Raw genomic sequence first — 72,089 nt, 5'->3', positions numbered from 1 at the left:
ATATAACAATGTCATCATATAGATCATATGATGTATATATGTGCAATCAAAAGAAAAGAGCTATATCATATGAACTCAAATCACAAAACTTACTGAGATCACCCCTTTTCTAGTTTGGTATCAAGGAGGCACCCTACAAGAGTATGCCCCCATGGTCCCTACTACAAATATTGATGGTGGTGCTAGAGGTGCAATAGGTGATGGTGGCAGCCCCTAGGTGGCGCATCTCGTGCAAGCCTCACCGGGCTCTGAATAGCTACTCATTTCCTCCACTTTAGTCTGTCACCCTCACTTCTTGAGGATGACCCCTCCTTGGTATCTCATCCTAACGTGTTGGCATCTCCCCCCTCAACATTTGTTGGAAAATAGGAGCAGGACCAATCGTACTCCACCACTTGACAAAGTCTTGGGTCACCTCAATATCATCATTATCTAGCTAGGGTGGTGTGTCATCATCTTCATTACCCTTTGGACTATCCTAAACATCACTGATGGTAGGATGGAATAGGTCTTATAGCTACATGATTCTCCTTATTGACCAGACATAGGTAGGAGTGGTAGGTGATATTGTTTGTACTTGCCTGAATTGTCTCATGCATCAATGCTAGTAGTAGGGGATGACTATGTGATCCTACTGCCCTATTAGGAACTTATCTCATTGCATCCATGATAGTTGTGTCTAGTTTGTCACCCAAAATGCCATTTCCTAGAATGGCTACTAGACTATGTCCTCGATCTCAAGTCAATCTATCTTGATCCTCCAATATGTGAGATCACTAGTCCTCCACTTGGCGCATCAGAGTGTATATGCATGTGCTGGAAACATATCCATGGGCATCAAAGATGGAAATCCCATAGGCCTTGTACATGTGATACGCTTGAACATCCACACTTGTAGTAGTGTGCATGCTATCAGGCTATGGAACTCATGGTGGACATAGCATGATAACTCGTAGTAGAGATGCGTAAGAATGATCCACCCCATGCAAACATGGTACCCTCCTCCTCCATCTCCTGCACTAATGGCATGAATCTTATTGCTAGCTCAGAGCCTTGTCCATCTGTGAGCACCCGCAACACTAATGTTATGATCATAATTATCGAATCAGAGGAATCGACCTTTGTCCCTGGCTGAGTGCTCGAAAGTAGATGTGGTCAGTGATGGACTTGTAAAGCACTGAGAGGGGGGGGGGTGAATCAGTGACACCAAAAATAGTACTACTTTAAACACTAATCGGTAGATAAACTTAACAAGTTTGTTAAACCATATGCATGCAATCCAAAATGATATAACAACATCCACAATAAGTATAATATCCACCATAACACAAGTATTTATACGTGGAAAACCCAAATAGGTAGAAACCATGGTGAGATGGGACTCACAAGTTAACTATCTGCAGTAATAGATAACTGACCGGTTAAGGTCTACAAAGTGCTTTGCTAGGAGCGAATACTGTTAAAGCTCCCAAAGCTTAGTTAAAAGTTATACCCTATAAAAGGTATTACCCTGTAAGGAGTAACCTCGTTGGAGGATTTCTGAATCCAAACTAATAGATCACCTTGTTAGAGGATTTGTACAATGAAGCTTGTTAGAGCTTACCCGGTTAGGGGATTTGACTGTTGCAGTGATTAGAAAACAATAGGTGATGTGATCTAGTAGTAGCACAACTTGCTTTTATAGATCCTCTTCTGCGCACTCAACACTTCTTTACCAACATACTCTGCAACTTAACACTTCTACCTTCACACATAACATATCTCTTTCACTTATTCAAAATAATTCATTGTGATGTCAATATATAAACATTTAAATTTCATGTCAGCCTCTAGAAATCATATCACAATTACCTAGGTGCAGTGTATCTGGTTAAACAATCATAACTCATCACAAAAATACCGCCAAAAATTATCAGTAAGGATAACTCATCACATAATGAATGAATACCAGTTGGCACAACAATACTGGTTGGAGTTAAACATATAAATCATTTATCCTTTGATGCTCCTATGACAATCTCCATTGGATCTTCATGTTGATGCCGAGTTATGTATATCCACTGGTTGTCTCTATGTACATATCAATTTTCACCATGTACTGGTTAGATATAAACCTCTAGTATACCGGTTGTAGTATAAACAACTTTGAAGTCACACTGGTAAATAATATGAACATATGTGTGTGTATTTATTTCATCAATGACAACATATGATGAAGTTATTCATTACAATCATCATCAAGCCAACAATTGCCCCCTTTGGCATTGATGGCAACACTTAGAAAATTTAACAGTAATACCGCTAAGTGTGCTTACAATTTTTTGCTTATACACATATACATATACTCCCCATTACTACATACATCATACAAGATTTTCACAACACACATACATATTTCTACTCCCCCTTTGACAACAATACCAAATTGAAAAGCAAAATGCACACACACACACACACATATATATATATAGAAAATTTGTATCAAAATGTTTTACATATACAAAAACTTGAAAAACTAAATCAAGAGTTATGCATTGCTAGCCTCATAAAAATAGCACTAAAGTTCCTCTTCAACTGAGATAAAGCATGTTCCCATGTCTCCAACAAATTCTTAGTGAACTCAAGTGTAGACATAATCTGAGTATGGAACTCTTCTATTGAATCAAGTGTACAAGTTTCAGGAGTAGCCAAAATAGCTTATGTATTCTTGTAGGCTCTTTGTAGTATGTCCACTTGGGATGTGAGTAGAATATTCAATTCCTTCAGTGACCAGAGTCTTTTTTTCTTTTTCAAGATCAAAGGTATCTAACTTGTGTTGCAAATCATCCATAGATTTGCTAAAAACAAAAACAAAATCTTGAAGTGGGACATATGCATTACATATCTTCTCTAGCTCTTGCTTTGTTTCAGCTCACTTGTTATTGATATTAGAATAAAAGAATGAAACATTAGAAGTAGATGAAAGATATCTTCCTCCTTTTTCAATAGCTTTTCTTAATAAATCTTTATTAAGAGATAGATCATTTTTTCCTGAATCAATCTCTTTCATAAGTTGCTCTCCACACTTCTTCCTGTAACTCCTCTCAGCATAAGTTTGCTTCCTTCTTCTAGGGACTTAATTTGGTCAGATACATCAGCAACCAATTGACCAAGTTTGATAATAGGTGTTGTCAAATGTCCTATAGTAGTTTCCAAAAGTAGACTTGTCAGAATAGCCACAACATTCTAAATGGTTTCTGCTTCCATTCTTTGTTCTTTAAGCCTCTTCTTGTGTGCCCTAGATTGCATGACAGTTGCAATCTTCATTATTTTAGATGCACTCATATTATCAATAATTATTGGCCTTGAGATTCCTAATGAGTCATCATCATCTTCATCAGTCTATTGTATGACTAATGTTTTTACCGGTTCAAAAGATGTTACCTTAACAATCTCTTCTTTCTCTTGTCCTTTCTTAGTTTCCTGTTTAAAAATCTATGTATCAACTTTTGCATCAGATTCCTTCTGAATATCCTATGAAACCAGTGGGAGTTGAGGTTTCACTGGTGGTTTTGTGATTTGTGGAATATCCACTCCTGGTCGAGTTGTTAGTTTCTCAACTGCAGTAACCTGTGAGTCAGTGATTTCAGGTGGCTGCATATCTAGTATAATAATTTTTCTAGGTACATCAATTGTATCCTAAATATCATCAACAAGTATGACTCGTTGGAAAATAGTGTCATCCTTCTTCTTGACAGAATAGATAACACCAACTTGTGTTGGCATATGGACACTCCAATGAGACATTGTGTGTGATTGAAGGTTTTGTCATTGATGGCAACCTTGCAATCTTATGGCACTGACAAGACATTATACCGGCAAAGAATCACACAAGCAACCTTGCAACCCTATCGAACTGGCAAGACATTATACCGGCATCAGCAAGATCACTCTACACTGGCACCGGCATAGAAAAGAACATGTATACTGGCACAGAGGCCAACGAGATTTTTGATATGTAATATTTTGTTTATTATTGTAAGCCAACTTGGCAAATTGTAAAATGACTCTTGTATATAAAAGAGATCATTGTAGTCATTTGTAGGATATGAATAGGAAGCAAAAACAAATTATAAGGCAGACCTAATGTGCGAATTGTAGGTCAAGGGTATATGTAAAGAACAGAGCAAGAACTAGTACTAAATCTGGCATTGAAGATGCTATTGTAAAGTAGTACAAATCATTGGATTTGCATAATCCTCATTGTAATTCAGTGTGACTTCTTATTGAGCAGTGTGCTCTAGGCAATTGGCCTTCCTACATGTGCAGGCCCCCATTGTAAGTAATATTCTCTTATTGTCCAGTAAGTGAATATTGTGGGTCACAAATCCCACCGAGGTTTTTCCCACATTGAGTTTCCTCGTTAAACATCTTGTGTTATGGTGTTCTTTTCATGTGGATGTTTTTTATTATGTTATTTACATTAATTCTTGCATACCAGTATACTGTTACTTTATGTTTTGCATATTCAGTTTTAAGAAAATCACATTACCGGTCAAATACTGATTCAACCCCCCTCTCAGTATCTATGGGAACCCTAACAATTGGTATCAGAGCCTGGTCCTCTATTTTCAGAAGCCTAACAGCTTGAGGAAGATCTTGATGCCAGTAAAGATGGAAAATCTAATGAAGCAACTTGAAGGAGCTCTTACTAACTATGATGCAGAGAAGTTGAAAAATATCAAATTAGAAGATGATTTAAAAGTAGCTTAAGACATTATTCAAGCACTTCAAGAAAATCTTACTGTTACAAGAAATAAGAGAAGAGAACTTTGTGAAAAATTGCAAAATGAGAATGATGAAAAGGAATCAATAAATGATATGATAAGCAAATTGAAACAAGAGATCATGATAACAAAAAATGAAATGCAGGATATGACTATGAGATTTTGCAAAGAGATTGAGGACAGAAAGAAGAATGAAGAAGAATTGACCAAAAGACTAAGTGATGCAGCAAATGAGAACACAAGACTTAGCTATGAAAATGACATGTTGAAGACAAATCTGATGCATACTTAGAATGACTCGAATGAACTAATGAGACAAAAAGAAATCTTGGAAAGGGAATTGGAAACTACAAATCAACACAAAGAAAAATTAAAGAAAAGCTCAGAAGAACTTGGTACCTTATTGAAGAATCAAAAACCCAAAGGTGATACTTTTGGAATTGGATTTGAAGTTGGAGAAAGCTCCGGTACTGCAAATACCCAGGATCACAGCAAATCGGTAAGACCTTCTAATACTTACAAATTCAATGGAAAATGCTTTAACTACAATAAATATGGTCATAGGGCAAATGAATGTAGATCTAGGAATTATCAAAATATCAATCCTCCCACCGGTCAATGCTCCAAATGCAACAAAATTGGTCATAACTCTGAAAATTGCAGAATGAATGTAAGATGTTGTGTTTGTGGAAGATTTGGTCATTTATCAAATAAATGTAGAACACAAACCGGCATAGGTTATGGGAAAGCTATTCAGAAAAATAATGTAACTTTTTATGCATGTAACAAGATTGGTCATATTGCTAAATTTTGTAGAAGTAAAGGTACACTGGTAGATAACAGAAGTACTAGCTTGAAAGGTAAAGAAAAGGTTGAAGAGGTTAAGCAATAATTTTCAAAGCAATGGATTAGAAAAGGTGATCTAAATATTGGGGATACTCCTCCACCGGTTGAACCAACAAATGCTCCATCGGTAGGACAATATGATGCTCCACCAGTAGGACAAAGCAATGCTCCACCGGCAGGATGTTCTTCATCAAATTGAAGAAAATTATCTTGAGGGTTTGGCAATCTAATGACACGTGCTATTATTCCCTCAGTTAGAGAAAAGAAGTTGAAAATCATTCATTACTGGCAAATAAAGTTAAGCTAATACATTACCGGCAAGAAATTAATGTGGTAGGTAGCACAAAAGACTTTATAAAATAAGGTTTTTGGCTCCATTTCATTTCACCATGAATTCAAACTTTCAGAGAGCGCGAAGATTTTCGAGCTAAGGCATTCTGAGCAAAGAGGCAAAGAACTTCAGAAATCAATCCATCGAAAGATAGAAAAAGGTATTTATCATCATGGCATCCTCCTTTGCACCCGAATTCATAGCAAACCCTACAGTAGTCGAGGTTATAAAATGACCTAGGCCCGTGTTTCAGCTAGTTCCTGAGGTAGCTAAGAAAGATGACAACACAGGTGCTTTTTCAAAAATTCCAAAAGGTGTTGTTTATGCAGAAGACCCTAGAATGTATATTCATTGCAACATAGAGGAATTAGGTGATGAAGAAATCAAAAACATGTATAAGTCTGTTATATGTGACAACTCTGGGAATGTGAAACCTGAACATAAAATTGTTGAAACCATAGGATTCTCTGAAATCCTCTGCATTCCTGAATTTCCCAAGGAAGTGGTTAGGATAGTTCTGAGAAGGGTACATGGTTCATTCTTTTGGCTTGACTCAGTGCATAAAATTACAAAGGAAGCTATGAAAGCAGTAACAGGGTTACCTTCCACCGGTAACAGACCTGACAAAACCAAGAAGGTCTCCAATGACTTAGTAACAAACTTAACTGGTGCAACATCTAACAAGAGATCATTGAGGGTTAATGATGTGACCGATACAAATGTTAGATTTGTTAGCATGATTCTAGGCTACAAAGCAACTCATTCTAATAGGCTTAACTCAGTTTCTAGTTTATACATAAAGAGTGCTTATGACATGGTTAAGGACAATGTAAAAATTGATATCTGTGAATGGTTAAAGGATGAGTTAATTGACAATTTAGCAAAAATCAAGAAGGATAAGAAAGGAACCTTTAGATTTGGAAATTTACTTGTATGCTTAATGCTACATATAACCAAATAGGCTCTCGGTATAGGCAATAAGGATTTTGGATTTGACATACCAGTAGGAAAACAATTATTTGACTTATTAACAACATGGGTGAAAACAGAGAAAAGAATATCAATGAGTATTTTCAAGCACTAAAAGTCAGAATGAATAAAAGAATCAGACTATCACAGGAAATTGTCAACAAATACAAGGATGATATATGTTTTGTAATAAAAAAGAATGAGATCTGGATGGAAGCAGTCATCCCAAGGACAATCTGGGTAACAGAGATAGGGTATAAAACAGATGACCACATAGTGGAAACTTATGCCAAAGCACTTCTGGAATCCCCCAATGAACCAAAGAAAGAAGTATTTGGTAGTGCTGAGACCATCGAAAGTCAAATTCAATCTAAAAAGAGAGTGAAAAAGGTTGAGGCATTTGTGAGAAAAGGAACCAGACAAGCAAAAGCCATAAAGGAAGATGTATTAAAGAAAACCAGCATAACAAAAGATGAGTTGGCAGCCCAAGAACCTGAAACTCATCTATCACCGGTAGATACTTCCTCAGAAGGAGATATGCCAGCAACTTTCAAAAGAGTTGTTAGGAAAAGAGACCCCTAACCGGTAACCACTCCTTCACCTAGAAGAACAAGACAGAAGCAACAAGCCATGAGATCTCCAGTCAAGAAGGTCACACCTAAGAAGAAGCTAACCCCCAAAAAGAAGAAGAAGACAAACACTGACTTGGCCCCTTTTGACATATTACTGAATGAGATCATAGAGGAAGGTAAATTGAAAAACATAGGAAAAATCTATGACACCCTATCAGATGATTAGAAAGGACAAGTTGAAGAGAGTGTCATATTACACATGGACATGTATAAAAAGTTTTTGTTGCAAGTCTTAAATGAAATTCCTGATGAACTATATAAAAGACTTGAGGCTAGAAGGCAAGGAATAATTGAGTTGGATAAGAAAATAAAAATAGAAAAATTACTTGCAGTATACCCGGTCAACTCACCTAAGGAAATTGATGATCTGATAGCTCAGGCCAAACGGACAGTTTTTTCCACTGCACACTAGAAAATTTCACTAATGGCAGGTAGAGTTACAGGAGTTTCAAAGGAAATAGAAAATGGTTGGGATACATTCTTGGTTGAAAAAGAAAAACAAGAAGAATATAGGAATCCCAAGCCCATTCTGGTATATCAGAAGGACAAGGATAAAGGGAAAGGTAAAGTTGGTGGACCACCAAGTATCAAGATTAGAGACAACTTACCCCCACCTCCTTTAAATACTCCACCGGTAAAAACAACAACTACAGAAGATCAACTGGCAGCTGAGAGTATGGATACAAAGGATAATAATCCTAATCCTGAAGTCCTATATATTGTGAATGTTGATATTCAGAAAATCAACAAAGTGGTAGATAAGGATACAACAGATAAATCAGGAAACAAAGAGCAACTGGCAGCAGATTCAGAGAAAAAGATGGAATCTAGAACACAAACAGAGAAACCAACAAAGCTAAAGGCTCCAGAACAAATGCCACCGATAAAAAATGATGCAGGAAAACCAGTGCTTAAAGAGATGGAGACACAAACAGACCTACCAGAGGTCAATACTAGCATGGTCACTTCCACCGGCACTCATTTTTTGGGTCACCATCAAATGTAACAGAGGTATTGCTTGAATCTATCAAGAAAATAACTGATTATAGCTCACAAGCTTATAAAGCGATAGATGATTCAATTCCATTTTTGAAATCAATAGCTCCTAATTGTAATATAGACAATAAAGATTCTATACGCCAGTTGGATACACTTTGTATATATATTTCTGGAAATTTTGAGCAAACAAAGGTAGAAACTGTAAAGGAAAGTGTAGAAAAAGAGAAATAGAAATTCTTTGAGGAAGGAATAAAGAAGTGTAACAGGGAATTTGACACACTTCTACCAAAACTGTGCAATTTATTGAAAGAGTACAAAACTCTGTACAAAGACACTTGTAAGATAAACTTTTTGACCATAGATGTAGACAAAAAGATGAGCAAGGTACAAGAAGAGATCAATAAACTTGCAGATAATTTTGTTAACTCACCTAATACATTATCAGCTTTTGAGGAAAATATAACAAATTTTGAGGAAGAATTGCTCAAATTAGAAAGAGAGAAAGAGAAAATAATAAACAAGGCAAAATTCTTGAGATCTAAACTAAGTCCAAGATTGGACTATTTAGCATCTCTGTGGAAGGAAATCTTAGAGGCACTAACAAAGGGAGGCAAAACACCGACAGAGCACTTGCAGCATCTCACCGGTACAGTATATAGAACCAAGACAGCAATAAAAGATAGCAAGAAGTTTATGGATGGTATAAACTTAATTTTGGGAGATATTCTTCAGATAATAACCACCCAACTACAAGGTTGAGGTTATGGATTGGTACAACTACAAAATCTACTAACCTTTGTCATTGATGCCAAAGGGGGAGTAGTAGGATGAGAAAATTCAAAGCACAGGGATCACATGCTCAGGGGGAGCTCTCACATTTTTGGTAACATTTTTGGTCTACACATTTTTGGATATCTTTTTGAAATTTCTCATGAGTGTTGCCATCAATGCCAAAGGGGGAGATTGTTGGCATATGGACACTCCAATGAGACATTGTGTGTGATTGAAGGTTTTGTCATTGATGGCAACCTTGCAATCTTATGGCACTGGCAAGACATTATACCGACAAAGCATCACACAGGCAACCTTGCAACCCTATGGCATCGGCAAGACATTATACCGGCATCAACAAGATCACTCTACACCGGCACCGGCACAGAAAAGAACATGTATACCGGCACAGAGGCCGATAGGATTTTTGATATGTAATATTTTGTTTATTATTGTAAGCCGACTTGGAAAATTGTAAAATGACTCTTGTATATAAAAGAGATCATTGTAGTCATTTGTAGGATATGAATAGGAAGCAAAAAAAAATTATAAGGCAGACCTAATGTGCGAATTGTAGGTCAAGGGTATATGTAAAGAACAGAGCAAAAACTGGTACTGAATCTGGCATTGAAGATGCTATTGTAAAGCAGTATAGAACATTGGATTTGCATAATCCTCATTGTAAGTCAGTGTGACTTCTTATTGAGCAGTGTGCTCTAGGCAATTGGCCTTCCTGCATGTGCAGGCCCCCATTGTAAGCAATATTCTCTTATTGGCTAGTAAGTGAATATTGTGGGTCACAAATCCCACCGAGGTTTTTCCCACACTGGGTTTCCTCGTTAAACATCTTGTGTTATGGTGTTCTTTTCATGTGGATGTTTTTGATTCTGTTATTTACATTAATTCTTGCATACTGGTATACTGTTACTTTATGTTTTGCATATTCAGTTTTAAGAAAATCACATTACCGGTCAGATATTGATTCACCCCCCCCCTCTCAGTATCTGTGGGAACCCTAACAACTTGCACAATTTCTTCCTCATCCATTTCAGGTCGATCAATAGTATCTTGCTTATCCTTAGAAGAATGTATAAGCTCTTCCATCCATTAGATATTACGAGCAATTTGATGAGTCTCAGTCTCAATAGGATGCACCTTTCCACTAATTAGCTTCAATCTTCTTGTTTTTTAGGCAAAATGAACTTTGTACTTATCAACCAATTCATTCAACTCATCCTTTGACAAATTAGGAAAATATTGCACAAATATATCATCTATAATTCCTTTTTCTTTCTTTATTGCTTCCTCCCATTTATTCAAAAGAATAGTATATAAGGAATTAGAGATATCCTTTTCAAGATCATGAGGTAATCTATTGTAATGGCACAAAAAATTGATTGCCTATTGAATAATTTGTTCCTTTTCATCTTCATTGAATGAATCAAAATGATCTTTGACATTATCAAACATGTTTCTTCCTAATGTCTTCACTGTTCTCTCAAAGGTAGTCTCAGGCTTGTAAGTTAAGATATCAAAAGGCACAGTTTCCTTTGTCACTTCCTTCACTTGTTTGGCTAATTAACCAGTTGCTTTCATTTTCTTAGGTTCCTCCTCAGTATTAGTACCTTCATATTCTTCTTGGAGAATCAATTTGTGACCTCTTTTCTTTGATGTAGTCTCCTTCTTTGCATATACTTTATTTACCAGTTCCTTTTTGGTTTGAACATTTCATGTCACTCTTGTACTTTTTATTACCGGGGGTGCTTGCTCAGCCTTATTTTTCTTACCGTTACCACTTATGGTTGGAACACTACTTGTTTCAACTGTTGCAGTTTGAACTTCAACTGTATCCAATTTTGCCTTCTTTTTATCCTTTGGAGATGCCAATAGGTTATTGGAATACCTAATCAATAAGTCATAGTTGAATTCATAACTCATGTCTTCCATTTCTTCTTCTCTAGGCTCAATAGCCTCCATCAAACAAAATTCAGTGGTAACTATGAAAATAATGTCCTTAGCAAAGTGTTTTACCACATCCTCAAGCAATCTTACTCTCATACTCATTTTCTTCTAAAATTCATTGAAGTATTTATTCATTGCAACAGAGAAGGTGTTTCTCACAGCCTTGATACTATTCTTAATCTGGGCAGATACCGGTACATCTTTAGACCATTCAAGATCACCAATTCCCGGTAGGAAATTCTAAAAATAAAAGAATACACTGATCAACAACTGTCCAAATTTAAACTTTTGACTGTTGTCCTTCTTGATAGACTGAAGATTCAACAATAAATGGCTCCTTATGGCCTCACATAGGTCATAATTAGCATTTTTAGCTATCATCTTATAAGAAGTATGCACCGTTGCAGATGGAACACTATTCAATCTGCTAGAATAGAATACTCGGTAGCCTATTACCATAGCTGCCAACTTTACCGCCCATCAGATGTTGATCCGGTTAGAGTGTTTACTGTCTCTTTTGAAATATGCCTCAGCTTAGGTACTTCACCGGTTGAGTAAAAACTAGTTACAAATTGAATAGATTCCTTGGTCATAGTATGAGTCCTTTCTAAATACATGTTTTCCCCATGAGCATGACTCAAAATAATTCGGATATGTTCTTCTTCAAAATATTCAAGAGAGTAAGTTGCATTATGAAAACCTTTTTCATAAACCCTATTATATTCTGGTTGAATCTTTCCATTTTCATCACAGAGGGATTTCAACTGAGAATATATCGACAATGATCCTAAATCCTCAATCTTGCAATCAATTTAGCTGGACAAATCTCCTTTCACTATAACACCACTAGGAACTTGTGATAAAGCATTATAAGACACAATTCGTTTCGCCTTTACAACTTCCATAGGTTCAGAAGTAATCATCAATTTCTCTACTAGTTTAGAAGATGATGCCATTCTAAATAAACTAGATTCGAAGCAGGATTTTTCAAAGAAATACCTAATTTCATGCGCACTGCCTCATTTACCAGTTGAATACTCAAGTGCACACTAGTTTAGTCTTCACCAACCTTCAAATCAACTTGATCACTCAAATCTCGATACAACTTTTACTAAAATCAGCTAACAATACTTTCTTAGCTCTGCAAGCGCTCAAAAATTCTTTCTCATATGCATCAGGGTAAAAATAACAAAGTGAAAAGTCACTTTTATCCTTTTTACCTACTTCATTAAATGCTCACCCGTTAGGGTTACAAACCCTAATTACATTGCTTGATACATACGATTTTGATAGATGTAAAATTGGTTGATAACCATTTGACAAAAAGTTATCAAAATTCCATGCATTCAAATTGTCTTACCACTCATTCATCTCAAGGGATCCGGAAGTGGATTTACCATTATGCTCCCCTTAGCCATATTAAAAAGGCTTAGTTCACTAGTGCAGGATTTTCCACACTAGGTGAGGGAATAGTTTCTTCTCTAGGTGAATCATCACTCTTCTTCTTTCATATTCGATTCATTTCTTCTCTAATTTCTTCAATATTGACCTTTTGCTTGCCTTTCTAATCTTTAGAAGGATTAACCGGTTTTCTCTTCCTAGATCTACAAAATTTTACCATGTATCCCAATTTGTGACAATGATAGTAGGCCATACCAGATGATCTCCAAGGTCCTGCATTACCTCTCCCAGTTCTTCTTCTACAATTCATAGCCACATGACCAAAGTTGTTACAGATGGTGCAAATGACATTTGTTACCTTTTCCATCTCAAATGGACTAAATTGGTTGAGATAGGGTCTTTGCCAGTTCATGTTAACCCAGTTATCATAATTTCTTATCCAGTTGTCATTTGGTCTTGGATTCATATGCGGTACTGGATTGTTTGCTCCATATTTGCATTCAACTAATCTATGTCGATACATTTTACATGTGAAGCAATGACCTTCAAATTTCTTGGATACATACCTAGCATTAGTATTATAGCTTGAATTTCCATTAGGTTTGTCTCTACAAACATTTGCAGTGTGACCAAGTTTATGGCAAACAAAACAAACAGGTTTAAATACCTTCTTACTGGTAGGCTTTTGGCCTTAGGAGAAGATTTGTTCTTATGAGTGTTGCTCTTGGTATCAGAGGATTCTCCTTTTTTAGATGTGTGAAAACCAAGTCCAAATTTATCACCATTCATCCTTTGTGATTGAATTTGTTCTTCCAGCAAGGTAGATCTCTTGTTGAACTTTTTCAATTTCCCATTTGCTTCAGTGAGCTATCTGGTGAGATCTTCATTATGTTTTGATAGGTTTTCTCTCATAGATGATGATAATTCAAGATCTAATTATAGGTTCTCTTTTTCTTCTATTTCTACATTCAAATGCTCATGCAAAGTAGCATTCTCTTTCTTGATTTTGACAATCTCATGATCTCTTTCCTTGATGAGATCTTCAGCAGTTCTCCTAGCCTCCAGTTCCTGACTCATGCGGATAGTAAGAAATTCTATCTCTCTCCTTAGATTTAGCTTTTCACTGTTTATTTTTTCAACTTCCTCAGCTAAAGCATCAATATTGGCCTCATCCAAAGAACTATTATTAGATATTTCTAACAATTGTTCAGTTATCTCTCTCCTTTTGACTTGAGAAGCTTTCAGTTTGACCCTTAGGGTTTCAAGCTTATTCCTACTAGCCTCAAGCTCTCTAGCCATCTCAAAGTAGCTCATATCCCCCATGGTAGCTTTATGGTTTCCCTCCAAGCGATTAGGATTCAAAGAAGCTAGGCTCCGATACCAATTGATGGACTTGTAAAGCATTGAGAGGGGGGGTGAATTAATGACACCAAAAACAATAGTACTTTAAACACTGACCAGTAGATAAACTTGTAAAGCAGAAAATCGAACCCCAGGTGTTCCCCCCACTCCAAGGAGAAAGGAGGTCACTAGGATTGACGGTTTTCACTTAGGAGAGACTTTACATTCAAAACAGGGGTTGAAACCCACAAGATCCAATCCCACACAATGCAAGATTAGATTTTGAATGAGTTTCAGGGGTTAAGACAGCAAGGCTACCCTCTTTTGTAAAGAATGTTGATAGGAGGATTGAACTAGGAATGCATGTAAAGTAAGAAAGATTCGCTTATAAACAGAGATAGGAATATGGGGTGAAGCTGTGGACCTAGAATTAGCAGTAAAATGTTGAGACGATGCTGTCCTGCAAATTTGAGTGAAAGTTGACGGGACGATGGTGCCCGGCGTGCACACGGTCCTCTGAAAAATCCGCGAAACGAAGGGGGATCAGTTCGTCTCTGCACAAGGTTTCCAGATCTTCAATTACAGCTGCGTACCTGCAACCTACACACAAAAAAGAGAGGATGATTGGGGGGTTAGGGATTAGGGGTTTGCCTTTAGGTCAAACCCCGATTTTTGGAATTAACCAAGAAATGAGAATGTTGTAAATGTAAATGTTTGTAATGTAATAAAGTACTGATACCTTGTTGTAAGAATGTTTATATTCTTACATGCGAAGGTGTAAATGTTGTATGTTGTATGTGATCTCCTCTTCAATGGTTGAATCCTTGTCTTGAATGCAACACTTAGCCTTGAATGGAGACTTAGAATGAAGGAATGCTTGAATGTTTGAAATGCTTGAATGTTTGCCTAGCGCTTCCACCTCTTGTACACAAATGTCCTTCCTTTTTTCATCTACCTAACATCTACCCTTTCTGAGAGGGGAAATGTAGTTTATATACTTGTCAACTAGGGTTGAAAGACTGATTTTTCTGACCTTAGGCCAACTTAGCAACCTTATTTTCCAATTTGCAAACTTAAAGACCCGAAGCCCCAAAAGAGACCGGGCCCAAAATAGGGCCAGGGACCAGGGCGCTGGGCGCCATGGTCCCACCTCCCGGGACAGCAGGGTGCAAGGAAGGATCAGGCCAGGGTGCTAAAAAATGCAGTTTTTGATGTCATAAACAAGTTTCGGGGTCTCCATTTAGGTTCAGTGTTGCGTCACCATCGTGAAGACCCAAATGCAATCGAAATTGTAAGTGTCGCAATTTTAGGACGCTATATTTAGCCCCCACTTTAGCGGGAGTATAAGTGTACGCTCATACTTCCGGTAAAGTACAAGGAAACAACATTGAAAGACTTTCACCACGTCAAGGAGGCAAGATACGCCAAGCCCCTAGTGGACTAAGGATCTTACGACTTCGATTGACAAAGTAAAAGGGAAGATCACGAGGGAGAACCATGACTATCAGTAGTAAGGTTCCCTCACTATGAGTCATGCAAGAAAAATACCAAAAATTTTCTAGGCAAAGCTAAGTTTGCCAAGAAGTTTTTAAGTATCTTGAAGAGGTATGGATGGGGTGTATGCCCCCTACGTTAAAGCAATCGCACATGCCTCGTCGGTGGTGATTGCTTTAAGGTAGTGATAAACATAAGAAATGACAAGGGAAAGGAGCACGTTATCGCAAAGATTTAGCCCCCAAGTGTGAGATAAACCCAAGGATAATAAACACAAAACACAAATCACGAGGTGACTTTGCTTTCCTTGGGGTCAGTATGCTGTATGATAATTCATGTATATCATATGTATGTATGCATAATTGTTCTTCATTCCCCAATCAAGGAAGGTCACCTAGAAGAAGGGAACACATGTGTCTTTTGAGTCAACATGAGAGAGACCAAAAGAGATCTCAATGCTTTGCATCGTCCTCAAGTAGACAACACTAAGGACAAAAAATAGAAGAATGAGAATAACACATAGAAGAAGTAACAAAAGAAAGGAAGAGACAGTCTGTTGTGCTAATGAAACGAGTCTAGCACGTCATCTACCCCCTGATCTTGCTGATCAATATTTCGGGAAGGCAGGAAACATGCTAGAGGAGGAACATCCAACACAACAGATGGAGCTATCACAAGATCCAAACAAGGGCTATGTTCATGTTCCAAGCCACGTTGTTCTTGTCTACGAGCTAGGATAAGTGCTTTAGAAAATTCGTTAGATAGATGGTTATCAATATCAACAAATTCATATTCACTATCAGAAGCAAGAGGAGTAACATTTTCATCATGAATAACATTTTCATCTATATCATCATCAAGATTTATAAAAATAGGATCTTTAACTCGCACAGGATCAAGACCATCATGGATCTTATGTTTAGGAGATTTTGGCTCAATTTTCGGCTGAGGAGAAAATGGAATAATACTAGCTGAAGGTGTTTTTGGGGATTGCAAAGTTTGAGAAGTAGTTGCACGAGCTCTAAGGCAAGGCTTTCATCGTCATTCACGCACAGAACAATTTCGTCTAGTCTTAGTAGGAAGTTAAGGAGATTGAGGAGGAGGAATGTTCTCATCCTTATCACTTGGGTGTTTAGGTTGTGGTCTCTTAGGTTGGATAATAGGAGAAGAGGAAGGTCTCTTCTCTCTATAAAAGGAAGGAGGAGGAACTGCTCCATATAAAGGAGGAAAATTTGGTTTAGGAAGGAGACCAAGTCCATCATGACGAGGAGGTATAGGTCTACTGTTAGAAAGTTTATCAGACATAGACATAGTCACATCCATAGGAATGGGTTGGGAATCTTCTTGAGGAAAGACATTAGTTTTATCTTTCAAAGGAAGAACTTCCTTCTCAAGAATGATAGGAATATCAAGTTTGGGTGTTCGAGGTTCACTTAGAGATAGGATCATATCTTTTTTCCACTTTTGATAAGATTTGAAAAGATGATCACTTCACGATGGAAGAGATTGGAATTGTTTAGGCCAAAAATAATCAATAGGAATGCTAGAAGTTCTTTCAGCTGGTTTAAAGAGACTATGATTGATAGTAACAACTTCACCATTATGGGGAAATTTCAAACACTTGTGAATAGGAGAAGCAATAGCTTTCATGGAAGATAGCCAAGGATAGCCTAGCTTCACACAAAATTGTTTGGACGATGGAATAATAGCAAAGCTCACATCAAGGGATTTGTTATGGACCTCAATAGGTAATGTAATAGAACCAATTGTAGGAGAAGAAAATGCATCAAATAATTTCACAACCACATTTGTTTTTTCATAGATCACTTGATTCAATTGCAAAGTAAAAAGAAATTCTTCAGTAATAACATTAACCATGCAAGAGGATCAATAAGCACTCCACGGCAAGGTGTATTCTTGACTTTTGCAACTATATATAAAGGACCATCAGGTGCCCTGATAGTTTCACTAGAATCAAATGTGATGGAAGGTTCTTTAGGGATTTTCTGTTGCTCTACAAATTTAATCACATTCGGAGTCATAGACACAAGACCATCAGGTGAGAAAGAGGAATCATTAGTCTCAATCACATTAGAGGTATGAGAAGGTAATGGATCAGTAAAAATTTTAAGATTTTGGTTAGGAGGAGCTACAGATGTATTGCCTTTATCATTCACTCCTGAAACACAGATAGTATTATTATCAATCAAATCTTGAATTTTACCCTTCAAAGCAAAACATTTTTCAGTATCATGCCCAAGTTGACGATGAAATTGACAAAAAGATTTGTTATCAAAATAGGGTGAATTAATCTTTGCAGGATCTATTTGCTTTACAGGAGGGAGAGTAAGCACATTTTGTTCCAATAACTTATTCATAATACTATGCAATGATTCATTCAAAGGAGTAAACTTTCTTTCTTTCTTGAAAAACTTAGAAATAGGAGGCACACCTGATGCTGCATTCACATTATTGTTGATGATGTTTTCATTAACGAACCCTCTGTTCGGTTTAAACTTCCCAAATGGTTGTAGACTACTATCACCCTTATCACTCAGAGCCATAGGATTTGCTTGTTCCATTCGACTCACAGTCAGTTGATAATTTGGAAGAGTTGCACACAACTGTTGGAAAGAAGTAAACTCAGAAAATAGAAGCTTTTCTCTAATATCTTTTTGTAAATTAGAAATAAAGATTTTTTGAATATCATTGTCAGGTACTGGAAAAGAAATTTGAGCACACAAATGCTTATATCTACTAATGAAATCAGTCACTTTTTCTTTAACACCTTGTTTGCAATGCATTAAATCAATCAAAGTAACTTTAGGACTTATATTGTTTTGAAATTGTTGAATGAAAGCATTTGCAAGTTGTTGGAAAGAAGTAATAGAATAGGAAGGCAACGAGCAATACCATTGTAGAGCCTTATCTCTTAATGTTCTAGTAAATAGTTTTGCAAGCAACCTTTGGTCATGAGCAAAATCGGTACATGCTATTTGAAAGGTCTTAACATGTGTTAGAGGATCACCTTTACCATTATAAAGCTCCAACTGTGGGATTTCAACATGTTTAGGTGGGATAGCTCGAACAATGTCAAGAGAAAGTGGGCTCGCAACATCAAATGTGAGCACACTAAACTTAGATTGATTCATAGAGGCAATTTGTTGCTGTAAAGAAGAGACAGTTTGTGCAAGATTGTTAATGGTCGCTTCAGTCGAAGAATTCATATTAGACATGTTAGATTGTGATGGAGGTATTATGTTATTGAAAGAAGGTATTGATTGAGAGTAAGGTGGCGGGACACTATGATGGTTAGTCATAGGAGATGATTGGAAATAAGGAACACTACCAAGAGGAATGGAATGGTTAAATGAATTGCCCCCTTGCATCATGTTCATTTGTGGAGATGTAATAGGGACACTCATTGAAGGAATGAATGAAGAAGTCGGATTGAATGAAGGAAGAGGGTTGGTTGAAGAGGAAGGATTGCCCCCATGACTGGTGATCATAGGTGGAATGTTTTGTATTGAAGTAGTCATTATGTTTGATGTAAAAGTAGGTATACTAGCAATAGAAGTTGTCAAAGGAATAGAATGATTGGCTTGAGTAGGAGGTTGTGTATAACCTAAAGTTTCGGCACAACTCTTCATAGGCATTACATTCGAATCCACGATGTGTGCAATACCACGCAAGATATCAATTCCATTCTTAGCACTTTGAACCATACGTTTTAGACCCTCAATTAATGAAAGAGCTTGACTATCAGGATACTCTTGAGACATCCATTGCTGAAAATCATCAAATTGGTTATCCAATTTTGAAAGTTGTTCTATAGAAACCTCATGGAGAGCTTCTTCATCATTAAGAGGATTAGAGGAATTACCCGTGTCCTCATTAAAAAGGCCATTCAAATTAGGTTCCATCTCCTCAGTAATTAAACCTTGGAAAGACTTAATTCTAAGGCTTTGTCTAACGGGAATAGTGTAAGTAGGGCTTATTATTGTAAAACTCATGCACTAGAGAGAGAGAGAAGATTTTGAATTCTAGAGGTAGCAAATTTCAATAAAATCAGCCAATCTCCTAGATTTAAGTTGTTAAATGCAATCACGACAATCTCTCAAAATTTTAGAAAAAATGTCAGGGACCGTGGTGAACAAAGTGCACACGGTCCTTGCAACTTTTTTTGAAATTTTCAGGGATGAAAGTTATGATGATTTTAAAGCTAATCTGAAAAAATTGAGTGATTTTACGATCTGTAGATAGGCCAAATTAAAGTTGCAATCTCAAAACTGAACCCTACCAAGATTGTTGAAAAATGCAAAATTTGAATTTTGAAAAAGAGAGGGAAATTGAAATTTTGAATTTTATGATTTTAGAGGGAATACTAAAAGCAATGCAAGCTTTGAAATTTAAAAGTTGACTCAATTTCATGCAAAATTCAATTTTGAAAGTGGAAATCAAAGTTGTTGCAATTAAACACTTAATTTCAAAAGTCACAAATTGCAAAAAAATTTGAATAAAGCACTAAAATTTTGAATGAATGCCAACACTCTTTTCAGATTTAGGACAGTAAGAAACACAATTTTGACACGAAATTTCAATTTCAACAATTTTTTAATGATTAGAAGCCTTAATCCAAGCAATCACTAGATCAACTTTGACTTTAATTTTGAAAGTGTTAGAATTGATGAAATCAGCCGAGATTCTGGATTTTAGTAGAAAAATATAGTAAGATCTAGCTCCCGAAATTTTGGAAAAAATGTCGGCGACAATGGCGCTCGGGGTGCACACGGTCCTCGCAACTTTTTTCCAAATTTTCAGGGATGAAAGATATTATAATTTTGTTGCGGAATCCAAAGTTACAGCTGATTTGGAGGTGTTTTGATCAGTGAAATTATCGGTCAAAGGTTGAATCAAGAGGGTTTTAAAAAATTAGGGTTTTGACACTTAACCACTTAATTTTCAGAATTAAAGCATAGATATGAATTGACAATTTGCAATAGAAGGGTAGATCTGAAACAAGCATTAACAATTAAATATTTCACAAGCTCAATTACTAAAAAGAAAATTTTAGGGTTTTTATGCAATTCACCTCTAAAATTTGCAAAAGATCAAACATTGAAATGTAACTAAGGAAGCAAAATTTTCCAGATCTAACCATGAATAATCAGAATTAGGATGTTCACGTCAGGTTCACCAAAATGTAAAGTGAAAAATTGAACCCCAGGTGTTCCCCCCACTCCAAGGAGAAAGGAGGTCACTAGGATTGACGGTTTTCACTTAGGAGAGACTTTACATTCAAAAGAGGGGTTGAAATCCACAAGATCCAATCCCACACAATGCAAGATTAGATTATGAATGAGTTTCAGGGGTTAAGACAACAAGGCTACCCTCTTTTGTAAAGAATGTTGATAGGAGGATTGAACTAGGAATGCATGTAAAGTAAGAAAGATTCGCTTATAAATAGAGATAGGAATATGGGGTGAAGCTACGGACCTAGAATTAGCAATAAAATGTTGAGATGATGCTATCCTGCAAATTTGAGCGAAATTTGACGGGACGATGGTGCCCGGGCATGCACACGGTCCTCCGAAAAATCCGCGAAACGAAGGGGGATCTGTTCGTCTCTGCACAAGGTTTTCAGATCTTCAATTACAGCCACGTACCTGCAACCTACACATAGAAAAGAGAGGATGATTGGGGGGTTAGGGATTAGGGGTTTGCCTTTAGGTCAAACCCCAGTTTTTGGAATTAACCAAGAAATGAGAATGATGTAAATGTAAATGTTTGTAATGTAATAAAGTACTGATACCTTGTTGTAAGAATGTTTATATTCTTACATGCGAAGGTGTAAATGTTGTATGTTGTATGTGATCTCCTCTTCAATGGTTGAATCCTTGTCTTGAATGCAACACTTAGCCTTGAATGGAGACTTAGAATGAAGGAATGCTTGAATGTTTGAAATGCTTGAATGTTTGCCTAGCGCTTCCACCTCTTGTACACATATGTCCTTCCTTTTTTCCTCTACCTAACATCTACCCTTTCTGAGAGGGGAAATGTAGTTTATATACTTGTCAACTAGGGTTGAAAGACTGGTTTTTCTGACCTTAGGCCGACTTAGCAACCTTATTTTCCAATTTGCAAACTTAAAGACCCGAAGCCCCAAAAGAGACTGGGCCCAAAATAGGGCCAGGGACCAAGGCACTGGGCGCCATGGTCCTAGGGGACCAGGGCACTGGGCACCATGGTCCTGAAGGACTAGGGCATTGGGCGCCATGGTCCCACCTCCCGGGACAGCAGGGTGCAAGGATGGATCAGGCCAGGGTGCTGAAAAATGCAGTTTTTGATGTCATAAACAAGTTTCGGGGTCTCCATTCAGGTTCAGTGTTGCGTTGCCATCGTGAAGACCCAAATGTAGTCAAAATTGCAAGTGTCACAATTTTAGGATGCTACAAAACTTAACAAGTTTTTTAAACAATATGCATGCAATCCAAAATGATATAACAAGATCCATAATAAGTATAATATCCACCATAACACAAGTATTTATACATGGAAAACCCCCAAATAGGTAAAAACCACGGTGAGATGGGACTCACAAGTTAACTATCTACAGTAATAGATAACTGACTGGTTAAGGTCTACAAAGTGCTCTGCTAGGAATGAATCTTGTTAGAGGATTTGTACAATGAATCTTGTTAGAGTTTAACCAGTTAGGGGATTTAACTGTTGTAGTGATTAGAAAATAATAGGTGATGTGATCTAGTAGTAGCACAACTTTGTTGTATAGATCCTCTTCTACGTACTCAACACTTCTTTACTAATATACTCTGCAACTTTAACACTTTTGCCTTTGCACATAACATATCTCTTTTGCTTATTCAAAATAATTCATTGTGATGTCAATATATAGACATTTAGATTTCACGTCAATGTCTTGAAATCATATCACAATTACCTAGGTGCGGTGTATCTGGTCAAACAATCATAACTCATCACAAAAATACCGCCAAAAATTGTCGATAAGGATAACTTATCACAACTAGTGATAACTCATCACATAATCAATGAATACCAGTTGGCACAACAATACTAGTTGGAGTTAAACATATAAACCATTTATCCTTTGATGCTCCTGTGATAATCTCCATTGGATCTTCATGTTGATGCCAAGTTATGTATATCCACTGGTTGTCTCTATGTACATACTCATTGTCATCATGTACCGGCTAGATATAAACCTCTAGTATACCGATTGTAGTATAAACAACTTTGAAGTCACACCAGTAGATAATATGAACATATGTGTGTGTATTTGTTTCATCAATGACAACATATGATGAAGTTATTCATTACAATCATCATCAAGCCAATAGACAATTGTGTCTATAACCCAACCTAGGCCCCACTCCTAAAGTGCCTATAGTTCTCACACTGATCATATGACAAGTGACACCCATTGGCCATGAATGGGAAATATCATGATGTGATAAACGTCTATCAATGTCAATGTGATCTCCCCTACGGGTAGGTGAAATGACATAGTATTTACATCCCATCTCTCCATCAATGCCCTCAACATCAGTGCATGAAAGAAAAAATTTGGCATGTGGTATACCCATTAGAGTCCCAATCTTCAAAGTCATTGTCGATCTATTGCAAGTAGCTCATCCATTCTCTCACATAGTAAGTTAAGGAGATGTCTGTATGTATGCTCCCAATCCTCTGGCAATATAATCTGCATCAAAATAAAATCATGATTAGTCTCATGTACATTCATAAGGATACTCACGTGCCATGCAAATTCTAGCATGTCCAATAGATGCTAGTGCAGAAGACACTTGTGGGATGAATGCACGAGCCCAAGACTCTAGCACACCCTGCGAATGCCTGCGCTACTCCAAAAAGTAATTTCATCATAAAATGCATAAAATCAACTAGAACAATGCAAATTGAGACTCACTTGCTCTAGTTGCTCACCTTGTTCCACTATAGTACAAAGCTCCTCGATCCTTCTCACCTTGTGCTCTCATCTGTATGGAATTTTTGTTGAGGCTCTATGTGTTAGGGTTTAGGAAGATTTGGAGCAGATACAAATTAACAATTATATATATATATATATATATTTAATTACACAAAGATGAAGTATGATACACAACACAAATAACACAAAGATTTAACATGGTTCACCCAAAATGGGCTACATCCACTGGAGAAACAATCGTCCATTTTTTTCTTATTATCTAGTAAATCAGTACAACATTACAATGCCTTATACATTCCAACCGCTTATAACAAGCAATTTTAGGGCAAGATACAAAGTTGACTAACAAAATTAAACCTAACCCTAAAAAAATATTCTCATAATATTTTCCTTGTACTTGTGTTCTTGTACTCATACTCGCATTCTTGTATTCATATTCTCGTACTCATACTCGTATTCTCATATTCTCGTACACCTCTACTAGTCATCTAGTTAGAGAATGGAGGGGCGATAGCCCCTAGTTTTTGCCTGAGATACTCAAAAGTATCATTTGCCAATGCCTTAGTGAAAATGTGTGCAACCTATTCTTTCGTAGAATTATACTCCAATGTGACTTCCTTTTCTACAACCTTCTCCCTTAGGAAATGATATTGAATTGAGATATGTTTTAACTAGATTGTTTGAAATGTTTATAGCACTAGTATTATCACACATAATGGGAAAATTTTCATCATATACCACCATGATACCTTTAAGATTTTGTTTCATCCACATAACTTGAGTACAACAAGATGTTGTTGCAATGTATTATGCTTCTACAATAGATATAGATACTAAATCCTACTCATTACTTAACCAAGAAATTAACCTATCTCCCAAGAAAAATGCACCACCAGTACTAGTACTTTTCCTATCATCAAAATTTCTAGCTCAATCAACATTTGTGTATGCTTTTAGCATGAAATATCAACTCTTCTTGTACCAAAGACCAAAATTCAAAGTCCCTTTCAAATACTTGAAAATCCTTTTCACTGCTTTCCCATGTGATTGTTTTGGATTAGCCTAAAATCTTGTAACCAAACAAACAACTTGCATGATATCCAATCTAGAGTTTGTTAAATATAATAGTCCTCCAATCATAGATCTATAATTCTTGTGATCAACTTTCAAAGATATCATCTTTGAATAATTTACAACCAACAACCAAAGAGGTTGCAACTAGTTTATAGTTCTCCATTTCAAAAAAAATTAGCATCTCTTTGACATATTTAGCTTGAGAAATAAAAATTACATCCTCTAACTAAGTAACTTATAGAACAAGAAAGAATGACAACTCACCAATAATTGACATTTCAAATTGCTTTTGCATCTCTTCTGCAAATTATTTACATAGACCATTGCTTCCTCCAAATATAATATCATCAACATAGAGAACACCAATCGATAACTTATTACCTTCAACCTTAAATTAAAGATTTCTATCAACAATATATTTCTTGAAATTTTGTTGTAACAAATATCTATCCAATCTAGCATACCAAGCTCTAGGTGCTTGTTTGAGTCCATACAATGCCTTCTTCAAACTACAAACCACATGATTCTTCTAACAATTTGAATCCATCCAGTTGTTCAATATGCACTTCTTCCTCAATTTCTCTATATAGAAAAGCTAACTTAACATCCATTTGATATACCTTGAAGTTCTTATAAGAAGAAAAAGAAAGAAACATTCTTATAAGTTCCATCCTAGCTATTGGAGAAAAATTTTCCTCAAAATCAATATCTTCAACTTGTGAATAACCTTTACATACCATTCTTGATTTGATCCTTGTGACGTATCCTTGTTCATTTAGCTTTTCTAGAATATCCAATTAGTTCCTATCACATTTTTGTCCACTGATCTAGATACCAGTTCCCATGTCTAATTCTACTACATCTGATTTAGTTCTTCTTCCATTGCTTTTACCCAACTTTCCTCTTTTCTTGCTTCCTCATATGATTTAGGTTCCACTAGTGAAAGAAAAAAATAGTTTACTAGCTCATTTGCTTCCACAACTCTTCTTCTTGTTTGTACTCATTTATTTTTATCTCTAATTTTCTAATCTTGTAAATGATTCTTTTGTACATATTTGGCTAGGGTTTTAGCTACTTGTGTAGGTTCAAGTCTTCTTCTTTCTCTTCTTCTTCATTTGTCTCTTTCTCTATGTTGTCTTCTAGATTTATCTTCTCTTCTACAACAACTAGGATAATCTCAAAATCAATCTCATGTATAGGTTTAGGGACAGTTTGATCCCATTCTTCACATACTTTCACATTTGTACTTACCACTATCTTGTTTAGTCTCTTGTTGTAACATCAATAAGATTTTTTTATTATAGAATATCCCATAAATATTTGTTCACATACTATTTTGTTGTCAAGGACTCAACTTGATCCTTACCTCTACCCTTTCCTATAGTAAACTTATATTTAGGAAATTTTTTGTGGAGCAACAAGATCTTGTCTCTTCTTTGTTCTGATATTTGATTTCTTTCCAATAGGTCCAACAGTATCATCCTCTAATCCAGTGGTAAAGAATTTTAATTAGATCCCTTTTTGTTTCAACCATATGTTTGTATTTGCAAGAATATTTTGGAACCTAGCCCTTATTGAAGTCACTTCCTTTTGATAACATTGGATGAGTGGAAGTGATGTGCCAACAATATTCTTGCTTTCATACATAGGGTCCAAAATATTCTCATCATCTTCCAAGTCTTCAAGAATATCTACAAGGTTAAGGTTAATGATTTGCTTTAAGGAGAGATGATAGTAGTCAAGTCTCCTAATATCCTCCTCTATCTTGAAATAAATCCAAATATATTATATGTGGTGCACATGAGTATTGCTCTTTTTCACTCTATTCTTCATTCCTCTATAATCAAAATCCTTTCCAGCCTTGAAAAACTTCATTGTAACTCTTCTCATTTCTCCATCCATTGCCTTGTCTTTGTATATTGAGGAAATACAATACCTTCCTATGGTTAATGAGAATTTGAAGCCAAATTTATGAGAACCTAATTGACGCTCATGAACTGCCACCATTTTTTGAGATAACTCTATAAGATAATTTTGTTAGATGGATAACTTGGAAGCATGAATGGTTGATCATAAAAAAATCCCACCTTGAGGTAGGTGAAGGTGGGAAATTGAAATAACATGCACCCATATTGATTTACAAAATTCTAAGCCCCATCAGATACTCTATTCTTTTTTAGATCCTTATTGAACATGCATATGTAATAATAGAAGAAAGCATCATTTACTCTCTTGAAATGCTGCAAGCTATTCTTCAAAACTAGTTGGGAGTATACTCATGAACTAGAACCTGTCTTTTATCTACCTCTATGGACAACCCTAGAAAATGTCGCATAGAAGTTGCAACATATACCAAGTATGAAGTCTTATAAAACTTCAAATTGGTTGGTTTCTTGGTGACCAATCATATAATGCATCACTTATTTGTTTGCCCTAGAGTATATTTTCCTTATTTTTCTTGATGATGTGGACGTTGGATATTGTTGAGAAGTTTGTTGGAATGTGTTGTTGTCAATGATGTCAACATATTCCTGTGTGTTCCAGTGTTTGTAGTTAGATTAAGTAAGTTGGTTTGGCCAGTGTGTTGTAGTTGAGTTGTTGTAGATTAAAGGTTTTTGAGATAAGTATCTCTAGTTGATTCCGCTAAAGTTTCAATGGTCCGCATGGTGATTTGATTGAGTTATGTGGTCAGGTATTGAGGTTAGTTTCTCAGTTGTTCTGTGTTGATCAGTGTTTTGGATTTTGCTCTGTATTGCTCCACATTGCAATATCTCAATTTATGGATTTGGTAGAGTGTTTGGGATGTTTTGGTGTTTCCTCAATTCAGAAGGTTTGTGATTTGGAGGTCTTCAAGTGTATCTTTCAATTTAATAGTCAGTTTAGTTAGTGTTCTTGAGGTTTGGTATAATGATTATGATGATTCTAGTAAGTGGTGATGTTGTGATTTTTGGTGTGGTAATTTAGGACATGCTTGTGGATGTTTCTAGATCATGTCCTATTCGTGTTGATGGTCTGTATTGATTGTTGTACTCGTTATTGATGATTTATCTAGTATGTTCATGTTATGTGACATTCTTGGTGACCGAATGATTGTAGCATGTTCCAGATGTTCGTGGCATAATTCTTAGAGGTTTTGCATGTTTGAGGAGTTTATTTGGGTCCATACCATGTCTTAGCCAACATTGTTTTGGTCCACATATTATCTTGTAGTGTGTATGGCTATATCTTTGTAATTTATGATGTGTGTTGATCTGACCTTGAAATATAGGTTGATTATATGTATAAATATGTGTAATAATCATATGAGAGATGTATCTCTATGGTATCTATGAGTGTATCTGAATGTGTGTGATCGGATAAGTGTGCGAGAAAATGTTTTGATCCTTTGGAAGTGTGAAGAAGTGTGGTAGAGTAGATCAGACTATGTGCTTAACTGGAATTGTAACTAGGCATGAGGAGATGCTATCTTATCAGTTCATGATCCTCTAGATGTAATCCGAATGTTTCTATAAGATAGTGAGTCTCCCCAAGGATTTTAGCCCTTCTTGTTATGTGTTTTGAGTAGTGAGCTCTAGGCAGTGTTTCTGAATGCATGTGCATTCCCCATTGTAAAATTTCATATAATTATAATAGGGTATCATCTCATTGTGGGTAGGTTCCCACCATGGTTTTTCCCTTAACCAGGTTTTCCATGTCAAAAAACTTGGTGTTATGCGTGTTATTGATGTGGTGTTGATTTATGCTTTCACTGTTAATTATCAGATCTGAAATTGTGTTTGAGTCAAGTAAAGTTTGTGAGCAAACTGATTCACCCCCCCCCCTCTCATTTTGCTTCCTTATTGCCAATAATGGATATGTTGATACATCCATTCATGATATGTATCAAATACAAGGAGATCTTTCACTTTACTAAGAAGAGTGATCAATTCATTCACTTCTATGAAATCACTCCGGTGTATGGTGTTGGGCCATTTGGCAATTGTGGGCCTTGAAGTTTTTAGCCAATTATCATTTATATTTTTTTGACACTTGTATGAGTGTTTATCATAGTAATCTTGGTCTATTTGCATATCTGTATGTTAGCATATCCATCTATGCTGAGATATTTGAAGATAGTGTCGAAGTAGTCTTTGTTCAACCTGATGACCATCTTCCCATCTTCATCTTTAATGCTTATACTCTTGGGATAAAAATGGCTAGCCACTACAATCACAAACTTTGGATTGTGTGTAAACATAAGAAAATTTAAAACCAAGTAGATACTATTATTTATGGTTGACTTTTTTCTTTAGTACTGTGAAGGCTCTTTGACCCATTTGAGAAACTCCTCGAGATCCACATGACCTATTTTAGTGTCTCTGATATTATATAACACTGAAGAGGGAGGAAAGACATGATGATGATCTTGCTTTTTGAAATTCATGGTCCTCTTACTAGGAGATGGTTCCATCATCTGTTAGGAAGTTGAAACTACAACATTATTTTGAACAAATTTTCTAGAGTCAGATGAAAAATCACCATTATGAACTGGAAAGAAGCGCGGGAGAAACATTCTTCACTTTTAACAATTGGCTTGATGAAGATAATTAATGGCTATGCTATGGATTTACAAAAATTGGGTTCAAAACCCAAATTACATCTTGAAAATATCATGGTGAAAATCGAGCTTAAACTCTAATTTATACTTAGTACAAATATGGATCATATATGAAATGGTGTAATTTGGGTTTATAAAATGGAACTCCACCATATTTATAAGGAAAAAACTAGCTTGGTGTAGTTTGGGGTTATAAACTTAAACTACATATAGTGCAGTGATTTTGGTGTGGTTCAAGGTTATAACCATGAACTAAGGAAATGCATTGGAAATTTGGTGTAGTTTAGAGTTACAACCCCGAACTACACCAGAAGGGGAAAGACCCCAGTGTAAGTTCAGACTTGCAACTCTGCACTACACCTAAGTGTTTGCAATGGCAACATTTTGATGTAGTTTAGAGTTATAACTCCAAACTACACCTATGTGAAGGGAAATACTATGGTGTAATTCAGAGTTGTAACTCCAAACTACACCTATGGAAAGACTTTGGTAAAATGTATAGTTTGGAGTTACAAATTTGAACTACACTACAAGGGCATTGCAAGAAATTATGTAGCTCGATAAACAATGAGGAAGGTGTTGTCTAGTGTTATGAATACAAACAACACCAAAACAAAAGGTAAGCATACAAGTTTGCAAAATACGAGAAAGAAGATTGATTCAATACAAAAATGATAAAACCCTAACATAATAATCATTGCAAACCAAAACAAAATAAGGGTACAATGTTAGGCCCAATATGGAAAGCTAATGTACTAAGAGGGGAGGGGTGAATTAGTACTTCAAAACCTTTTAACAACAATATCTTTACTATTATGCATAAACCAAAAACTGTTGCAACATAACATAAAGCTAAAACAAATAAATAACAATCATACATGATTCACTCCATAACTCATATATTTTGGTTATGCAGAAACTCTTAGTTAGAGAGAAAAACTGCGGTGGGGATGGCACCCACAACTTCACTACTGCAATAATAAAGAGTGCTCAGTTAGAGCTACATGTTCAGCTATTTCTGATAGCTTACCCTATTAGGAGTATAAAGATCTTTAGATCTACCTTTCTAAAGGATTTTACAACACTTATTCTAAATGTTGCACCTGGTTAAAGGCTTTATAATTTATAGACTTTGTTAGAGTCTTTTACCTTGTTAAAGGTTTCTCTTACAACTTCAAAATATTACAATAAATCATTACAAATATCTGCAACTTTACATCTGAAATGTTATAGAAAATTCTATGTACTCAAAGTTAGATTACCTTGCTTATAGCATACCTCAGTAACCCATAGAATAACTCGGTAAACCCTTCTATTTACTTTGTTCTTTCACTATTCTCTGAAATCCTTCTCGGTGACCTCTGTGTCTTTGTAACAATCATAACACTCAGTTCTTGCTTATGTATCACACATGTCTTGCTTCATACACCTCTATATCTCTCTCTCTATCACTATATATCTGATCTCAATCCATGTTGTATAAATAGATCTCTTATGTCGGTGATCTGATTCATTGCTTCGATCTTACAAACATGATTTATTCAATGAATAACCATACAAAATATTTCATTGGTTAGATGACCTCAAAATCATACACAATCCTTAAGTGCAATTTCCAATGTGATAACAGTTCTCTTGCTCCTCGATCTTGTAACACATTTCCAGATGTGTGTCTAGGTTCAATGAATCTGGTAAAACATTTCACTTGGTGTATATCAACTCGGTGTATCATTATTGTTGCTCAGTAGACATGGAATGTTACTCGGTAAACAGCTCGGTGTATACTGGGCTCTATGAATACTTTCTTCTTTAACCGACTGTTCTGTGCATATCGACTGAATGTTTCGGTAGAGGTAACCGACTAGAGTACATAGAATGGCTTTGGATATAAAACTAATGGCTACTTAATAAGTAGTAATTGTATATGGTGAAAATGGATAACAATAACAACAATATTGAAAGGCTAAATGAATCCAACCACTAAACCCTAGCCTAACAATGAACAAAGATCCACCATAACATATGAAGATTACCTAAGACAATGCCAAATAAAACAAAATCACAAATATTATACCATCACATGTCCAATAGGGTTTTGATCTCCATTCTTCCTATCTCCATTGATCTTACTTGATATATTTGCTCTCAGATTTTTGTATGCACAAGAGCTCAACAAAGAACGGAATGTGGTTGCAAGTAGGATCGTAGTGTAGCAAGTTGCATGAAAGATCATTAGCCTGAGTGATTAGGGTTTGACAATGAAGAAAGCATCTTCTTAAATAGAAGACACAATATGAAATGGAGGGTTAAGATTGAGAGGTGTAAAAAGAGAGGTCGGCTAGGATTAGAGGGTAGGTAAAAGAAATACCAAAATAATGAAAGAGGTAGGTAGTGTAGGAATTAAGAGATGAATGACATGTGTCATGTGTAGAAAAAGCTAATGAATTAATTAAATAAATAAAGATTTATTTAATTAATAGAAGAAGTAGGATAATTAAATAAATAAAAATATTTATTTAATTTAGGAAAGGATAATTTAAATAAATAAATGTATTTATTTAAATGAGAAATAAGGCTAGAAGAGGATAAATGAATTAATTAAATAAATAAAGATTTATTTAATTAATAGAAGAATTAGGCTTAGATAATTAAATAAATAAAATATTTATTTAATTAAACATGACAATTTTGGGTGTCTACATTTTGCCCCTCTTTGAGACAATGCGGCTTGTCGCGTTGTTTCAAAGAAGATAAGATGAACTGATACAGAGTTGCCCCAGAATGGGAATGATATGCCCCCTCGAGAGATTGGATGAAAATGTCTGAAAAGATTGCGGACAATCTCTCGATAAGAAAGAAAGGCTAGAATGGACTGACCAAATAAAGTGACAAAGTCACAGGATGAAGAATACTGACTCGGGAAATGAAGGCAAGGGCTAGGGTAGGCTATAAGATAGACCACGGGGGAAAATACATCCTCATTGTCATCTACACCCTCACGAGATCACAGTGCAGAGCGAGAAAAGAGCAGCTGCAGTCAGCAGCGATGGCTTTCGTACACTGATTCGACCGCGTTCGCCAATTTCAGAGGCCAGCAGAGGCAGGAGAGCTGGTAAGTACCACCAAACCTCCTCGTACTTTGACGCATTTCAATTTTGTCATTAATGCATAGTAGTTTAGCAATAAATGAGCTTAGGAATAGGGCACAAAAAAGTGCAAAAACGTGCAACCGCATCTGTGTCGATGCCAGGCGCGTCTGTGTCCACCAGGCGCGTCTGTGTCGGTTCTAGGCGCGTTTACGTCTGGAACCGCGTTTGTGCTTGATGCGGGCGCGTTTATGTCCTGTAGGGGCGTTTATGTTCCAAAGTCGCGTCTATGAGTAATTTAGGCACGTTTATGTCAAACAGGCGCGTCTGTGTTCTGTAGGCGCGCTTGTGCAGTCAAGAGGCACGTTTGTGAGTTTAAAGCGCGTTTATGTGTGAAAATGCAAGGTTTTGGTCTTCTAGGTCAAATCGGCAGTTCTGTGATGATCATACGCTGTCGATTGGATAAGTTGCTAAGAGGATACACTCAAGCAGGTCCTCTAGGAAGACTAGGATAGATCAAGGCACTTTGTGATGAACAGTGAGTACCAAGATAGAGTACTTTGTGATGAACAGGGAGTGCAAAATGTGAGTAACACTTTGTGATGAACAGGGAATGTCACACACGTAGTACTTTGTGATGAACAGGGAGCACTACTAGGATAAATAGCAACACTTTGTGATGAACAGTGAGTGTCACTAGGATAGATAACCATATGCATTTAGATAGCAAGTAGCATTTTGTGATGAACAGTGAATGCCACTATGACTGACATGATTGATTGTTTGACTGCAGGAGTATCTGCCTATGCTAGAGTCACGGGAGAGATTCCCTTCTACACAGAGATTGCGACCAGAGTTGTCATTTGAGGATAGAGCTACTATTGAGGAGATGGGATTGAGACACGTGTTGTATGTGCCTGAGTTTTGGGCGAACATGGGACTGCTGACTGCGCTGGCAGAGAGATGGCACTCCGAGACATGCACATTTCACTTGCCGATGGGGGAGATGACAGTGACCCTCGAGGATGTCTACAGGATATTGCATATACCGATTGATGGAGAGCTGATCCCATACGATCGTGACGGAGACAGGGAGGCTTTGAGACGGGTTTTCCAGGATCCCGGGCTAGAGATGAGAGCAGGGCATGTGGCATGGGATACCATGACTGCGACAAGGTTAGCTTTGCCAGCTGTGATTGGAGGAACCATCAGTGGGTTCCTGTGTCCGGACAGAGAGACACGGGGGTTGGCAGTTGGTTGGGGAGGAGCACTGGAGATATTGGTGACTGAGCACACCAGATATGCATGGGGTCCATGTGTCTTGGCACACCTGTATTATGAGCTTCATCAGTTCGTCTACCATGGATCAGTGGGATTGGGTTGTGGAGTGACACTGCTACAGGTGTGGGCATATGAGCATCTGCCTATCACACGGCCGATACACTTCAAAGGCAGGGGTCACGGATGGAGTTTTGTGCATCTTTATGATATGATTACTTCACAGCCTCGGATTGGCAGGTTAGAGCACTGGAGGCGTGTGATAGATGACATTGATGTAGTCATCTGGAGGCCGTACCTGGGGGGCAAGGAGTGGGAGGATGACGCAGTGGAGCTGCCGTATACTTTCAGGAGCAGATATATGATTGGGCGGACGCCCTACATATTGGAGAGACAGCTGGTGGACAGGGTATGCAGACAGTTTGGCAGGATCCAGAGGATGCCACAAGGCTCGGGTATGTATGCCCGCACAGTGAGGGATCAGGCGCAGTTCGGGCCATTATTATCATATGATCAGGCCGTCACACAGTTGGCAGAGATGATGCCCCTACCCTGGGATATGTGGCCAGAGATTGAGGATGCAGGCATGGATGCAGAGTACTCTGCATATTGGACAGAGCATCCATTCCCGCGGTTGACAGATCCAGGAGAGCTGCTGGAGGGAGAGGTTGGAGGAGATGATGATGATGGTGGTGGAGGTGATGGAGGTAGAGGCCGATGGAGGCGGAGGGGAGTAGTTGGGGAGAGGAGGGTGGCACCTCGGAGGGAGGTTGGACAGGAGAGACCGGCCCAGGTGGTTAGGGGTCGCGGTGGATTGCCCCTACAGGTACTAATAGCACAGGGACAGAGACAGGGACAGGTGCAGGGACAGGTGCTAGTACAGGCACAGGGACAGAGATAGGTACAAGTTCCTAGGCATGCACAGAGACAGGTACCTGTTCAGGCACCGAGATAGGTATAGGGGCAGGTACAGGGGCAGGCACCCGCAGAGGGAGAGCCACAGGCAAAGGCAGAGGGTGGGGATCCAGAGGAGGATGAGCTACTAGAGCTGAGGGAGATCTGCCAGGGCCAGGCAGACGAGATCCAGGAGTTGGAGAGGGAGAGGGACTGACTCAAGATCAGGCTCAGAGATACTAAGATTAGGCTATCTAGTGCTACACTGAGGCTGAGACAGCTCTGAGGGCAGGGAGGCAGGCGGCAGAGGACGCAGGAGTAGGCTACGCATATGTCTTGCGAGCCAGAGAGGAAATTGGTTACTAGAGGGACCTCTACTATGGTGCAGTGCCAACAGATCAGCGGGCGAGGAGCTTCCATAGACCATCACGGACAGCGACGGCTACGGGAGGGAGTCGGAGGAGGCAGGCATCTAGTGGTGGGGTCATGAGTCCTCCACCACCACCAGACAGGCAGGGTGATCCTGGAGTGGGTCCTTCTATAGCTCAGACTCCATCAAGGCTAGGCGGCTCCGAGGGAGGGAGTTCATCATAGCCATAGAGGGCTCCCTTGTATCAGTATATGTACCATTTTTGTATTGTAGACACCTGCAGGTGATTTTGTAGCCATATGATTTTTGACATCATTGTATCATGACACATTTTGATTATATATGAGAGATGATTCATTTTTGTGGCAGCTATATGCATGTGTACCTTATGTGATGAGATGTTCTTATGTGATACATGTTTTCTGATATGGATGCAAATATGTATAGGATGCAATGCAATATATTTTTGTTCTTTTATATTGTATATGTGATGCATGATGCAAATGTGAATGTATGTAATGCAAATGAATATGATAATGCAAATGTAAATTGTGCTAACAAGTGTTGTGTGCAAGATGTGATGCAATTGTGATATCTATATGTATGTGTGAAATGCTTATATGTGGTAATGCAGGTGTAACTATATGAAATGCAAATGTTTTTGGTGTGTCATTATACTCATTCATGTGATAGCAAGCTACGCGGACTCAAGAAGGATGATGGAAGTCAATCAAGAAAGGGGGATGGAAGACAGAAGATATGAACGTGAAAGAGCTTCTTGTGCGTTATCATCATTGAGCTTTATTATGGCAAGTAGGTTATGACAATCGAGGCATATGTTCGACCCAGAAAGTCATTGTACCTGTTTGCATGGAGATAAGACAGTCACAAACAAGGAATGCCCCAGTTCATACTAGACTCACAGTGTCCTCATATCCTTGGACAAGTCATAGCATTACTAAGAGACAATCCACAGATAGCAAATGCAAATAGGTGACGATACCCCATCCTCGCCTTTCTAGTCAAAGACATCCTGGAGATAGAATCTCTAGTCAGAGACATCCTGGAAAAGCGAGACATACACGCTCGATTGGTGTGTAGTTTAGCTCATATCCCACCAATGTGCGACTGATATAGTATACTACTTTTTCCTTGTCGTCAGCTATTTGTTGTGCTAGGAGTGCCCCCAGTGCTGTTGGAGTAGTTGATATGTATAGTAACAAAGGCTGATCTAGAATTGGTGGCATCAAAACTGGTGGATTCAAAAGATAGTCTTTGAGCGTCTGAAAAGCTTGTTGACAGTTCTCATCCCATTTGAACTTGATATTTTTATGTAGCAGGTGCTGGAAAGGATTACACTTATCCGCAAGTTGTGCTATGAATCTTCGTATAGACTGGAGTCTCCCTTGTAAGGATCGGAGTTGACTGATGTTTCTAGGTGGCGGCATGTCCAAGATAGCCTTGACTTTTACTGGATCGGCTTCGATTCCTCTTTTAGACACGATGAATCCTAGGAGCTTCCCGGAGGTTACTCCAAAGACACATTTCTTGGGGTTTAATCTTACTTTGTATTTTTCCAACTGATCAAAGACGACTGAAAGTATGTCCAAATGTGTATCTCTGTCTATTGATTTTCCCAAGAGATCATCAACATAATCTTCCACGGTTATGTGCATGAGATCATGAAAGATAGTGGTCATTGCTCTTTGATATGTAGCACCTACATTTTTCAGCCCAAAGGGCATGACATTCCAACAGAAAGTTCCCCACAGACAAGTGAATGATATTTTGTGTTGATCTTCGGGTGCAATCCTGATTTGATTATAACCAGAAAATTCGTCCATTAAAGATAACATTTCGTGACCTGCTGTGAGATCCACGATCAAGTCAATGTTTTGTAATGGGAAATCATCCTTTGGACAAGCTTTGTTGATGTCTCTGAAATCTGTACATATTCTGATGTTGCGATCTGGTTTGCTGATAGGTACTAAATTGGAGATCCATTCAGGATAATCAATTGGGCGTATGAATCCGACATCCAATAATTTCTCCAGCTCTGCTTTGACTAGTAATGCCACTTGTGGATGCATTTTCCTTAATTTTTGTTTTACTGGCTTTGCCCCCGGTTTGACTGTCAAATGATGCATTACCAAATCCGGATCTAATCCAGGCATATCAGCGTATGACCATGCAAAGTTGATTTGTCGTTCTTTGAAGAAGCTTATGAATTTTCCCCTTTCAGACTCTGTCAAGGATTGAGCTAGGAATATGTTGTGTGGAACTTCTTTTGTACCAATGTTTGTCTTTATAGTCTCCTCTACCAACATGGATGACTTTTCCTCATATGATGCTGGGAGAATGTCGAGACTTCCATCTTCGGGTGCCTCAGAGAGGTTTTCGCCCTCAGATACGTCCTTTCTTTTTACCTTTTTGGAATCAGATAGCGCCACAGTGTGGTTTTCGCCATAAGATCCTTGTTTCGTTCTTATTTTCACATTTTTGCGACTGGAAGGTCCGACACCCTCACCAAAATATGCCATGTTGTTGAGTTCTATGGTGTATCCTGCTTTATGGTCTCCAAGGGGAAGAACATCTCGTATGCCAAGATAGTTAATAATAGCTTCGTCATTCTGAAATGTGTCAAATTGTGCTGGTCCTTCATAATCCCAGTCAATGAGTTGGGGGTGAACAAGGGGAAGGTCTTTAATGTTTTCGGAATTTGCAGGGTGAAGAGTGAAGATGTGGTTATATTCGGGTATATCAAGGCAATCGTCGAGGTCATCGATGGCACTCTCCTCATCAGTTTCGATCGTGAGCGAATCCAAATTGTCATCACTAGTAGCGCCTTCCGGGACAGGTGTCCTCATCCTATGTGATTTCGACCTAAGACCTTGAAACGAAGATTGTGTAGAATCCTTATGGGTTGGTTCTTGACCAACTCTAAACCTTTTATAAAATTCCTCTTCTTTTGTGGGTTCATCTGGCTCTCTGAATGTCTCGATGAGCTCATAGTCACTAGAGGATTTGTTTGAATCCCATTCCCAATCGTTGGAATCCGTGGAATAGTACTCCTCTTGTTGAACTTTGGCAATTTTGATTTGTGATGTCGCTTCTGTCCTTTTAGTGTGGATCTTGGAAGTCAGAAAACCAAGTCCCTTTGAGCGTTCCCTTCTTACAGTCAATTCAGGTTGTAAGGGCTCCATGACGCCTTCTTTGCATAACCCAAGAGGGCTTTTTCCATCATACCCGAATCTTTGTAGAATCTTGAAGCCTTTGCCATAGTTCTCACAGGGTATATTAATCTGATCATGTGTGTCCTTTTCAATGTCTTTGTAAAGCATTTTGTATAAATTTTCCTCTTCTAGTTCGCCCCATCTTTGAAAGATAGTAGGATCCCATTTGAGTATCATGATGGAGATTTGTTTGTTAGGATGTGGCCTTCCATATTCTTTTGGAGAGCTCACGACTTGTCGTAAAAACATGGTCTGATTCAAAGTGTATTCTCCCATGCCTTTGTCTTGAAATTTGCCTTTAAGTTCACCTTGTTTTGATGTCGAAGGTTTCAATGACTCAGGATCAATGTATGCCGAAGAAGGAGTAGCCTCACGATTACTGAGAATGATAGTCTCAGCATGTGATCTCAGGTTATTGCAATATATGAATGGATTAGGATCACCGTTAACTGTTACTTCGACTCCATTATGAGGAAACTTAATGCATTGATGATATGTTGATGGGACTGCCCTCATTTCATGAATCCAAGGACGTCCTAGCAATATGTTGTATGTGAGATCTAGATCTAGGACTTGACAAACCACATCCTTTGTGACTGGCCCAATTCTTAGCGGTAAGGTGACTGTGCCCTTGGACGAGCGCTCTTCATCATCATAGGCCTTGATGGTGATTTGATTTGTAGAATTCACAGCTTTGTCAGAATATCCCAATTGTTTAATGGTGCTCAATGTACAAATGTTTAGGCCTGCTCCTCCATCTATCAGGACTCGCTTTATTCGATGTTTGTGTATGAAGGCTTCAACATGTAAAGGTGCATTATGTGGCTGACTTACGGAGGCGTCATCGGCTTCTGTGAATGTAAGAGAATGTGGAATGGAAAGGTATCCCACCATGGCTTGAAACTAGTCCACGTTCAGATCAGTAGGAACGGCAGTGTCTCTCAAGATTTTGTCAAGGATAGCTTTATGAGCGGGGGATATGCGTAAGAGCTCAAGGATAGATATGAGTGCGGGTGTCTTCCCTAACTGTTCTACAAGGTCATACTCAGGCTTGGTTGATGAAGAAGTGGTATTTTTAGTAGAAGCACCTGGCAAAGTAATTTTACCTCGACGAGTTGTAACATGACATTCAGAGGTAGACTCGGACGAAGATCCCACACCCTTTAGGACAATCTTGGGTCTCTGAGGAGGATTCTTAGGATTTTTGTTCTTGATGGTAATAGTAGAAATATGATTGTCCATTGAGATGTGATTGATAGTAGAATCATAATTATAAGGTGCTTTAGTATAATTGGCTTGATCATCTGTGACTTTGCCTTTTCCCTTGTCATGTTTTGGGAATGGTTCCTTAAACATCTCATGTTCTTGATTAGATGAATGTCCCTCAATCTCAATGTCACCTCTATCAATGAGATCTTGCACAATGTTCTTCAGTCGATGGCAATTTCCTGTCTTATGACCCTTGCTCTTATGAAATTCACAATACTCATCATCATTCCACCAATTTGGTTTGACCTTCGGTTCATATGGAGGAAAATCTGGAACTGTGATCACTTTGTTTGCCACAAGCTTTTTGAATACTGATTCAAGTGGTTCTCCCAATGGAGTGTACTTCCTTCGTGGTCTAGAAGTTGTTTGAGTATTCACTTGATTGTTTGTAGAACTTGATCTAGAAAAGATGAACTTGGGTCTCACTGTATTGGCATCAACAACACCATCAGTAACTGTGTTCTTGTTCTTATTCCAAAATCTTGGCTTGTCTTTTCCTTTAAAGTCCTCTTTGTTTTCTTTGAATATCTTAATGACTCCTTGTTCAATTAAGACCTTTTCTGTTGCTAAGCCCTTTTCAATAACATCCTTGAAGGTAGACAAACAAGCTTTCCTGAGATCATATCCAATGTCCTTATTAACGTTTTGAGTGAACATTTCTACCATTTGTTTCTGTGGGATTTCGCAAGAGCATCTGCTAGCTAAATTTCTCCATCTTTGTAAAAATGACGCAAAAGATTCTCCTTCCTTTTGCTTAGTATTGCATAGAGTAGTGACTGAGATATTTGTTTCTATATTGTAAGAGAAATGCTGAATGAATGCCTCTGCTAAGTCACTCCATGACTTAATACTAGGAGGTAACTGAGAAAACCATTCCATAGCTTGATCACCTAAGCTCTGTGGGAACAACCTCATCAAGTATGTTTCTTCTGCCGCTACCTCTATGCAGGCTGTGAAAAATTGTCTTATGTGTGCCTTGGGGTCTCCTTTCCCACTATACTTGTCAAATTTTGGCGTCACAAAGTGTGCAGGAAATGGAGGCATTGGAATGCTCTTATCAAAGGGATAAGGACATATGTCTCTCATAGTGTATGTTGGTTTTGTTGTACTCATGTCCTCCATTTTCTTTTGTAGATCTCTAATTTGTTGCTCCAAATTGCTCTTGGGAGGAGATCGATTTCTTGTAGCATACCCCGTGTTTGAAACACCCATTTGAGGAAGAGCTTGTTGCATGTATGGATGATACTGATCATAGACATGTCCATATGGAGGGGGTCTATATTGAGGCGGCATATAGGGAGCACTTGGCATGACTTCATGTTGAGGAACCCCATATCTATTTTGTGCATATATACCATATTCTATAGGCATTTCATTTTCCATTGTGTTGCCCCCAAATTTGACATGAGGTTTCCTTATGTCCAAATTTTGAGGATGTCTTTGATTTTCCACTTGTTTTGATTGATCCATAGCTTGAGCATGTGATTGAGCATATCTATCTGCATAAGGCTTCCATAATTGTCTTCGAAGGTAAGTATCATATGTTTGAGCTTGCGTATGTGGGATTTCTGGTTTTTGAAGCAAAACTGATGGTGACTTAGGCATCATATTCGGTCCTCTATTTCCTCCACTATTTGGTCTCCTTTGATCCATGTTGGATTGAGTTTGTTGCGAGGGTCGGCTTTCCATAAGTTGAGACATGTCAAAGTCATGAGGTATTTTAGCTCCACTTTGTGCCATCATGTGTAAGAAGTATTGTCGATCTCTCCTCATGATCTCTTCAACCAATCTATTGAAATGAGGATTCATTATGGATTCTTCTATGTCTACTGATTGTATTGAAAGGTTGTCCACATTGTCATTGTGTGTAGCATTGTTGTTTGTAGTGTCTGTGTTTTCCACATTTGGATTGTTTCTATAAACCTCCATGTCGGGTAATGTAGTGTGCTCAGGATTGAAAAATAGATCATTGTCATACTCATAAGAACTCATGTTTGCGGACTCTTGAGCTTCTTTAGCTATTCTCCTAGATTTTTTAAGGCGGGTTTCAACCATGAACTAGGTGTTTGACCAAGCTGTGAGAGACTAGATGAAAAGTGAAAAGAGTATGGAAGACCAAGAGTTGTATGGAGTGTAAATGAATCTTGAGGTGTACTTGCAATGTCCAAAGTGTAAGACCAAGTATGTAAGTAGTAGAGTAGGTGTGACTTCCAAAGAGATGATTGTTTCTCTTGATGAGGTAAGCTGACCTTGACTCTAAGTAAGACCAAATGAGACCCAAAGGTAAGAAACCTTGATGAGGGACCACTTAGCAAAGTGTAGTTGTATGTAGTGTGTTGAAAGAGTATAGTGAGGACAAGCAAGTGACCTTTTTGACTCAAGTTTAGACAAGTATGAATGTAAAATGAGATGTGAAGCAATGATGGACTGTATGAGACCCAAGGACAGGTTGAATGCTAGATGAAACCTGAAGAGACAACCTAGGAAGCTCAAGTATTCCGAAACTGATTTCCTTTGTTTGCTAGACTGTAAAAGTTTTCAATTCTGGACACGGACGCTTCTGTATACTTCACAGACGCGATTCCCAGACACAGACGCTTCTCTATTTGACACAGATGCTGATAAAAACATAGACGATATTCTGCCCTTCACAGATGCGCTTAGATAACCCAGACGCGGTTAAAATAGACATAGACGCGTTTCTGTAAACTTCGTGCAACTTTTCCAATCTGTGAAGTTGTTTTGTTGTGACCAAATCCGACTGTTTGACTATTTTTCATGACAAGAGGACACAATGTTGATGAGGACTCAATGTTTGCAAATGTTTAGACTCCAAAAGTGTGTTGTTTGATGTAAAATGTTTTGCATACACTTGAAGACACAAAAGACACAATGTTTTATTGTTTGGTCTTGAATGTTTGAATGTTTAGCATAAGACAAGCACAATTCTTATGGTTGGCCAAGACAATAGTTGTTGATCCCACATAGGGTTTTACCCCCGAGGCTACGCTATTCAGAGCGGATACTTAGATGCTTGACCTCACTGGCTCCACCCTCGGCACTCACTTCTCGGGTCAGCCAAGCATCAGTCCCCATGAAAACTCCCCATGGCGAACTTTGTATCTCTACTAAGAACCGTATATGTGTGGGCCGCTACCAGAGGTCCGACCTCCTGCCTCAACAACTAGAAGGATTTGGGCTTCTAAAACAAAAAGGTGCTAGTAAGGGCATCCGCTCGTGTGGCCATACATGCGGCACTTTCAGCTCTGTAAATACAGAAGGCTCCCAGCCGGTAGGGGTTACGCCCTACAAATGATCAAATAAATTTGATCAAACAGGTTTATGGGGAGACATAGTGTCGGTATGAACTAATTAGCACACGTTATTCATAGTTTTCACCATGAATACATTTGTTTATAGTGGCTTGGAAGAAGACGGCTTTTCTTTTGCTACCACTTGGGTCGTTCTCTTCTCACTAGTAGTCCTAATGACCACACGGGAAGACAGGCCCTCTAAAGATTAAACAAAAAGAGCCTATTGCTCAAGACACAAAAGACAATGATTCAATTTTAGTGCACCAATGGAAGTGTTTGCTAATCTATGAAAACAAGGCACACAACAAAATTACAAAACCCTAGCCAAGGCCCTGCAAAAAAATTTTTTAGTAGTTTGGGTTGTTTCAAATGATCACCCCTTCCTGCAAGCACACAAGTTAGGTAAATTTTAGAAAACCCAAAAGACTTTGTGAAAAAGGGGCCTTCAACAAAAACGTTTTTTGCTTCCAAAACAAGCTGCACAAACTTGGTTAGCTAGATCTGCAAGGGTTAGTCCAAAAATAAACCAGATCTGAAACCCTAAGTACGAAATCCGAAAAATTGAATTAAAGAAAAAAAAATTGAAAATTTCAAACAGTGAAATACAGATGCGGTTCTGTGATTCACAGAAGCGCTCAGAACACACAGACGCCCTTCCAGGACACAGACACGATTAGATGCAACACAGACGCGTTTCGAAAACACAGACGCCCCTTTCAGAAACCTGCAAAATAAATTTTGGCAAAAACACAGGCACGATTCCCGATCCCGCAGACACTTCTGAAACTCAGAAACGCGATCCGAACGCTCGCAGACGCGGAAATACCTAAAATGTCGTCGAAAAATATCCGATCTGCAACTTAAAAAAATGCAAAATCTACAACAAAAATGTTAAATGCAAAGGGACAAGAGTCCCATGGGGCGTGCCAAAATGTATATGGTGAAAATGGATAACAATAACAACAATATTGAAAGGCTAAATGAATCCAACCACTAAACCCTAGCCTAACAATGAACAAAGATCCACCATAACATATGAAGATTACCTAAGACAATGCCAAATAAAACAAAATCACAAAGATTATACCATCACATGTCCAATAGGGTTTTGATCTCCATTCTTCCTATCTCCATTGATCTTGCTTGATATATTTGCTCTCAGATTTTTGTATGCACAAGAGCTCAACAAAGAATGGAATGTGGTTGCAAGTAGGATCGTAGTGTAGCAAGTTGCATGAAAGATCATTAGCCTGAGTGATTAGGGTTTGAAAATGAAGAAAGCATCTTCTTAAATAGAAGACACAATATGAAATGGAGGGTTAAGATTGAGAGGTGTAAAAAGAGAGGTCGGCTAGGATTAGAGGGTAGGTAAAAGAAATACCAAAATAATGAAAGAGGTAGGTAGTGTAGGAATTAAGAGATGAATGACATGTGTCATGTGTAGAAAAAGCTAATGAATTAATTAAATAAATAAAGATTTATTTAATTAATAGAAGAAGTAGGGTAATTAAATAAATAAAAATATTTATTTAATTTAGGAAAGGATAATTTAAATAAATAAATGTATTTATTTAAATGAGAAATAAGGCTAGAAGAGGATAAATGAATTAATTAAATAAATAAAGATTTATTTAATTAATAGAAGAATTAGGCTTAGATAATTAAATAAATAAAATATTTATTTAATTAAACATGACAATTTTGGGTGTCTACAGTAATAATCTCCCCTTTTGACATTAGTTGAGATGTTTGACAAAACTACTTTCAAAGTCATAGCTCAAAAATCTATATACTTGCAAAATTTGACTAAACAAACAGTATATACATTAGTCAATGAAATAGTATATTTAGATATACTCCCCTTATCACTATACTATACAAAACTCTGATTTTGCTTGCTCGGTGATCAATGTTCTGTGATAACTGCTCGGTTCACTGCTCTGTTCTCTGTTCCCTGTCAAAATTGACTCTACATTTGAATACTTTGTTCTGCTCGGTATATACTCCCCCTGTATACTACATTCCCCTGTATACTTTGATATGATACTCACTCCCCCTTTTTGACAAACATCTAAACTTAGTTACCATTCGGTGGTGGCAACTAGTCAAAAATGGATTTGTACTTTGTCTTTGCATCGATAAGGGCGGCAAAGAGGGCATCCTTAACACTGTCCATAAGTGAATTCTGAGCTATAATGTTAGCTAACAGTGAAATTAGTCCATCTAAGGTGCTTCCCTCTTCCTAAGTGGATAGGGAGGTAGATTTGTTTATTTGCTCTTGGACAGATGAAAGATGAGGAATAATAATGTCTGAAGTGTCATTATGTCCATCCTTATCTTGTGTTCATCATTCCTTAGTTCCAATTGTTGAGCCATGAGTTGTTATAGCTTGGTATAAAAATTCTGAATGGAATGTGGCTTTGTGATCAACTTATTAGAGAGATCGGTGATCTCTTTCTCAATTACTTTAGTTTTATTTTTGATGTCCTTAAGGAATAGAGAGAATATACAGAGTTTTTGAAATAAATAAAGAATGTGCTTGAGTTGAGGGGACAACTCAACAATAAATTTGATAAGTTTAACTTTGCCAATGGCAATAGCTTTCTGTACCTCTTCAATCATTTTTGTAGTGAGCTCCTTGTCCTTTAACTTGCTCAAATATTCAGATGCATCTACTCCAGATGTCTCTATCTTGGTTAGGAGTTCATCCAGTTGAATGTGGATGGCTGCATCTTTGGTTACTATAGATTCAGGTAGCATGTCGGTTAAGAGTGCTTTCACCTTCTGAAGTACTTTATTTTTCTTTTGAATAGCCATTTGCTTCTCCTGTTCAACTTTGGCTTTGCATAGTTCACCGAATTTAATGAGTGCTTGCCCTTTTAATTTGGATATATCAACATTGGGCAACACTATTGGTTTAGAGAAATCTAATTTGAAACTATGCTTTTTCATCTTCTTTTCTTTACCTTTCATTGGTTGAACTAAAATAATGGCTTGTGAGGCTTGATGACCCTCGGTAGGTTGCTCAGTAGAGGCAACACTTTGTTCAGTTTCTTTAACCTCTGATGTAGCCTTTGTTGTGTCCTTTGGTGCTTTAGTTCTTGGGGTCTCACATGTAACATTTACAGTGCTAGAAGGAGTTGTGAAGACTGTTCCTCGGTGGCCTAAGAAGCAGTTTCTCCTTTTGTAGATTTGTGACCTTTTGTCCCTTGTTCAGTATCTTGAGGGGCCTCGGTTGAAGCAGACTGAGTGACCGAAGGATAGGGCTGAACTTGCTCCAAAACTGACTCACTGCATACCAGCTTGGCATATGCATTCTCTTCGATCATTTCCTGTTCAGGTGCCTCGGTGTCCATGATATCCTCATCTACTTGTATAGTGTCACCAGGGTCTTACTTGGTGATATCAGGAACTTGCTTGGTCACATCAACTATTTCAACTTTAGCTTGTTCACTAGCATTCTTGATTCGAAATATTTCCTGCCATTTTTCCTTGGTCTCATTCTCTACATCCAAGTAAAGGCCATTCATCAATTTCAAGGCTCTTTGCTTGACTAGGAATTTTGTGTGGCAGTTTTTCAGATGTTCGGTGATCTCATCTACCAACATGTCTGGGAAAAGATGTACCAGACTTCTTTCTCTCATCAGTTTCTCTAAATCCATGGCATACTTCCACCTATTGTCAATATGCAAATATAATTCATTTGGAAGAGATTTAGATAATTCCAATGGAGCCAATCAGAATTTCAATAGTGTGCAGATGACAGCTTCTTCTATTTGTGTCTTTTCATCATTAGATCTGGATTCATACTTAACATATCTAAATGCTCCAAATCCACCATATTGCTTCAGATTAGCACAAAAATTTTCAACACTATGTACATTTACCTTTTTGCTCTTGACAATCTGAAATTTGCTTGCATCTTCAGATTCAGTGTCACTAGACTCTTTGGTCAAAATGAGTCTCCGAGTAGATTTCTTGTAAGTTTTTGTTACCTTGGGTGCGGCAACACTCTTTGTTTTCTTACTCGACGAAGCTGCAGATGCTCTTGTGTTAGGTTGCTTTGCTGGAGGAGTCGGTGATACTTTTGATGTATCTTGTTTCTTTCTTTTCAACACTTTTCCCTGAGGCAATTCGGTGCTCAGTGTTATAGCTACCTCTTGGGCTTCAGATTCCTCTTCAGTGATTACTATAGTGCCTTTGATAGGTGTAGAGGAAGAACCTTCTCCAAATTTCTCCGTTAATGTCTTAATCATCTTTGTTGCCTTCCTTGTAGCCTTGGGTACTACAATGCTCATTTTTACTTTTTCCTTCACTTCTTCATATGTTTCATACCTCAACTCGATAGCATGCCTTGGTAATGTTAGAAAAGCATCTATCTGCTATTGTGTGATGTCAAAATCAATCTCATAACTCATAGGTGGCAAAGATTGAGTTCTCGGTTCCACAGCATTAACATAGCAGTAATCAGTGTCCACTTCATCCTTATATTTATCCACTAACTGGGGTGGAATTCGGTACCTATTATGCATCTTCTCTTGAAACTTGCTGAAATAATCATCCATAATATCATTAAAATTATCACCTAGCTTCTTGATGAAGTCATTGATTTGATGGGTGATTGGTTGGTGTAGCTCCCAAACTACTTTACCGACTGATGGAAAGAATTTCTCAAAATAGAAAAACATGCATATTAACAGTGATCCAAACTTTAGTGTGTTCACCGAATTGTTCTTCTTTGGCTTCCTTATGGTATTGAGATTCTCAAACAAGTTTTTCAACAATACCTCACATAAATCAATTTTCATGCCTTTCTTCACAATTTTATAAGCTAAGTCTACCGCTACATAGGGTACATTGTTTTCCCTTGCTGATTGGAAGAAACAATAACCTATTACTCTAATGGCAAACTTTAGCTCTGCATCTGTGACATTGTTCAGTTTTAGTCCTCTGCAATCTGATTCTACTCCAGTTAAACTGATCAATTCCTTCTGTGATATCATTTTTTGAGCTTGGGCATGATCATAAATAGGGTAACTGGTGATCAAATGAATGATTTCCTTGGTGATCTTAAACGGTTGCTCTTCTAGCCACATAAAGTCATCATGAACTCTGTTTAGAACAAACTTGACCCATTGGGGTTTGAATACATGGGGATAGGTTAGGGCTTCGATCAATCCCTTGATTTTGATGTGTTCATATTTGCTATCCAATTTACCATGAGTACACAATTCATCATATGTGTCTTTGATCTCAACATGACCTAGTTCTTCAACTCGACACTTAGTGAAGAATCTCACATCCTCGACTAATAAAACTCTATCCAGAATGAGTGAAAATGTAGTTTTGTCATCCAGTTCAAAAGCTACTTTGGGAGTTAGAGAGTATTTCAGTGAGGGCTTTTCAATGTTCTCAACAACAACGAGATTCTAGATCTTAGGTGCCATTGCAAATTTCAGATAAATACTAACAAAAGATCCTTAGGGTTTGAAGACTTTCAAACGGCAGACACTTTCTACTTAGCAAATAATAACAACTTGATATGATTGGTAAACTATCTTGATAATGCGTTGTGATTGATGTAAATACCTTTGAATTTGCTCGGGAGGTGGTTTGATCGCCTTTGATTCGCTTTGCTCTGCTTTCTTGAAAATTTGGTGAATGAAAAATGACCCCGCAATAGCTTTAAGTACACAATATACCTTATCGGGCTTCGTGCAGTTAGGTCAAAAGACATTAAATGCACTCAGTACCACTTCCTTTCTATGCTTTTACTGAGTAGCCAGTCTTCCTATATTCACCAACTAGACAAGCTTCCAAAAGACTTGATAAAATTTCAAATTTTCTAACGCATCTTTAACTATGTAGATTTTGAATTAAGTGCATGATAAAATAGGAACTGTTAAGATTTAACCTTTGAGAGAATGCAGTCCCTTCATACCTTTACCGATTACTTTGGAATAGGTGCACCTAACGCAGTAGGTAAGGTGCTTTCTTCATTTGACACAATTTCCTTCTTTTTCCAAATCATTTGTAATTTGCCTTTTATTTCTTCAATATCTCCTCTAGGTTGATCTCTGCAATCTCTAGCCAAGTGTCCAATTTTGTGACAATGAAAACATGCCATACCAGGATTTCTCCATGATCTTCAGTTGTTCATTCTAAACCTTATAAAGGAGTTGGCACTTATATGTCCATACCTTCCACAACATTCACACCATATCCTTGTATTGTAATCCCATTGTATTGTAGAATACTGTCGGTAAGGATTTGTGTGAGTTAGGTAACCTCTAGCATTTGCTCGGTGTGCAGACCACATATAGTTCTTTTTCTTAAGCCAACACTTCTCGGTACTATGTCCATATCTATTGCAGTTTTTACAAAACCCTTTGAATTTTGCCTTCTGATAATTGTTAACAGTCTTTGTCCTACATTGATTAGATGTGTGACCATATTTATTGCATTTGTAACAATAACCATTAGACTTAGTGACATTCGGTTGCTTGCCTTTTCTAATTTGGCACAAGTTAGTAGTATGACCTTGATTTCCACAGTAGTTGCAAATAGGCTTCTTTCCTTTGATATTCTTCTTATTTCCAGCTTGTTTTGATGATTCTCCTCTCTCGATAGTATGAATTCCCTTCTCGGTAGAGTCTTTTCCTTTGTAATTGAGTCCTGCATCTTTGTTGGGTCTTCTTGTATTCAGTTGCTCATCCAACATCTTTGATGCTTCATAGCTCTTGTTCAATGTTTCCTTGGATTTCTTTTTTGTTTCAAGTTCATTAGTCAACCTTGATACTTCAAGTTTCAATGCTTGATTCTCATCATCCTTCAGATTTTCTTCATGATGTGCATAACCTAATTGATCTGACAGATTACTTTGTATCCCAGTCAACCTTGTGATTTCATCATTCTTTTCAGATACTAATGCTTCAAGCTGTTGTTTTTCTCTTTCTAGATCTCTTACATTCTTTTCAGTTGTCCTTAATGCATCAAGATTTTCAGTCATCTATGTGTTGAAATGTTCATGTCCTCTTTTCATTGCTTTTAGCTGATCAGTCAGTGCCTTGTTCTTTTCTTTCAATTGTCCAATCATCTCTTCAGTTTCTTTAGATATAGTGTTCTCAGATGATGTTTCAATTTGTTCCACTAGCTCTTGAGAGTCCTGCAAATCATCAGATAATCTTCTTCTCACTTTCAATGATTTTTGCATTTGTCTTTGCATGTCTGCAATCACTTGATTAGCATGATCCAGTTCTTCTTGTAGATACACAATTTTCTGAGATTGTTTATAGCCTTCCATTGATAAGATCTTTCTCTTTAGGCTGTTAAACCCTTTTCCAAGACTAAAGATTTGATACCAATTGTTAGGCCCAATATGGAAAGCTAATGTATTGAGAGGGGAGGGGTGAATCAGTACTTCAAAACCTTTTAACAACAATATCTTTACTATTATGCATAAACCAAAAACTGCTACAACATAACATAAAGCTAAAACAAATAAATAACAATCATACATGATTCACTCCATAACTCATATATTTTGGTTACGTAGAAACTCTTGGTTAGAGAGAAAAATTGCGGTGGGGATGGCACCCACAACTTCACTACTACAATAATAAAGAGTGCTTGGTTAGAGCTACATGTTCAGCTATTTCTAATAGCTTACCCTGTTAGGAGTATTAAGATCTTTAGATCTACCTTGCTAAAGGATTTTACAACACTTATTCTAAATGCTGCACCTGGTTAAAGGCTTTACAATTTATAGACTTTGTTAGAGTCTTTTACCTTGTTAAAGGTTTCTCTTACAACTTCAAAATATTACAATAAATCATTACAAATATTTGCAACTTTACATCTGAAATGTTATAGCAGATTCTATGTGCTCAAAGTTAGATTACCTTGCTTATAGCATACCTCGGTAACCCATAGAATAACTTGGTAAACCCTTCTGTTTACTCTATTCTTTGACTATTATCTGAAATCCTTCTCAATGACCTCTGTGTCTCTGTAACAGTCATAACACTCAGTGCTTTCTTATGTGTCACACATTTCTTGCTTTATACACCTCTATCTCTCTCTCTCTATCACTATATATCTGATCTCAATCCATGCTGTATAAATAGATCTCTTATGTTGGTGATCTGATTCATTGCTTTGATCTTACAAACATGATTTATCGAATAAATAACCATACAAAATATTTCATTGGTTAGATGACCTCAAAATCATACACAATCCTTAAGTGCAATTTCCAATGTGATAACAGTTCTCTTGCTCCTCGATCTTGTAACACGTTTCCAGATGTGTGTCTAGGTTCAATGAATCTAGTAAAACATTTCACTCGGTGTATATCAACTCGGTGTATCATTATTGTTGCTCAATAGACATGGAATGTTACTCGGTAGACAGCTCGGTGTATACTGGGCTCTGTGAATACTTTATTCTTTAACCGACTATTATGTGCATACCGAATGAATGTTTCGGTAGAGGTAACCGACTAGAGTGTATAGAATGAATTTGGATATAAAACTAATGGCAACTTAATAAGTAGTAACATACAAGACTTGCATGTCAAAACATAAACAAAAATGAAGAGAAAGAAAACATAAATTACTCATGAATGAAAAGAGTAGAAACCAATTTTCAAAGTATTCAATTGATCTCCAATTGACGTAAATGAGGCTAGGGCATGCCATGCCGGTGTGAATATGATAAAAAGAACATGAAATGACAACAAAAACCAAAGGAATGAAATATAAAAGATAGAAGAAACCAATATAAACACAAACACTTAAGCATTTAATGCAATATGTGACAATAATGAATATGTGCATTTCAACGTTACAAACCCAAAATGCATGAGCATGTATATTTCGGGTTTGTAACCTCAAAATGCACTTTAGTCATAAGACAGGTGAAAAATTGGAGTTTAACTCCAAAAATACACATGAAAACAAAAACTAACTCCTATAAGGACAATTTGCCACTCTTTCAAATCGACAACTTTGAGACTCAAATCAAGATGATTTCTCTAGGACTAAATCATGAATGAGGAAAATGAAAATTTTACCTCGATCAATGTACTTAGAGCACATGGGCTGCAAATTGGACAAAATTTGTAGGGTTATCCCATGTTTACACCAAAGCTGAAAATGGGAATAACAAACTCATGCTACAATTTGTTAGATTCAATGACAGTCCCAAAGACACTGAGAGGGGGGGGGGGGGGAGAATCAGTGTCTAACTGGTTATTGGAAGATTTGAACTTATTTATAACTTTGCAACCCAAATCAATGTACCGGTAAACAAGAAATAATGCTGCAAAGAGAAATAACAGAGACATCATAAATGCACACCATAACACAGAATATTTTAACAAGCGAACCCGGTGTGGGAAAAACCTCGGTGGGATTTGTGACCCACAATATTTACTCACTGGCCAATATGAATAAATATTACTTACAACAGGGGCCTCCACATGCAGGAAGGCCAACAGCCTAGAGCTCACTGCTCAATAGAAGAGTCTCATTGACTAAAAAATGGATAATTAAATCCAATACAATGTACTGCTCAAAATATTCTATAATGCTTGGTTCAGTACTAGTTTAAGCTTAGTCAGATACCTTAACCAAAAAAACCTTTCGTTGTCTTACATATACTAACAATAATAATCTATCCTACACTACATCATACAAAATGATCTATAAGATCTCATACATATATGAGTCTTTACAATACACTAAGTCAGCTTACAAATAATTAATTTCATTTCTAATATAATCCATATAAACAAAACTTTGTTTCATGTCGCCCTGAGAGCTGGTATACTCCATTGTCGGTGTAATTTGGATGGTGGTGTGTGTGTCTGTCGGTGTCGGTGCCTGCCAATGTATGTAGAACCTGTTACCGGTTGGTTGCCATCAATGACAACATCAACCATATTCTAATAGAGTGTAGAATGCCAACAATCTCCCCCTTTGGCATTGATGGCAACACTCATGAGAATAATTTGTTATCCAAAAATGAAGTCCAAAATCTGATCCCAAAAAAAAGGTGTGCTCCCCCTGAGCAAGTGATCTCCTCTGTGCATTATTTTTCTCCATACTACTCCCCCTTTGACATCAATGGCAAAGGATTTCAAAAAGAATCAAAGAATACAAAAATGCTACCTCATAGCCTGTAACTGATTGAGTATAATTTGAAAGATATCAGCCAAAAGTAGATTCAGGCTTTGCATGGATTTGTTATTGTCAGAAAGAATGGTCTCTTTTTGTTGGATCATGTCGGTTAGATAGTGCATTTGCTGCTCTGGTGACCGTTCTCCTTGTATTTTTCCATTTGATAGCTCAACCCGTTGAGTGATAAGATTGTCTAGTCTTGGACCAAGTTTTCTTTTCAGTTCCCGGGCCTTTGACCTTATCCTTGCCTTCTCTTTCTCAAGTTTTTCCAACTTCTCAAAAACTGAGGTAAGTTCCGAAGAACCTATCAAATTGTCAACAATGTCATCTATTTCCTTATGTGTCTTCTTAATTTCCTCATCAATATCTTCAGTTAGGTGGTGAGGCTTGCAAGCTTCTCTATACAACTCCTTATATTCCAAAATTGTTGAGTTAAGTACCAGTAATAATGAATCCATGTGTTCAGTACAGTCTTTGATGGTTTTCTCAAAGAATTCACCTTTCTCTTTGTTCACTCTATCCTTAACAATTTCCTCATTCACCTTATCAATGGTTAGAACATTTTCAACAATAAATTTGGACAATGTGTCCAATTTACCTAAAGAATCATTGATGTGATCTATCTTACAGGTTGGTGCAATCATCTTCAAGCTAGGTAATGTGTCATCAATATCCTTAAATGCTAAGGCATTGCAATCTATTATCCTCTTAATGGAATCCAATAGAACATCTGTTACATTAGTGGGTCTGAAATCAGTACTAGATGTGCTTGGTTTTGCAACAGATACTTGTCCAATCACCTTCCCTATGTCTTCCTTATTTCCATCGATTGCTTCCTCTTTATTTACATTTTCAACTGGTTTCTCTGTCTATGTAATTACCTCTACTTCTTTTGGTTTTTTAGTTTGTATAAGAGCCTCTTCAACTATCGGTTTCTTTCATTTTGATTGCTCAGTGTTAGTTACCTTATCCTCTGTTGGTTCCTTAGTCTCCTGTTGCTCAGCTTGTGCCGGTATCTCAATGTTCTGAGAGTCAATAGTGTGTGCTAGTGACTCAGAGATCTCACTGACCTTAACATCATCTACCTTAACCTCTGCAGTCTCTTTATCTACAACAATGTTAATATCCTGTTTATCAACGTTCATAGAAAAAAGAATCTCAGGATTTGGGTTAGTATTATCAAGAGTAACATCTTCTGTTCCCATATCAGGTGGACTGACGGTATGTACCGGTGGGATATCCTCAGCTAGAGGTGGAAGACTATTTGTAATCTTTATTTTAGGAACGCCACCAAATTTTCCATTACTCTTATCCTTATCCTTCTGATATACCTTAAAGGTTTTGTCCATTTTTGGTCTACTCCTTTCTTCTTGCTTTTCCTTTTCAACAAAGAATTTATCCCATTTGTTTGTTGTCTCATCTGTAATCTCCTTAACTCTCCCAGCCATTAGGCTCACTTGTTGATGTCCACTGACAAAAACTGATTGATTTTCCTTAGCAATTAGTTCATCAATTTCTTCCTTAGAATTTACAGGATGTACTACCAACAATGCTTCAACCTTTAACTTTTTGTCTAATTCCATCACTGACATTCTTTTAGCTTCTAGTCTTAAATACAAGTCGTTTGGCAGATCATTTATAACTTCAATCAAAACCTTCTTATAGATGTCTAAATACAAAATAATGCTCTCTTCTATTGTTTCCCTGTCAGAATCCTTAAAATAATGATACAATTTATTTACATTAATCAGATTTCCTTCTTGTGTTATCTCATTCAATAGTTCTTCCAGAGTAGGGGTATCCAGTGTCTATTTCTTCTTTGGTGTAAGCTTCTTCTTAGGTTCCCTAGCTGCATGCTGCTTCTTCCTTAGTGTTCTGGTTCTCTTGGGAGAAGGAGAAGGTACTAGTGAGGGTTTGTCTTCTTCCTCTCTACTCTCTTGAATTCAATTGCCTTTCCACTGTCGGTATTAGAAGAAGTGACAACTGGTGAAACACGTGCTTCCAGTTTCAATCCTTCCAGTTCACTAGCAGATATACCACTTAAGTTCATTACATTCTCTTTAACCTCCTTAGCCATCTTGGATGCATCTCTAATAAATTTCTCTCTTCTTTTTCTCTGCTTCTGCATAGAAACAACACTCTCTATAGTTTCAGCACTTCCAAAAATTTCTTCAGATGGTTCTGTAGGTGCATCAAGTAGTGTTTTTGCATATGTTTCAAGAATGGGTAAATCAACTTCATAACCCATTTTAGTAACCCAAATAGTTCTAGGGCTAACTGCTTCCATCCATGTCTCATCACATTTAATAACAAAGCATATTTGTTTGTCATAATTGTCAACTATACTTTGCGGTAACCTTTCTCTTGCCTTCATTTTCGTTGAAAAAGTTTTGAAATAATTTGTGATGATCTTGTCACAGTTAGTGCCCATACTGGTGAAAGCTTCTAGAATCAATTTTCCTACCAGGATGTCATATCCAAAATCCTTATGACCAATGTCGGGTATCTCTTTGGTGAAGTAAAGCATCAGAAAGACAACCAGGTTGCCAAAGCGAAAAGTTCCTTTCTTGTCACCTTTAATCTTCTTCAAGCTATCAATCAATTCATCCTTAAGTCATTCACAAACATCAATTTTAGTGTTGTTCTTTACCATCTCATATGCACTGTGAATACAAAGGCTAGAAACCGAATTCAATCTGTTTGCATGTGTTACTCTATAGCCAAGTACCATACTCACATATCTCACATCTACATCTCTAACAACATTGACTCTAAGGGATCTACTATCGGATGTAGCTTCGGTTAAGGTCATCACACCCTTGTTAGGTATTTTCTTAGTTTTGTCAGGCCTACTACTAGTTGAGGGTAAACCAGTAACTGCCTTGATTGCTTACTTGGTTATTTTGCAAACTGAATCTAACCACATAAATTCTCCATGGACTCTGCTCAACACAAGACGGACTAGTTCCTTTGGAATTCAGGAATGCTTAGAATTTCAACAAAAACTAAGTCTTCAACAATCTTATGTTCAGGTTTAATTAGACCTTTCTCATTAGTAATAATATCATTAAACATTTTCTTCAAGTCCCGAGTCCCTAGGTCTTCTATGTTGTAGTGGATATAGATTATCGAGTCTTCGACAAAAGTGACACCCTTTAGAATTTTTGAAAAAGCTCCGATAGAATCATCTTGTTTGGCAATTTCAGGGATGATCTTAAACACGGGCCTAGGGCGCTTAATGTTCTCTACCACAGTAGGGTTCACAATAAAATTAGATACAGAAGATGAAGATGCCATTTTGAAAGATAAATACCTCTTAACTTGAAATCCTTGAATGCCTGAAAATCACTTCGTTGCTTCACCTTTAGATTTCCCTTACTCAATTTTGCTCTCTCTAAATGTTTGAATATTTGGTGAGTCGAAATGAGGGTTTTTCGGTGTTATATAACCAAAATACTCTTCAACAACCGCATGAAATGCTCGTCGGTTAAGTGAGAACTTAACATATCTATCGGTAAAGAAGAAATGTATCTTCTTACCATCAACCGAGGGTAGAATGCATGATTTTCAACTCGCTGCAATACCCCCTAAGGATTATTTCTTAGTTAGATGAAGAATCTCCTACCGGTGGAGGGTTACTCTATTCTACTGGTGCAGAGACAGATTCATCAACTCTCTGATATCTTTTCTTAATCCGTTGTTTTGAAAATTCTTTCTTTATTTCATTTACTTTTTCTTTTCCCTTCTCATTAGATCCTTTATTGTTTGTCGGTATAGACTTGCTTCTACAAAATTTTGCAATATGCCCAATCTTGTTACATGCATAACAAGTTACATTATTCCTCTGAATAGATTTTTCATATCCTTGACCGGTTTGTGTTCTACATTGATTAGATAAATGTCCAAATCTACCACAAACATAACATTTCACATTCACTCTACAATTTTATGAATTGTGACCAGCTTTATTGCATTTGGAGCATTGACCGATGGGTAAGTTTGTATTCTGATTATTTCTAAATCTGCACTGATTTTCTCTATGACCAAACTTGTTGCAATTAAAACATTTCCCATTAAATTTATAAGCATTGTCTTATCGGTTTACTGTGATCTTGATTATTTGAAGTCCCAGAACTTTCTCCATGTTCAAATCCAAGTCCAACTGTATCTCCATCACGTTTTTGTCTTTTCAGCATGTCATCAAGTCTTTCTAAACTTTTCTTGAATTTGTCTTTGTGTTCATTTGCAGTGATCAACTCATTTTCCATAATGCCAACTTGTCTCCTAAGATCCTCTTTATCATGTTGCATGTGAATCAGATCTGTCTTTAGCATATCATTCTCATGACAAAGTCTCAGATTTTCATTTGCTCCATCATTAAGTCTCCTAGTCAAATCTTCTTCATTCTTCTTTCTATCTTCAATATCCTTACATAGCCTCATGGTCATATCTTGCATTTCATTCCTCATGTTAGTGTTCTGCTGCCTCAACTTCTCTGCAATATCACTAAGAGTTTCCTTTTCATCATCATGTTTGTGCATTTGCTCATGAAGTTCCTTCCTCTTGCTTTGTGCTATAACCAGGTTCTCCTGAAGTCCTTTAATGAATTCCTTAGCAGTCCTTAGATCATCTTCAAGTTTGATATTCTTCAATTTTTTTGCATCAAAATCTTCAAGAGCTCCTTCCAACTGTTTTCTCAAACTCTCCATCTGTACCGGTTTTAGAATCTTCCTCAAGTTGTTAGGCTTTTGCAAATAGAGGGCCAGGTTTTGATACCAATTGTTAGATTCAATGACAGTCCCAAAGACATTGAGAGGGGGGGGGGTTAATCAGTGTCTAACCGGTTAGTGGAATATTTGAACTTATTTATAACTTTGCAACCCAAATCAATGTATCGGTAAACAAGAAATAATGCAGCAAAGAGAAATAACAGAGACAACATAAATGCACACCATAACACATAATATTTTAACGAGGAAACTCAGTGTGGAAAAAACCTGGGTGGGATTTGTGACCCACAATATTTACTCACTGGCCAATATGAATAAATATCACTTACAGCAGGGGCCTGCACATGTAGAAAGGCCAACAGCCTAGAGCTCACTGCTCAATAGAAGAGTTTCACTGACTACAAAATGGATAATTAAATCCAATATAATGTACTGCTCAAAATAGCATCTCTAATGCCTGGTTCAGTACCGGTTTTAGCTCAGTCAAATACCTTAACCGAAAAAACCTTTCGTTGTCTTACATATACCAACAACAATAATCTATCCTACACTACATCATACAAAATGATCTGTAAGATCTCATACATATATGAGTCTTTACAATACACCAAGTCGGCTTAGAAATAATTAATTACATTTGCAATAGAATCCATATAAGCAAAACTTTGTTTCATGTCAGCTTGAGAGCCGGTATACTCCATTGCCAGTGTAATCTAGATGCCGGTGTGTGTGTCTGTCGGTGTCGGTGCTTGTCGGCATATGTAGAACCTGTTATCGATTGGTTGCCATCAATGACAACATCAACCATATTCTCATAGAGTGTAGAATGCCAACACAATTAAGGTTTGAAAAAGAGGATTTTTCAAGGTGAATGCAATAGTTTGACCTCATTCCAAGACACCAAATGGGTGAAGCATCAATCAAGACAATTTTTGGGCCTACCAAAAATAAGTTTGGAGTAGTTTCAAGCCCATTTTTGTATGATATTATATCATGTATGACCAAGGAAGGCTTCACAATGTAAATAAGAAAAGAAGAAGGTGAAGTCAACACACCAATTCAGATTAGAGGTGCAGTTCCTCATTAGACCTATATTTCAGTCAAGGAAAGAAGCTTTATTTCTATATAGTTTTATCTTGTACTCTTCTTTTCTAGTTCTTTTCTTTCCTCTTTCAACACACAACAAAGGAAGAAGCATTGTAACTAAAAAAATTAGTTTTCAAAAGCATTATTTTCAGATCTATAGGAAAAAAATCTTTTCATTCAATAAAAAGACAACAAGTTCCTTCTCATTTCTTCTTGTCTCTCATGGTGATTGGGTGATCTTTGATCCAATTACTGTGATTTATTTGAAAATCCTCTAATTATGTCTCATTTATGCATTGTTGTAGGAAGAAGTTTCATGTTAGTACAAGTTATACGTTGTGTTTGATTGGTTTTAACAAGTTGAAGTTCTAAACACTATTATTTTTCTTTAAGAAAATGTTGAATTGAAAACCTCCCTATAGAGAACTTATGTATGACATGTTTCAATTTGAGTTGTGAATGAATCTTAGGTTTGTTTTGAAGATTGATTATGAGTTACATCAACATTCAAACTTTAAATTTGGTGCATCACCTCCTAGATCAGTACTTTTCATTTCAAAAGAAATCCTTCTATCCCTTTTTCTTGTCAAGTGCAATAGTTTTAGGAGGTTTTTAAGGGAACCCACCCTCTCTGGAGGTTCATCCTCACTATAGGTCACCCATAGCTTGAGCATGTCCCCATGTTTCACATGATGGTTGAGTTTTACACTTGGCTTGGGTGCAATCCTTCGTGACAACAAAAACATAAAACATAATTTATAACATATAATCACAAAGATTAAAATCCTAGAAATGTATAAAAATAAATGATAAATTAGAGATATATTATATTTTAAAGAGCTAATGTTTGTGAAAGGAAATCTTGGGATAAAAGGTAGGTTGTGTAGGATCAATTTAGTTTACCAGAAATGTGAAGGAAAATAAATTTTCCTTAAAATTAATTTGGGCTATTACAAAATATAATTGATTCTATCAAGCAAGATTACTAAATGATAGATAGGATTGATACATTAGACTAATTACAATAACTATTTTAAAAAAAATAAATGCAAAAAATCAAGGTACTTTCTTTATGACCAAAGAATTTATGATCTAGATGAAGCTTCTTGTTTGTGATGTCTTAGGATCTAAAATATCATCTCTATCAAATATTCACCCTAGAATTTGAAATTTATGTTTGCTACAAGAAATGACAAATTTGGGGATAAGGAACAAGTCTACAACCATATTCTGTGTGTCTTTTGTGAAATTGTGTTGTTAACTCCATATAGTTTTGTTCTTCACTTTGTCTATCACCTTGATTTTTCCTTTTTCTAATACCCAAGTTTTAGTTGTATTTAAGGATACCTTGGTAGGGTATCTATTGTATGATTAGAGGACACATTTTAGTAGATCAACTCATCAAAAGATGTGTATAGATTTGAAAATAACAATCTTCAATTGTGCATATGCTTCGAAGAATGTTTGTATAGATTAAAATTCATTTTAGTGATTATAGATTGTCCTATGTAGTACAAATGATATGCAAACGATTCCTTGATTTTCCATTGTTGTAAATGTTGTTAATGTTGAATATGACCTATTAACAACATTAACATACTTTAATGTTGTTAATGTTGAATATGACTATCCTTGATTTTCCTAATTAGATTGTCTTAGGGTGTCATACTTTAATGTTCAATTGTGCATATCCTTGATTTTCCTAATTAGATTGTCCTAGGGTATCATACTTTAATGTTGTTAATGTTGAATATGACTACCCATAATTGAGTAAAATGTATTCCTTAGATTGAAAAAGCAACAAATCATGTGATGCCACATCAATGCAGTAATAATACATGACTTAGTGCATAAGTATCGATCTCACTTTTATTTTGGGGCTTTTTGGACACCTTGGCAAAAAACATATTGATCTGACATCAAATTGATGATGTGGCCTTGAAATCTTAGTTATAAGCAAGAGACTTGCCAAGTAAGTTATTGTAAGAAAAATGAAAGTGGCTTGAAATTTCCACATAAGATTTTGAGAAACAAAAAGTCAAGGTGCTCAACTACTGATCCTCTCACCTAATATATTTTAGGTGGAAAAGATATAAGTAAGAAAGTGAAATTTAAATTTTAAAATTAGAAAAAATAAGTTTGTGATTGTGAGGATGTGTATATATATATATATATATATATACCACCATTACAAAAGTATGTCCACATCCCTACGAAGATAGATCCTAGGGTAGATTTTGACTTTGGGTGTTGATCCCTAAATAAGTTTTAAATTCAATCATTTACTCACCCAATTTGTTTTTGTAATTTTATGAGGCACACGTTGACAAGATTCATTTAGCTATTAGGTAGTCCCAAATTCCAATGAACTAAATTGAATGCAGGAAAGTAATACCTAGACAAAAGAATGTCCTGGACGTGCAAGACAAACTTAATTCAAATAAACTTTTGAAAGATTCCTATTAAGATGGTGATATAATTATTATATTAATTTGTCATTAATTGCATTAAATATGTATCCACTAAAGAAGCCATTTTAGTACTAACAATTATTCACGTTACTTTTGTCTTTTAAGGAAAAATTTGTCTACTTGGTGTGTGTATATATATATACATATAATTGAAGTGTACTTGGTAGATTTATTTTAGTCCCCCAAATGGAAGTCAAATTGCATTAGTTATATATGTAACCTAAAATGGGACAAATTTGCAGGCAGAATTGCATATTCCAAGAACGTAAATTAAGCCTTGAAATTAGAGAAATTTACTAGTGGATTGGATTGGATAGGTAGAAAAAGAGTACTTTTATGTCAAGGTTGTAGGCTAGGGATAAATACAAAACTCTCGTGAAGTGGGATCCTATGATATATTATAGTTAGTATTTTTGTTCTTACACTTGTAAGCTCAAAATTCTCCCAAGTGGTATCCAATGATATTTTATTCATTTTTTTTTGTTTTAAACCTGTGCTCCATACATTAGTTTAGTTTGGGTAAGAATATTCTTACTAAATGTGCACTATTTTTATTTGTTTGTCTTTTGGGCCTATCCACATTTTTTCTAAGAGCTAATTATATCATTTTAAAATCTCATTGATAATTTTGGGAGAGTTCCAAAACGGCTAACTAACCTTCCTGTTATACACAACCGGAAAATGAAAGATGCAACTAGTTTTGTCAAGCATGACCAATATCTGTAATTTTCAACTTATTCTCGTGTTATGTGGAAATCGTGGCTTTTTTGGAGTCAGATTAGCTATAGCATATGTGTGTGTGTATAATTTTTTTTTGGCAAAATGTAAGATCAAGGTATGGGTTGTTGGGTTTCTAAGTTAAGTCACGTGGGGCCAACACTTGTCATAGCCTTGGGAAATACCACAAGGTTATAATATATATATATATAAATTACATGTATAGAACTTTCATAATTTAAATTTATGTGTAGGGTTCAAATTATTAATGTTGTGTGTAGGGTTCTAACCAAGAATTTTCAAATATGATCCAAGTTATCTTTACAATTTGTGGATTTGATTGAACCAAGTTTAAGAGTGATCCTTTTCTCCATTTTACCTCTTATACATCTAAGACTAGGTGATTTTGAGTCGGTTAAAAAATTATGACCACGCCACAACAACAACACACAACTTAACCATCACACCATGCCACTACTAACTACTAATTTATATGATATAGTTTATCATAAATATAAATTAGGTTAATTCAATTTTATTGCTTATTATAGTCTTTGAGCCTGATTTTTATGTAAAGATTAGTCTTTTTTTTTTACTTCAATGAAATTGATACTCAAATACCTCTAGGGTTTTAACTTAAGGTTTTGAATTTAAACATAATTATAATTTTTTAGATTTGGCATTTATTATTATGTCTTTTTTTTTAGATTTTAGTATAGGTTTTGGTCTTCATTACTTTATTTATAACCATTACTATCATTTCACTCTTTGATTGATTGGGTTTCATTGTTATATCATTTACCATGGATCATCATGCTTTTTTTTAGGATTCTCTTCAAACATGCATCATGAATTTTGAACTATTTTCATGCTTTCTTGATTTTCATCCTTTTATTTTTAATAATTTTGCCTTTTTTGATGGCATAAATGGATTTACACATTCCATGCATAATATGGTAGAGTATTTGGGAAATATTTCATCCTTTATGGACTTATGCATACCTTCAGATCTATGTTAGAGGCTTTTATTTTATTGATCTTCGTGAAACAACATTATTATACTTCTTGTGAGATAAAATATGATGATACTTTAGTCCAAAGATCACATAATACATCTAGGTATATTCCTTCATGTGGTGATGTTTTTCGATAACCATATATGTTGCAGATCTCATTTCCCTCAATAAATCTAGGAATATTCCTTCATGTGGTGATATTTTCTAGTAAGCATATATTTTGTACATCTCATAATAACTTTCCTTTTTACTCTCTAGATTTTCTTACATGTGCTTCTTTTTCTCCAATACACACAATTTACCTTCATACAAGATTGATATTCTTTCTTATCATTCATGTCACTCGTGTTCTACCGATGATATATTACGTGAAGATCATAATGGTGATTCTTTATTTTCTAATGATAAGGATGGGTACACTTATACAAATGTTTCACAAAGTTCTCATTCTTCACATTCTAGTTTCCCTTCGTTAGAAGTCTTATGGATGTCCATGCATAGAGTATTTACATATGCCCTTTTTATAGCCATGTGAATTCTCTTTTAGATCCTTTTATGCCTCTATATGATAAATACAAATGTAATTGTGAAGTACCTTCTCTTACATCTCCTATTGAGAAAACACATGAAGTATATATTTATCTAGTAAGAACTATGTGAAGATCTCTTAAATTATTTAATTAGCTTGTGTGCATCTATCTAATGCTTTATCTACACATCAATATATTGGACATGTTGAGCATGTTCTTTCACATTATTGGTACTCCACCATATGTATGTTGGACCATCTGGATGGTATGTCTATGATTATGAGAAAATATTTAAAAAGATATTTGGGTAATGAGATATTACATAATCCTTCAACATATGGTATTTTAAGATTTCTCTCACCAAGTAGATTTCTAGCATTATATTTTATAAAGTATGATGGTTGATGTGATGCATTAATACAATTATAATCCTTCCAAACATCACACTTCACATATTTTCATGGGGAGGACTTATTTTCTAGATTTTTTTCCAACAAGCTTGAATGACCAAGCATTCACATGATTATTCATTGTCACATTCTATTGTTATATTGAACATTCTCATTATGATTGAACCTAAGATTATTGTTTCTAAAACTAAACAATGGAAGAAGGAATAATATGAACTAATTCATGATTAAATGTTAAGATTTTGAATTTTGATTATTAACATGAATTTCAAATTAGAAGATGACGAGATTCAAGGTTTATTTATTAATTATTTACCTGTAAATATAAAAAGAAAAGTGTCTTATGATCCCTACCCTTCATTTTTATATTTATTCACTAGTATGTACAAATGAGATCATGCTTTATTACAAAATCCTCATTTATCTCATCATTTTTCTATCATTTCTCTCCATGGAACAAGATAGGATTAATGAGTTGGGCATTGTCTGTCATAAGATTTATTTGATGGTTTATGATAAAAATAAAAGCTTTCTACTCTGAATAGAGAGCATGTTGTATCTATTGATTATGTCTTTGGAAATGTTATATTTCCTCGCACAATCACATATTTTCATTCAGGGAGATCAAGGAAGATTCTTTTGTTAGGGGTTTATTTGTCTTATTATTTTCTTTATCCATGATCATGGCAGTGAAATTAGAGCATGTCACTATTAATTCTTTGGTTTAGTGTGAGGTTTATTGACATGCAATCCGATAGAGTTCTAACTTTGATACCAATGGTCTAGTTCCCAAGTGGATCAATGGACAAACCTACATATGAGCTAGTAATCTACATTCACATTTGAAAGTTATGGAAAAATATGAACAAATTACTTTACTGAATGGATGAATCTCGAATATAGAATCTAAATTCACATTTGAAAGTTATGGAAAAATATGAACAAATTACTTTACTGAATGGGAGATAATTTGTATAAACATACAATATAGATGTTGATTTAGTCTTTTATGTGTGTATTTTTTATAGTGAAGGTATTTATTTTGGTCCATCAATAAGATTCCACATATATGTTGATAATTGCCATGCATATGCAGTACTTAGATCATACAAACATGGTGATGATAGATACCAAATCCACATGGTGCTAGTTATTTGGCAAGAACATGTGGCACATGTGTGGCCATGTGTTGTATGTATATGTTTTGATATAAAGTCACAAAAAATAACATGCATAGTAGTGCACAAGTTGATGAAGTATAAATGATATGTGACACATGATGCTTGAGGAGGCTTTAGCAAAAATTCTAAAGCCTCTATGTAGGAAACTCTAGAATTATAATGACTATGAGGTGTGTACAAGTATGAGACTACATGACACACTATAAGCATTGAGGATATCAATAATTTGCTTCCAGAATATTTGAATGAAGTTCTAAAGGAAAGGTTATTTATGTTGGGATTCAAGAACACTAAGAGGGGGGGTTAATCAGTGCTACCGGAATGGAGAAATTTAACCTTATTAATACAACAACTTATCGACCGGTAAACATAAAAGCATATAACAATAAGCAACAATGTAATCACAAAGATGAACACCATAACACCATAGATTTATACGTGGAAAACCTCAAAGAGGAAAAATCACGATGGGATTAGAGACCCACAATATCTATCCATTGATCAAATGAATAAATATTACAACAAGGGGCCTGCACATGCAGGAAGGCCAATAGCCTAGAGAACACTATTCATCATAGAAGGAGTCTCATTGACTACATAAAGCATCGGACAACAATCTAGGATGAAGATTGAATTGCAAGTATAGCATCTCTCATGCCTGAGTACAGTTCCGAATAAGTTCAATACTGGAGGCCTAAAACCTATTCCACAATCCCAACTCGATCACCTATGATCAACCAAATCCTCTACATGAATGATTACATAATTATTCGCTCGCATACATCCTTATCATTATTCCTTCTATGATCTACAATGAGATCTTACATCATATATATACCAACCCGGGACCTAAACAATTAGGTCGGCCACCTGAAAGATAATACAATAAATTCATAACTTAAACCCGCAATCAAATGATCAACCAGGTTGGCTTAGGCCAAAAATAATCTAAACCAATCCTTAAATCTCGCCGGTAATGCATCAGGAACATCCTCCAACACGTTACAAAAATTGATCCATAACCTAGATAGCATAAGACCCAATTTAGGTCCACACACACTAAAGCAATGATCCCAATCAGCCAAGTCTCAAACATGATCACCATCAACACCTTGAATCTCTACTAGAAGTTGCACCAACACCACTTATGTATAACATCAAAGATCTTCATCAAAGCTCTGTCAGTGAAACCCTCACCGAATTAAAAAACCAAGCTTACCAACATACATGATAACATCCAATCACCAAATCAAAACCATTTGACTAAACATGAATCTGAGTAGCATGAATAGCAGATCTAGGCCAATTCCAAAAGCCAAAACATACTGGAGCATACCGGATCATCATGATCTAATCCAACCAGAAACCAAACAAATTACCGGGACCAACCAGATACCAGTAAACTGCCAAAGCAGCTAATGTAGTCGGTGTTGCCATTAATGACAAACATCAATGCAACACAATCAATTCCTCCAAATTGCCAACAATTTGAGCAATTCATTGAGACTGTCCAAAGTATTTAAAGAGAAAAGTGCTGATATGTAGAATCTATTGGATGAAAGTGTTGTTGTGCATAAAGATTTATCAGTATGTATTGAGGAGTTGAGAGGTTATATCCACAATGCTACTAGAGTCTGTAGGTATTGTATCTCTTGGTCGACAACTGTAGTAAAGGACAAAGCCAAAATCGTTGCAATTGAAGATGAATTGAGTGCTTTAGGCAAATCTTTTGATTTTCTTCAAGTGACAAGGATGGTGAGCAGAGGAAAAGGATAAAATTTCTTCAAGAAGAACTCTTATTCTTGCAGAGGCAGAGAAAAGAGTTTTTGAATATTTTTTAGAAAGTGAAAGAGATTGTTGAAGCAAAGTTGGAATATTTTTCAGTGTTGCTTGTCAGTGCAGTCAAGTATGAGTAGAACCCATCTACTCCGGATAGTCTCCCATGTTGTTGTTTTATTAAGGTATATGCATCGACAGTGTAGTTGAGTAATTAAGGTATATGTAGATTGGTAATGAATTATGTAAAAGGAAGTGTGTAGATATCTTGTGGAGGCTGACTTGGTTATCTCATTTATGTTCACAGGTTTTATTGGATAACATGTTGAGTTAGGCTAACACATTATCCTGCTGTATATATCCTCTAATATATATATATAGAAGCATTTGATGTGTGTAGCAACAAGGAAGTGTTTGAAGTTTGTGTGTGAGTATTGAGTAGCGAAAGAGACATAACAAAGAAGATAGCAGAGAAGTAGTGAGTTACAAACAACGAAGGAAGTTAATGTAGAATCAAGAGTGTAGATAGTATTGTAGGGTGAACTCACAATACTGGTTCCCACTTTTTGACCAACTTTGACACTTATATGAATATTTTGAAAAAAACCTTCACTTTTCGACACCTATAACTTTTAAACCGTTAAGAATTTGAAGATGATATAAACTAGTGATTTTTAACATCTTGTTTGGAGATTCTAAATATATTTTTTTCAAATTTGTTTGAATAAAATTTTATTAATTTTTCCATCTCCCTCAAAAAGTAGTTTTTTACAACAAACAACATTTTTTAAGAGTGATGTGTATCCCGAATTGCATAATTTTTTTTCTATAAATGATAAAAACTTAATTCTTTTGAATTTTGGTTTGTGATATCAATACCCAAGGCATGCAGTTGGTTTGATAGTGATATGTTGAATATTTTTCATTTTATTAAGTTTTGAAGTTTGACTAATTATAATTTAGATATAGGTGTACGTTTGAACATATAAATTGTTCTATATATATCAAAATTCAATTTTCTTTTTTTTGTTGGAAAGAAAACACCAATACCTAGTGCATAGATATTTTTCAGAATTTTTTTAAATTAGTTTACTATTTTTCCCAATGCATTGAACAAAGAAGTTCATGTTCGGTGAAAAACCTACATTCATAAGAAATAAAATAAAAATATATTAATGAAATTAAATATATTAATTGTTATACTATTTGGAAATCTTATAATAAGGACTAAATACTTTTTTAAAAAAACTTTTAAATGAATTAATTTGACCCCCCAAAAGCTAATGTAAAAGTGGTTTTTTATCAGCATTTGATAAATGCAAAGAAGACTCCATTGCAAGTATGATTTAGAAGTAGAGAGATTCTATCTAGGAAATTTTGATCTAAGGGCCTTTGATTTAACTCTCTTCAATTAATTACTTAAAATGGGACCTCTTAAAGCTTAAATCATTATATTTTTTAAAAAATGTATGATTTCAGCAAAAATCAGGACGTACCAAAAAGTGGGAACTAGCTTTGTGAGTTCACCCTGTAGTAGTCCTTTACCAGACCTATTGCAAGTGTCGAAGAAAAGTTGTATAGAGATATTTCACTCGATTTGGTAGAACCTATAAATAAGTGAGTTTTCCACAAGATCATGGTATTCCAAATTATTTTCTCACTATTGTCTATACATTTGAATCAAATAAATTCAACATGTTAAGTTACCTATCAAGAAAAATTCAATGTGTTTTTTAGCCTAAAGTCCCATAGCATGATGTAAATCAACCATTAATAGACTTATACAAAGTCCTTATCCTTAATTCATTATTACCCTACCTGTCATGCCCAAACTTTTGGGCACGAACGGGATAAAAAAAAAAATTTTAAATCACAACTTAAAACATTAAATTTGCTAACATGAAATGCACTTAGCAAGTTTGTCTCAACTAAGTTCGAATTAACTTTACCACTAACTCAAGTAAACAAAAATAATTTAAAATTAAATGCGGAATACTAAATGAATTAATTTATTATCTCATCAAATTTAGTCAATAGATTAATTAAATCAAAACTCTCTAAAATATTTGATGAAGATAAAATTAATCTCCAATAACCATTATTTATTTTTTTTGGATCTAATTAAATTAGTCCTAGCACTTAGTTTATAATGACTAAAATTTATTTTAATAATAATTAAAATATGAATACACTAGATCGATTATAAGGTCAATTAAATCCATAACGAAAATCGTCCTATAAGGTTTAATCTCAAAAACCTATATCCAAGCATAATAATTAAATCTTAAACATCATTCTTTTAAAAATACCCTTATGGTTATCAAAACATTGAATTGTCCATATGTTTATTAAAACATATATAATTTATAAGCACTTAATAAATTATTTAATCTAAAATTTGCCTTATTCTTTTATATTTTAAACTCTATGTATATATGTGTGTGTGTGTGTGTGTGTGTGTGTGTGTGTGTGTGTGTGTTTTCTCTTTATTATAAGTTATCCATGCAAACCTTAATTAAAAATACATTATAAAAATGCCCCTTTATTTATTTTCATTTCTTAATTCTTCCTTTTCTTTTCGAATACCCTAATTTTATTAATATAAAAAGAAACCTTTTATATTTTTCATTTCATATCACTCATACTACCCTAGCCCTAACTGGGCTAGGGTTTTATTTTTTTTGAATCTTTGAATTGTGCAGGGGCGAGGTTTTAGCGAGCAGTGGCCATGGGGAGTAGCGGCGTGTAAGGGAAGGCGGCAATGGGTGTCCTTGGGGACGCCACTATGGTTACCCACTGTGGCGGCCGACGCCGCTCACTTTGGGAAACCACAGTGGCGATGTCGACCACTGTGGTCGCTCACAGTGGCGGCCCTTGGGCCTTTCATTGTGGGAAGCCATAGTGGCGGTACCAATCATTGTGGTCGCCCACAGTGGCGGCCCCTGGGCCGTTCACTGTGGGAAGCCACAGTGGCGGCTCCCCCCCCCCCCAACCGCACTGACCACTGTGTTAAACACAGTGGTTCGGCCCACCGATACCCTTATATACATATATTTTGAATATAAATATAAACAAATATATATACATACATACATTTATTTATATACATATATTTTAGACACTCATTAGATTTAGGGCTAAATTTTCTTTTAAGCAACCATATATAGTTTTTTATTTGTTTAAAAACCCAAGTTGCTATAGTATGAAATAATTTATTTAACCTTAGATTAATGACCGAAATCAGAATTTAACAGCATCTAAATAAAAAAAAGATATTAATCAAACTAACTAGACTGTTTAACTTTAGATTTTATATTCTGCAATAAGTAAATAACATAGTTTAATAATTCTAACAGCAACTATATAAATATGTGGTTATTTAAATTAGATAGACCATTTAATTTCTAGATTTAGATTTCTGCAAATAAATATGTGATTTTAATTTCTGCAACTTTATTTATCTAGAATCATTTGAATCTATCCTTAGAGATATGCAAATAGGAAATAAACTGAATATTTAATTTCAAGGTAACATGCATGCATTCCATTAAACTTTTAAGAACAATACAAGCTAAAACCCAACAAAATCATTTCATTTACGCAATAATAAATTAACAAAAATAATGCATTTATTTAAGACATTTTTAGAATACAATACAGACATTATTACAAGAGGGAGAAAATACCCAAAGTAGTCCCTCATTTCTATTAAATGAGGACTTCTATTAAAATAGATACATTTTCTTTTCAAAGTAATTACAATCCCTTTCACATTGCTGCACTTTAAAATATAAAATATTCCATTCCCAAATCTTTTCTGCAAACAATAATTCTAGCAACCTTCTACTTGTCCTTTTCTTTTCTTCCAAACACCCACAATTAAATCATTGGCTATGACCATGGAGTGCTCACCTCCCAGCCTAGGCTAACTAGTAGCCACCCCAAGCTTGGAGAACCAAGCCCTAGACAAGTTACACACATGCAAACACAACAAGCAAGGAAAAACAATCACAAACATATTCCCAACCAAGGCTACACTGCACCACACAATGTGATGATTTTACACAGGCGGTAGTGGACCAAATACCCTGAGGAGACTACAAGTATGGTAAAACATAGAGCCACCTCATGGCAACAAAGATATATCATAAATAGAACAACCCCACATCCTTATGCCCCCCCAAGGCATTCATGCCTTATTTCCCTCCTTATGACCCCCAATGCATAAACAAGCCATGCAGCAAGGGTCACATAAATATCCCTTGAGATCACTGTCACAACAAGAGCCTCTCACTCAAGGGTTGTCAAACTTCCACCACCCACAAGACCATCCTCTCTCCCAAGAGTAGGAGGTCTTGGTTACTCCCAAAACACAGAATGCATACAAGAAATAAAAGACATAACGCGTAATAATTTTCACAAACTAAAAATGCAAGAAAACAACTTTTTCCACACAAGCAATCTTTCCAAAATAAAATGCAACATGAAAGAAAACAATACAAAGAAAAGTTTAACCAACCTTCAACTGCCTCAAAGGTATACTAGATCTAGTTGAGGATGAGCAGCCCAATTTCACAATTCCTTGCTTCTCTACCCTTAGCCAAATTCCTATACCAATCTGTCTTTTTTCAAAATTGTCTTGTCTCCAAAAATGGAGAGTGGGCGATTATCTGCAAAATCTCACATTCTTGCCTAAGAAGACCTCAGTGAGAGTTCTCACAGGTTTCTAAAATTGAAAAGGGAAAGTCCAAAAAAGATAAAAAATGATCTCTCATCAAAAAGGAAAGTTAACTAACCTAGATGATGCCTTCTAAATTCAATTTTCGCACATCTTAAAAAACTCACTTTTTAGGGTGACTAAATAGTCACATGGGAGTTGTCACATTCATAAAATTACTCCTAACCCTTAGGTATACCTTATGGGCTTTAGGAAACACCTTTAAACTACCCCTATGAGTCCATTTAACCCCTTTTAAATCCATGTGAAGTTAACTTTCGGGTCAAACCTAAGTTGACCACCCCAAAGATTCTCTACCCAAGGAAAATATAGAACCACATTAAATTATTTGAAAAAGCTATCGTTAAAACAACTCCCTCCAAGAGACAATTCAAAAATAAAGACATAAATCAACACGTGTCAAGTGACACAATAAAAATACTTTTACAAAATTACACATGAAATTTTGTCTCTTGTTGGATTTACACAATTTAATAAATTCAATTTAACACACATGCCACATTCACTTTCACAAATAAAATACGATACAAACGGGGCGTTGTCTCTCCAAATAGACAAATCCTAGTTTTACGAACGTACATAGGTCTAGGTTTGGTTCTCCATAATGTTTCCATGGTCACATGGATCATTTTCCTGCGCATC

Source organism: Cryptomeria japonica, chromosome 7 (assembly GCF_030272615.1).
Source record: "Cryptomeria japonica chromosome 7, Sugi_1.0, whole genome shotgun sequence".
NCBI classification, from domain to species: Eukaryota; Viridiplantae; Streptophyta; class Pinopsida; order Cupressales; family Cupressaceae; genus Cryptomeria; species Cryptomeria japonica.
This window is presented reverse-complemented; position numbering follows the sequence as displayed.